General features: G+C 34.7%; 8 protein-coding genes across 11 annotated transcripts in view; 5 read left to right on the forward strand and 3 right to left on the reverse strand.

Moving 5' to 3' along the window:
• Positions 1–257: 257 nt before the first annotated feature.
• On the forward strand, positions 258–7826 carry LOC133851610 (protein AUXIN RESPONSE 4). Its single transcript, XM_062288102.1, has 2 exons — positions 258–1635; positions 7315–7826. The coding sequence occupies exons 1-2, from the start codon at positions 439–441 to the stop codon at positions 7555–7557; spliced, it is 1440 nt and encodes a 479-aa protein (XP_062144086.1). The 5' UTR covers positions 258–438; the 3' UTR covers positions 7558–7826.
• A 567-nt stretch (positions 7827–8393) lies between these two features.
• Positions 8394–11483, forward strand: LOC133850980 (F-box protein At1g55000). Of its 2 annotated transcripts, none has more exons than XM_062287262.1 (2): positions 8394–8844; positions 10721–11483. In XM_062287262.1, the coding sequence occupies exons 1-2, from the start codon at positions 8548–8550 to the stop codon at positions 11096–11098; spliced, it is 675 nt and encodes a 224-aa protein (XP_062143246.1). In that variant the 5' UTR covers positions 8394–8547; the 3' UTR covers positions 11099–11483. The 2 variants fall into 2 exon arrangements, with proteins under 2 accessions (XP_062143246.1, XP_062143245.1); XM_062287261.1 differs by having other exon boundaries at positions 10724–11483.
• Positions 11484–13783: 2300 nt separating this feature from the next.
• LOC133852646 (uncharacterized) lies at positions 13784–15487 on the reverse strand. The gene has a single exon (XM_062289412.1). It carries the CDS (start codon positions 15485–15487, stop codon positions 13784–13786), a length of 1704 nt encoding a protein of 567 aa, XP_062145396.1.
• Positions 15488–17939: 2452 nt separating this feature from the next.
• On the reverse strand, positions 17940–39910 carry LOC133852420 (uncharacterized). 2 transcript variants are annotated; one of them, XM_062289178.1, is made up of 2 exons: positions 39726–39910; positions 17940–19986 (listed from the first exon to the last, which is right to left on the reverse strand). In XM_062289178.1, the coding sequence occupies exon 2, from the start codon at positions 19976–19978 to the stop codon at positions 18284–18286; it is 1695 nt and encodes a 564-aa protein (XP_062145162.1). In that variant the 5' UTR covers positions 19979–19986; positions 39726–39910; the 3' UTR covers positions 17940–18283. The 2 variants fall into 2 exon arrangements, with proteins under 2 accessions (XP_062145162.1, XP_062145161.1); XM_062289177.1 differs by lacking the exon at positions 39726–39910 and adding an exon at positions 20107–20397 and having other exon boundaries at positions 17941–19986.
• On the forward strand, positions 26934–30553 carry LOC133852484 (F-box protein At1g55000-like). Of its 2 annotated transcripts, none has more exons than XM_062289248.1 (2): positions 26934–27330; positions 29771–30553. In XM_062289248.1, exons 1-2 carry the CDS (start codon positions 27034–27036, stop codon positions 30146–30148), a joined length of 675 nt encoding a protein of 224 aa, XP_062145232.1. In that variant the 5' UTR covers positions 26934–27033; the 3' UTR covers positions 30149–30553. The 2 variants fall into 2 exon arrangements, with proteins under 2 accessions (XP_062145232.1, XP_062145233.1); XM_062289249.1 differs by having other exon boundaries at positions 26936–27330; positions 29774–30553.
• On the reverse strand, positions 30574–39278 carry LOC133852647 (uncharacterized). Its single transcript, XM_062289414.1, has 4 exons — positions 37894–39278; positions 33731–35356; positions 31706–31782; positions 30574–30846 (listed from the first exon to the last, which is right to left on the reverse strand). Exons 1-4 carry the CDS (start codon positions 39146–39148, stop codon positions 30574–30576), a joined length of 3231 nt encoding a protein of 1076 aa, XP_062145398.1. The 5' UTR covers positions 39149–39278.
• A 9491-nt stretch (positions 39911–49401) lies between the features above and the next one.
• Positions 49402–57293, forward strand: LOC133851205 (probable linoleate 9S-lipoxygenase 5). The gene is made up of 9 exons (XM_062287535.1): positions 49402–49734; positions 53668–53957; positions 54036–54276; positions 54366–54704; positions 55013–55098; positions 55203–55310; positions 55378–55682; positions 55769–56032; positions 56314–57293. Exons 1-9 carry the CDS (start codon positions 49503–49505, stop codon positions 57065–57067), a joined length of 2619 nt encoding a protein of 872 aa, XP_062143519.1. The 5' UTR covers positions 49402–49502; the 3' UTR covers positions 57068–57293.
• Positions 57294–69680: 12387 nt separating this feature from the next.
• Positions 69681–71548, forward strand: part of LOC133852288 (probable linoleate 9S-lipoxygenase 5) — a 6465-nt gene continuing 4597 nt past the window's right edge. Inside the window, exon 1 of the mRNA XM_062289020.1 lies at positions 69681–69967. Coding sequence (XP_062145004.1) covers positions 69733–69967 — 235 coding nt within the window. The 5' untranslated portion in view covers positions 69681–69732. The remainder of the gene's footprint in view (positions 69968–71548) is intronic.

Here is a 71548-nt window from a genome sequence, read left to right on the forward strand (position 1 = left end):
AGTAGGTATTTATAATTTTTAAATAGCTATTTTAACTTTCCTGGCCGGAGACATTTGAGAGCTGCTGTAGCATTTTTATTTCTTTAATTTGTTACAAAAAGAATATTATAAAGCTGAAGCCACGTTTGCTTTTACATGCGACCCTTGCGCCATGACAACTTGACAAGTGTCAACGCTGTTTTCAGAGGGACGCTTTTTCTTCTTCTTCTTCTTTTTTTTTTTTTTTTTTTTCGGTCGTTTTAATGGGCTTAGGCGCGTAGCCCGAACGCTGCGCACGAGTTAGGCTTCATTTGGGTAATTTGTGGCATCGAACTAAGTCTCGGCAACTGCCAGTGCCAGCAGCTCAAGACCACTGTATCACCGGCCTCCTCCAATCGCCGTCTGCCGCGACTGCCATCTAATCGTGGTAATTGCTATCAAAGCTCCGAAACCCCATCAATGGCGATCATAACCGAAGAAGAAGACCAGCCTCAATCTCCCAAGCAATCACACTCCCAAACCCAATCACCCAAAGCCCACGAACCGATCTCACAACCCACCTCCAAATCCCCATCTCCAAACCCCTTCACTTTCTGGTTCTACTTCACCCTCTTAGTCTCCTTCACCACATTCCTCTTCATTTCCCTCTCTTATCTAGCCCCTCATCAAGACCCCAAGTCTTGGTTTTTGAGCCTACCCAATAATCTTCGCCAGCACTACTCAAAGGGCCGCATTGTCAAGGTCCAAACGAGCCCAAACCAAGCACCCATTGAGGTTTTCACTATAGAACACGGTCCAGTGGTGTCTGAAAATGTTGTATTAGTTCATGGTCTGGGTCTTAGTTCTTACTCTTTTCGTGAAGTTATTAGAGTTTTAGGTTCAAAAGGGGTTCATGTGGCTGCTATCGATTTACCCGGAAATGGGTTTTCTGATAAGTCTGTGGAAGAGGTCGTTGAGGGAGGGAATGGGGTATTAGGGAGGCTTTTGGATGTGTATGATGAAATTCAAGAAAAGGGTTTGTTTTGGGCGTTTGATAAGGTGATTGAGACTGGGCAGATTCCTTATGAGGAAATTGGGAACCGAGTTTCGAAGAGGAAGGTGGTTAGGCCAATTGAATTGGGTCCTGAGGAGATTGGGAGGGTGTTGGGGCAAGTGGTTGAGACAATGGGATTGGCTCCTGTGCATTTGGTTTTGCACGATTCGGGTTTGGGGTTCAGCGCGAATTGGATTTTGAAGAATCCGGGTTTAGTGAGGAGTGTGACGCTTATTGATACTGATTCTAGAGGGTTAGGGGCATTGCCTTTGTGTGTTTTGGAAATCCCGGTGCTTAGAGAGGTAGTGTTGGGGGTTTCGTTTTTGTATACAAGGTTGATTAACTTGTGTTGTTCGAAGGGGATTAGTGTTTTGGATGCCGAGACACATAGAGTTCTTTTGAGGGGGAGGGATGGCAGGAGAGCGGTTGTGGGTATGGGAAGGAAGATGAATAACAGCTTTGATATAGCTGAGTGGGGTGGTTCGGATGGGTTAAAAGATAAGCCAATGCAAGTGCTCTGGTCTGGTGGTTGGTCCAAAGAATGGAGTGAAGAGGGACGCCGTGTTGCGGATGCACTTCCTCAGGCAGCTCTTGTCATGCATTCTGGCGGGCGGTGGCCTCAGGTAACGATTCTGTATCTCTAGGAACTCTGTTGTGCCTTTTTTTTCTTTAAATTGAAGTATGCCATGAGACCATTAGTTTCGAATGTAGCTTGCACTTGGTTGGGTTTCAGAAGACTTTTTTCAAATAATAATTGGTGGAATGCTTTTGACACTAGTTAAGCAATTTAAAATTGTTCTCCCAAGAACACCAAAAAAAGCCTCGTCTGGCACATCAAATGGAGCTTTGAGCTCTATATGATTGCAAGCTAGTATTATCCAACTTTTTGTGGTTACCACGTAAACTTTTCTACGAGGTAGGGTTTGTTCGACTAATGGGAGAGGCAGTCTCTAAATTTGGCCCTGACTGACAATCAGAATAACCAGACTATTACTGCTAAATGTATTGTAGACTATACGAAGTAGGTTGCAAAAATCTTAGACATGCCTAACTAATTGTGCAGTCCTTTGTCAGTGAATGGAGCTGTTGACTATTATTTAGTTTGTGACTGGAATTACCAAGTTTTAGATCTGCCTTGCCACTAAGGAAAATGTTAGCTGGTGGCATATTTTAGGTGTTGTGCCTAACTGATTACATTTTATCTTAAAAAATATTTAGAGTAGACAGTGTAAAGTTAAGGTATTTAAGAAGAAACTACCAAATCATGGGACAAGTTGCATAGAAGATGGAGTCCATCTTAATTTTTTAATGACATGGCCTACAAAAACTCAAATTCCGTTCCGAGAAATAATTTCCCATTGGACTAAGGTATAGAGTTGTTTCACTGCGACAAAACAAGTACTCCATCTGCTTCATGTAATTTTTTTTTTTTTTTTTTTTCCTGATCTTCAACCCCACAACCCCGTGTAACACACCATTCCCATAGGAAGACGATATTATGCATCGCTCGAATAAAAACATAAGGATATAAGAATTCCATAAACTGAAAAATCAAAGCAAACCAAATGTCTCGTAAAAATTAAAACTTAAATCATCGTATTATTGTTATTACAACTCACTCCATTAAAACTTAGCCTCTAAACCCTTAGTCTTAACATAGAAAACATGTTGTAACAAAACCAACTAATGTGCTTCATGCACTTATTTAATCCTCTTCTAGGTGAAGGTTCTTGTCTCTAGTTTTCCTAGCTTGTAAAACCATTCACGACATCATCTAGGTTGTTTTAAAACATAAAAACAAAGGGTAAGTCGAATCCTTGGTAAGTAGATACAACATACAGTAAATGCAATTGGAAACAACTTTCATTTCATAAACATGAAAAAGTACAAGTCAACATTCACGCATATCATAAACCTTTTTCGTTTAATCTTTGGAGCAGCCAATACAAATGACGTCCTATGTGTAAGGGTTGGCGATCACAAGGATCTCGACTCCACTCCCATGGCCACAAGTGAAGCTGCATTTAGGATTGGTCATCACTCGATAAGCTATGGTGCACTCGAGTGAGCCATTCCCAGCAGACCATACAAGATGGCGAGGGCCCATTAGCTCAAGTACCATTTCACATCATTTCATATGACCAAGAAAAACAATTAGAAGCCTTTTCATGCATTCATACAATTACTTCATTTTTCTTTCTTTTCATTCACTTCTCATCAAGTAGCATAACGTATTTATGACATATTCATTACATACTAGAAGCATGCGCTTAATCATAGATTTAACATGTTTTCAAACATATAGTTTTGGATGCATAACAAGGCTATCAAATAAAGGTTAACATTGTATCATATACCTTGAAAACAATTTTAAGAAAAAATTGCATTGACATTTAAAAAAAAAAAAAAAATTAAAATAAGCAAAGGTATGATCATATCTACTTACCTCGTTCCTTAGCTTCAAGAATTCAATACACTTCCCTTAGCAACCTAAGTAAACATTTACGAACAATTATTTATTGTTAGTGCTTTCGTCTATCATTTATTCTTTTCCATTGTTTGATTTTCCTGAACATTGCTTTTCTTGAATGTTGACACTATGCATGTATGTTCAATTTACTACACATGGATCATGCAATTTTGAGCTTTTTCCCTTGCTCTTTAGAGTGTAGGTCCCAACACCACTTGCATCTAGTCTTTATAAGGTTTTTTTTTTTTTTTTTTTGATAAGTAAGAGAATTTTATTAGAAAAACGCAAAGTGCAATCAAGTATACAGGGGGTATACAAGAGAGACAATTAAGAAGAAGAAGGAAGCAATACAAGGAAATCGTTAAAACTAATCCCTAGAGGTGCTAGATACGCAGCCGTCCAGGAGTACAAAGAATGAAGAAAAAAGGAAATGAGTTCCTCTATGGTTCTTTCTTTGTCCTCAAACTGTCTATCGTTGCGTTCCGTCCACAAGCACCACATAAGACAACAAGGAGCCATTTTCCACACGACTGCGCTTCGGGACCGTCCCCCCGACCACCAACAGGCGAATAAGTCTATTACCCGAGAAGGCATCACCCAAGACAGACCGAAACGACTGAGGATGACATACCAAAGAGCGCGTGCAACCTCGCAATGAAGAAGAAGATGATCCACAGTCTCCCCGGTCATTTTACACATGCAGCATCTATCAATCATAATGACACGCTTCTTTCTGAGATTGTCCAAGGTGAGGATTTTCCCTAACGCTGCCGTCCAAGCGAAGAAGGCCACTTTCAATGGGGCCTTGGTTCGCCAAATACTTTTCCAGGGGAATAAAGAAGCTTCTTTGCAAGCAAGAGCCTTATAGAATGATCTAACATCAAAAGACCCTTTGCGAGAGAGGGACCATCAAAGCCGGTCCCCCCCATCTTGAGCCACCTTGGATGAATACAGTAAGGAGAAAAAGGAAGCCATGACGTCCACCTCCCAATCGTGTACATCACAGAAAAATCTGACATCCCACTGATAGGAACCACTTACCACTACCAAATCTTTATAAGGTTTTTAAGTCACCTTAAGGGCTCATTTGGTACGTGGAATGACTTTTCCATTAGGAGAATGAATAGTCATAACTGAAAATGAAAGAAGGTGTAATGAAATGGCTATTTTTATTTCTTAGTTTGGTGACAACATATATGCTTTTATTGGAATTGTACCAAAATCCAAAAAAAAAAAATAATAATAATAATAAAATACATTAAAAAAATAAAATAATAATAACAATGATTGGAAAAAAAACTGGAAAATTTGTTTGTTGGCCAACCACCATGGCTGAACCACTGACGGCCCCCCAATTGTTCAATGAAATGCATGAACCCAATGTTGCGTCGTGGACTTTGCTTATGGCGGGGTACGTCGATGCAGGTGAACCCAAAATGGCTCTTTGGCTCTTTGTGATTAATGCTTGTTCGGTCCTTGCTAATCATGAAGTAGGTTGAAGAATTCACACGCATGTCGAAACATTGGGTTTTCAATCTAATCTTGTTGTTTGTTCTACCCTTGTTGATATGTATGGGAGATGCCGGTGTTACCAATGACACCGGGAGTTATGCCAGGGTGGCCGGCCACCCACCCCTTGTGGTGGTTGGTCACCCATAAATGTTTTGTAATTTTATTTTATATCTATAGGTTTGCAGCAAAAAAAAAAAAAAAACAAAAATTAATGGATTTTTTGGAAAATCTATTCCATTCCTCAAAGAATAACAATTCCTTTCCTTTTTTTGGTAAAGGAATAGTTATTCGCATGAGAATAGCTATTCCTAGGAATGGTGTATAACCAAATAAAAGAATGGCTATTCCATAGGAATAGCCATTCCATTCCAGGGGTTTATTCCGCGAATCAAACGAGCCTTAAGTTCTCCTAAATATGTCTGGTCTTGGGCAAAAAAGATAGGCTGGTCTCAATGTTCAACTAATGTGTTTGTGTGTGTGTGTGCTATAATTCCAGCTACGTGTCAGTGGAGATTAATCCTCTGTAAGCCCTACATGTGTCCAATGATCGCATGGTTTGGATCATTGGAAAGACAACTCAAAGAGGGTTTATTTTATGGGCACTTTGTTGCAAAACAACTTTTTCGAAAAGGACCTACAGCCCACCTTTCTTGGTCATTGCAGTGCTGTAGAATTTTCTGCAAAAACCTAATTTTGTTATTTGACCTCTACGGTGCAACACAACACAATCAATTAGTCATAAAACATGTTATGGTAATGTCAAACACTCAGGAAATCATGTAATCATGCTGTCTAAACCATATCCATGTCGTCTAAGAGAAGAAATCAGATCCAACTGGTTTTCCTTAGTGCTGGCAGCATGCATAGAAAACTCAAATCTTATTGAAAAGGAATTCTCAAAAACTTGAAAGGATTGTTGAGAACACTTACCAAAATCTTGATTAGAAGCTAGACAGCAAGTGACAGCTTCTAGGAATCGGTTTTTGGGGCTCAAATTGCAACTGATTTTGCATAAAAACAATACGAAAATTTTAGGTAGGCTATATGAAATCTGAATTTCAGTTTTCAATAGAAAAGTTTGAGAAAAAACCTGGAAAATCCTACCTGTTCTGGTTGCAGCTGTGAATTTTTTTTTTTTTTGCAAATTGATCTAGGTTTTAGGTTTTAGCTTGGAGAGAGAGAGCTAGGTTTTTTTATTATTATTATTATTAAAAACAAAAATAATAAATAAATAACTAACGTCAGGTGTTTTGGGGCTGTAAACTGACAGCTAAGGGGTGAAAATAGGGAGGAGTTGGCATAAAATTAGAGCTTGTTTTAACAAAGAAAATTTTCATTTTTGGAGAAAATTAAATCTGGCCAGATTCTATTAGGTTTTGGACTTAACAATTATTGAACCTTTTTTTTCTCCTTTATAAGTCTTTTTCAGTCTAACATTCTACAACAATTTTTTTAACTTATCAAAAAAAAAGGAGGGGTCTCAAAAAAATTATTTTACCATTCTTTGACAACTTGGACAGATGCATGAGCTTGAAAAGAAGCCATGCATTACCTTGGACATAGCTAGCTGCGAGGTTGTGACAATTTGTATTTTTTCAGGAAGTGATTCATATTAGAGGCTGCTTGGCTGTTTAGGTGGTGGAGGGTGTTCAATTTGTCTTTTCACCTTTTGAAGGAGTTCTTGATAGAGTTGGAGATAGCTAAACCTTTTATTGGTACTCTTACATGTGTACTTTTGTTGCCATGACGAGGACTCATGTTTTCTTCAATCAGAAATAATGTGATTACTTTTTTAAGTAAATTGTTAATTTCCCGTACAAGTTTTAACTGTTTAGCATTATTTTCATGAACCCAGGGCAGAACCAAGCATATATATATATATATATATATATATATATATATTATAGTACAGTACATGAAAATGCCAATCATAGTTAATGATTTGGAGTACTGCAGGATGATTTAGGCTCATCACCGGAAAGATTAAGGATGATTTGAAATCTGCTGAAATAAAGCTTATTCTATGATGATCTGTTAATCATAAATTGAAACTCAAGTAATGCTGTTGCTTACCGTACGTGGTAAATTAAGAAACATGTTGATCGCGTTCCTGCTGTACGTCTTTATCTTGTTCTATTATCTGATTTATCAGCATATTTTCTACTCTTGGGATTCTATAATCTCTTGGAGTATTTTCATTGAGAGTTTGTGTAGCCTGTAGGGTGAAGATTACGGCATATGGTTTCGATGTCTTGCTATTATAATGTTCTGTTGCCATTTGAAATCCCAGTAAGCTCTTTGTTTTGATGATGATCTTTAGGAGGATGCAGCTGATGAGGTAGCTGAAAGTATTGTTCAATTTGTGTCCTCATTACCTAAATCTGTCAGAAAAGTTGAGGAAGAGGTTATACCGGAGCATATTCAGAAGATGTTTGATGAAGCAAAAAGCAGTGATCATCACCATCACCATCATCATGGTCATGATGACGGCCATGACCACCATGATAGTCATGCTCATGGTGCCGGTTACATGGATGCTTACGGGCTTGGTCATGGATGGTGAAGTTGATGTCTGTCCATCTTTACCACTTCGGGCAGTGACTGTGCCACAGTGCCAGGGCTAGATGTTAGATCTGGGGGCCATAGGATTTTCTTTACAATTCCATTGATACTTTGGTATTGCTTATGTGTTGTTGTGCAAGAAACCTCCACTGAAGGAGCTTGAAATCGTGTAGATTATTTTAAACTTTTGAAGTTCTAAAGTTTGTAATCTATTTGTCAGGGCGAGCTGAATCTAACTAAACCACTCATTTTCTTTATGTCCTTATTTTATCTCGTTTTCTCTTTTTTACAAAGGACAATACAATTTTATTGAAGCAAAACAATGATTGTACACATGTAGGGCTGCACACACGGATGCAGTTATCACTTTTAGGTATTTGTATCTGTATTATGCTTATTAACTATATTAGTGCGGTTATTGAATGCGGTTATTATCTGTTATTCTTCGCATATCAAGTAATTGATATTTTGGGTTTATTTTAGTTTTTTGGGTATTCTTTAAGTCTCTATTATGGTCTTTTTTAAATAATTTTGAAAATAGTTTGGGTCTATTTTTAGTGTTTTGAGTTTAGACATAACCCTATATCAAATTCAAAACGATATCATTTTGATAAATTTATTAATTATATATAAAGAGAATGTAGATATAGTTATTTAGCATATCTTAAAATTGCTTTATATTTAAATAGTAATTTTTGCTAACTGTATTCACATATATGAATAATGGATAATTGTGGTTAATTTGGTAACTCTTCTAAAACTTGCTGTCTAAGTCAAGCAATGACTTTTAAATTTTTAATCTACTCCCACCTATCCAATCTTGTCCAACAACCGGTCCAACCTGAGAAAAACCAAAAACCAAAAATAAAAAAGGAAAAAAACTTACTCGCAAGGCCGTCCTCCAAAAATTCCATATCTCTCACCAAATCCTCCAACACCAGACCCACCCACCACCACCTCCAAATCTGCAGCGACGGTGGTGATCTCCCCGATGGACTCCCAGTTCTGGGCTCTCACGTGCCGCGACACCCTCCGCCTCATCCTCCAAAAGCTTCCTGTCCCCGACATCGCTCGGGCGAGCTGCGTGTGCCGGCTCTGGAACTCCGTCGCCTCCGACCACGAGCTCGTCGCCATTTCCTTCAAGGCGCCTTGGAAGCTGAAGCACGTCGTTGGAAAGCCTGTCTCCGGGAGCTTCTGGAGGGACAGTGGGATCAGCAAGTTCGCCATTTCGCATTGCCTTGTGAGGGGGGACAGCCTTGCCAGTCTCGCTGTGAAGTACTCTGTTCAGGTATGGATTTGAGAGCTGTTTGGTTGCCGAGATAGAGTGGGAAACGACAACAAAATTAATCTTTCTTTTTTCTTTTCTGTTTTGTTGTCTCTCTAGTGTCCTAGTTATGGTGGTTAACTATGATTATTCTTCAAAATTGTAAGCAAGTAGATAAGAAGAAAGAAAAATAATTGTTCACACGCTTTGATTGGTTTCTGCGAAAACTGAGGAAATACAAAGAAATTATAGAATTGCATTGATGTCTCCTTTTCATGGTTCTCTAGGGAGACATGTTTCAAGGAAGCGAAATTATCTGGTTGAGTGTGATTTTTTTTTTTTTTTAAAAAAAAAAAAATTGTAAATCCCCAAAATGAAGAGATATTCAAGTTCCAAAGTCGAATATTTGGTATGAGAATTCTGGAATTTCATGTGATAGATTATTATGAGTGCAAGTTTTATCAGGATTGTGATTGTTTGGTTGTCATTATTGGCACTAGGTTCTGTAAAGCCATGTGATCAATACATGTTTCCCAATTTCTTTTCCTGTTGTTTAATTGCTGGAAGGGCTTGTTGTTTCTGTTTGGGTGTTGGAAAAGCAAAGTAGGAGCTCCAAAACGTGGGCGAAAGACAGGAAAAAGAGGTGGAGAGAGGAGAGAAAGAAGCTTGTATCAGTTTAGCATTGAATGATCTGTTGTGATGTCAGTATTTTCCTTGATAAAATGCAAAAGGTTATTCGATATGTTTCAATATGCTGCCAGGCTTGCAAGTATTTGTACTATGGAAGCCTCGCTTGGAAATTTTAGCTTTTAGTTGGTGATTGCTAGTCTCTTGCGACTTGCGAGACATCATGCCCTTTGCATAGGACTCTAATGGAGCTGAGCCGAGTGTTGAATGTTCGAGCTCGGTTTTTTTAATTTTTTTTTGAAAACGAGCTGAGTTCAAACTTATCATCGAGTTAGATAATCTGTCCAAACTCTGTTCAATTTTTTTTTTTGAATGAACTTGAACTTGTTTACGAGCTACTCAACTAACTTATTCATTCCATATTTAAAGTAAATATCGTGATTTTTTTTAAAAAAAATGTATACTAATTATTAGTTATTTAATATGGTTAAGATTTATTATTTTAGTAATTAGAGAAATTAAACCAAATCTTAAACAATCTAATCTCAAGTTTATATGTTTATCTTATAGTATGTAATTTATTCATTACACATACACACTCACATATACATACACATAAACCCACTTATATACACATACATACACATCTATATGTATCATTTGATATCAGAGTCAGGCACCACGTCACGAGTTCGAGTCACGGAGGGGTGTGACCTATGGGATAGAAATATAGAATGGGATGTTGTGGACGTCGACCACAAAACGTGGTAATACTTACGATCCTAAGTGTCCCATATAACTTAAATACAATCTTAATTATGTGTATAGCTTTTGGACACCCTCCCTTTGCAAACCAGCTTTCAATGGTAAGTTCTACCTAAGGTTTTGTATCATGGAACATTTGCCAATTGTTTGATGATGATACTTGATGGAGAAATGGTTGAAAACATGATAGAGTCGAATTATGGATATATGTAGTCATTTTTATTGAAATATTGGTGTCAAAGCTTCACATTAGACTAGCTGTTGCCTCATGAGCATTCTCCATATGAGACATTTCTTGGACAAATATCAATTGTCGAACTTGTTGATGACTTGGCCAGACACATATTCATCTATTCCTATGTTTTGATCCTTTCCCTTTGTGGAAACATGTTCTTTTGGTTACTCACTTCCGATTGTTAAAATTTTTTTGTAACCCTTTTGTCTGCTAACCATATCAAAGTTTGTTTTCTCTTCAAAGTCATTGATCTTTCTTTTTTATTTTTGTTAGCAGGTTAGGGAGATAAAACGTTTGAACAACATGATGAGTGACCATGGCATATACTCAAGGGAGAGGTTGTTAATCCCTATAAGCAATCCTGACATTCTTGTAAATGGGACATGCTACATGGAGCTAGATAGCTATGCGAAAAGGGAAGTGGCAGTGTTGTATCTTGAAGGTGGTCCTGATAGAAAGTCTAGCCATTTGCTGAAGAAGATGACTTCTGAACAAGGGAAGAGGAAGGTTCTTGATTCTTTGAAGAGAAGCATGCAAGTTGACGATGGGACTGCCCAATATTACTTGTCTATTTCTAATGGCGATCCTCGGGCTGCACTCTCTGAATTTTCCGAGGACCTTAGGTGGGAGAGGCAAGAGGGCTTGGCCTAGTTTCTCAAATACTGTCCAGCTCAACTTGGCACTTGGAAGCACATTATAAACGGTGAAGATTGGCCAAGACATGATGGATATTGCTCTCCGTGTTTATGTTCTTTAGCTTCTTTAGAAAGTTTAAGAGAAGCACATTATAAATGTTCTCCTCTCTAAAACACAGGGAATCGAGTCTTCTTCATTTCGTCCTGGGTACCCTTTCAATGATGTAATTAGTTAGTGACGGTTAACAAAATATGAGATTTTGTCTTGTAATGATACGTGTTTTCTGTATGATTCTGCCTACTGAATGTGTAGAGCAGTGTTTGTATTTATAATTGTATAACGTGATCTCCTTTACAAGTGGATGTACATGATTCAATTTACAGATGACTTTATGTTTGAATTACAAGTGACTTAAGATAAGATATCCTATCTGCTATACATTATCCTTGTCTGAGTTGTTGAGCTTCTTGTTATCCTTGAGCTTGCTGTTATCCTCTTCAGGCTCTTCTAATCCAATACGCCCCCTCAAACTTGATAGTGAGGAACAGACGTTGAGGTTGGATTTTAAGAATGAAAGTTGTTGAGACACGAGAGGCTTTGTAAGAACATAAGCAAGTTGATCCTTACTAGACAGGGAAGGTACATCAAATGCCTCGTAGGGTCCCGATGAGCTGTTGATCCCCGAGCAGACGGTTGATCGCTAGGGGGACATACACCCTCGAATACTGTTGATCGTTGCTAACCGAAGGGACCCAATCCAAGGTCACTTCAATTGATGGTACTTAACCGAGGAGTTACATAACCGACAGAGTACATATATACGAAGTCGGTTATACAAGGAAAGTGTCTTACCCCAAATTTTTTTTTTTGCCTATTCTAGATCCGGCGTCCTAAAAGAAAAGATCAATTCTATAAAGAATGGAATAGGCGAGGGGAACTTAGGAAAGATCTCCACGAAGATCTACTATCTTCTATGTCAAACCCTTGACTTCTGATACCTTTAAGATTTGGCCTACTTGCCTTATTTAGGACCCCCCTTATAAAGAAGATCAAAAGCCTAAGTCTAAGGTATGCATACAATTCACCGTAATTTCTCTTAACTTCCTACCTTTCACAAAATTATTCCATTGACTTAGGCATCGGAGTGTTTTGTGCCGATATTCCTCGGTGTTACTTGTTAGACGTTTTTATTTGGACTCAAGTGGTGCGATCAACTATATCAACAATTAGTATAGATTTACAATATATATATATATAAACAACTACAATATTTACATTATATAAAATTAAATAAATTAGTTAATCGAACAGCTCATGAACAAACTCGAACTCGTTTAAAAAATAATTAAACTAGCTTGAATTAATTATTTAGTTCAATAATAAGCTCGAGCGGAGCTCGTGTTGAAATAAAATTAAGGAAACCAATTGTTTTTTTTTTTAATAATAATAATAATAATAATATTACTTAGCTTGACATATAGCTCCATTACGCTCCCAATTGTAGGGGGTACGTTGTTGAGTAGGTCTAGGAATCCATGGCGAATGAAAACGAATATGCCTGAAAATACTGTCAATGAAATGGAATTGTCGTTATATTATATGTGAGAGGGAATTAATTTTTTTTTTCCTAGTTGAAAAATAAATTAGTTAATCGAGCAGCTCATGAATAAACTCGAACTTGTTTAAAAAATAAATAACCTAGTTTGAATTAATTAGTTAGATCAGTAATAAACTCAAGCTTAACTAGTGTTGAAATAAAATTAAACAAACTAAATTAAAAATAAAAAAACTTAGTTTGACATAGTTCGATTACACTCCCAATTGTGGGGGTTGCTGAATGCTGAGTAGGTCTAGGAATCCCATGAAAAAAGAAAATGAAAGTATAGAGTTTAGTTTTTTTTTTTTAAAAAAAAAAAAAGAAAAGAAATTCTGATTTCATTCATGAACATAAACCACAAGAGCAAAAAAGCTCTTAAAGAACCAGAGTAGACAACTTTGATACCACAATATCTCTATTGTGACAATATCTCAAAATATATATATTTGGCGGCTGAGTTTAGTTGATATATATATATATATATATATATATATATATATATATATATATATATATCCAGGCATGGTGAATAAAAACGACTATGCCTCAAAATACTCCAAGGAGATGAAATTGTCGTAATTATATTATATGTGAAAGAAAATTATTTGTATTTCACTTAATTTCTTGGCTTCGTTAGTCTTTGGGTTTTCTGTTATGTCAATATATATTCTGGTAATCAATTTTTCAAGTGCTTAATTAATTAGTTTCTTCTTCTCTTACGGTAGCAATTATTTTCCCTGCAAGATAATAAAATAAGTATACGATCGAACAGATAAAAATAAGTTGCAATTGTGAAAGCTGGGTAGCTTTCACAATAAAAATCAAATATATTAACGCAAATATATTCAAGCAAATATATATATCTGCTTGAATATATTAACGCAAAGCTTCCATGCATGTTCCCTCGTCAAATTTAACAATAAAAATCAAACCCAAATAATAATAAATATATAAATAAATAATGGTAAGAAAAAAGAGTTAATTATTAAATGATAACACTGAAAAGATATTTCTGATTATTACTCGAACAATTTTCCATGTAGTTTTTTTGGACATCAACCAGAAATTACAATTCACACCGGCTGCGTAGACTGAAACACCAATCATCTTCTTAAGCACCAAGAGTCAGCGTGAAGACTAAAATTACATTTGACACATTCAAAACTCAAACCATCGCAAAAATCACCACATTTATTACATCGAGGATGGGCGCCCTTGCTCTTGTCAACAAAAGCGAGGGGATGTTCGTGCGTGTCAAACTTATAAGTCTTCCCAAACTTGATATTTGGATATTCTCCAAGAATGCATTTGGGGTGCGCAGGAAAATCGAGATCTGCACAATAGTAGAACCAATACTTTGGATTTCGTGGTTGTTCACAAATATCACAATAATACTCGTCATCAGAATCATCTTCACTTTTATAACAAAGTGTGAACAATTGTTCATATGATCTGTATCTTATGATAGCCAGTAGTGTAGCGCATCTGAAATCCAGAGTAAATTTACAATCATCACTGGAAGCACAACAAAAAATTATTCCGTCATTATCACAAGAACTGCACTTCTCATCATTTGATGTGCTGGAGAGAATAAGTTGGTGTGGCTCATGACCTTTATGGTTCATGATGTCAGATCTCAAACTGCATTGGACATCAAGGTCGAAGTTGCATTTGTCACAATGGTAGACGAAGCCATTAGAACGGCGTCTACAAGCATTGCAAATAAAATACTTATTAACATAAAGTGACTCGGTGAGGAGAATGAGGGGGTGTTGATGAAGTGGGTGTGAATTTTTGCTGGGTAATTCAACACAAGATTTGTGAAGAAAGAATCTGCATTGAGTACATGTGTAAAATGGAGGTGAGATAGGCCACATACACCCGTCACATTTTTCATCGTTCTCGAGCTGCTCATCAATAAGCTTCAAGTCATGCTCGTGACTAATGTGTTTGATTTCCACGGCTATTTCAATATTGTCCTCTCCCAGTTTGGATTTCTCGACAACATATGGTAATGGATCAATAGATCCGCCATCAAGCCCCGGATCTTCGTATTTAGCCATACTTGTTGATTCAATACGCTCCCACTGTTCCCCTTCCATATTTATATTTGCAGCACAATGAAGATGGGTAACGAAATCACAACTAGAGCAATAATAAACCATGTAGTTTGTGTTCACATTTTTAACACAGAGTAGGCAAAGTCGATGGTCAGATTGATTGAGCTGAGGCTTGAGGGATTTGGTGAGGTGAAGAGGGTGTCTGTGACGGATATGTTTGACAAGCAATGGACCAAAAATACATTCTTCTGTATGGACCAAAAATGGGCAGAGAGCACATAAGTAAAACATGCCTTTGCCTTCTTTCCCACAGGCGTCGCAAGTGAAAGAAACAGATCTCCGCATGAGGGTCAATGGGTGTTCATGATGAATTTCAGCTTGGACGGTGAGCGGTAGAGAAGCACATGTACTTTCAAGGCTAAAATTACAGTCAGAACAATGGTAACTCAAGCCCCATATATGCTCTCTATTGCAACCATCGCATTTGCGTTTCTTCCCGTACAAATAATAATGGGTGAGAAGGAGGGGATGTTTGGGGTGCAACGGGTGCTCCAACTCGCGGGGTAGTTCTGCACATGATTTATGAATGATGAAGTCACCGCACTCTTTGCAACTGTAATTAGGACCCGATATTTTTTTTCTGCACCCATCGCAATATGGTATTCTATAATCCTTGTCTAGCTCTTCATTAAAGATCAACAGATGACGCTCATGGAGGAAATGTCGAAGCTCCCCCTCTCTCTCCATCTCACTCTCTATTACACAGAACTATATCTGTACAAGGGATTTCTTTAATTAGTAACAAGGATAGTTTTTTTTTTTTTTTTGATAAATGACTTAATTTGTTTATCCTAAATTCATAAATTTGTATACCCTAATTTAAAATTGACCCCTCTAACTCCGTCCCTATCTAGTTGAATAGTGGGAAATATCCACCTCTTTAATTTTCTTTTTTCTTTTTTCTTTTTATTTTGTTGTTCACTTATATATATATACTAAAACTATTTTATTTTTCCGTTCACTTATTCTTGTTCAATTTATTATTAAAAACAAAAAACAAAAGAAAGAACGATAGACAGATAGAACATAATAATAACACATATTATAACATCATGCTAGCAAAGAAATAATGTTGTCAGAACAAAATAATACAACTGAAAATAAGAGATAACAGGAAAAAAGAAGAAGAAGAGAGAGTAGTACTTACTATACTATGGAGCTTCGAGCTTGTTGTGCTTCTTGTGATCACAAAGACCTTTTACACCTTTGCAACAAGAAAATACAAATTTGTTGTGCCTCCGAAACTATGACAGAGGTGGGTTTATAAAGAATTTAATTTCTTCTTTTCTTTGTTTTTACGTCTTCTTTTTCTTTTTTATATCCTCATTTATTCTCTTCCTTTATCCTTATCTTTGTTTTCACCCTATTCTTTTTTTTATTCTCCTCTTTTATATATATATATATATATTTTATGCTCCTTTATTTTATTCTCTACTTTATCATTTTCTTCATTGTTGGACATTCTTTTCTTAAAAGCTAATATCGATTGTCGGCCTGATCACCATAATTAAGAGCCAATAATATTGAAGGTTAGCGGGTTATATATATATTTCTTCAATGACAATGAGGTTATTTATATTTCGGCCTAAAAAATTAATTTAGAAAAAAAAAAAAAAAAAGGAATAAAAGAAATGACATTAAAATCATATAAGCATGCATCAATTAATACATCATACATGTGCTTTTCATATGTAAGACGAACAAATAGCATTTTTATAGATTAAGTTAAAGGAAGCTTATCTAATCTAATTTAGATGAAAATTCTGCCCTTTTATGGACATGGGGATATTAAAGGACAAAAATAGCTATTTCATTCCACCATATTTCATTCTTAGTAATAGTTATTCATTTTCTTAATGGAATAGTCATCTCGTGTATTAAACATAACTTTAGACTAACATGGATTTAAAGGAAAAAGGATAACCGCATAAAGCAATGTTATTAACAAAAGAGTTCACTTAAAGTGAAAGCATCGACTAAATTGAAAAAATGAACATATGGGCTCGCATTCAAAGAAGTATAGACGCTCACGGAAATATATATATATATATATAATAAAATAAAAGACACGTATAGTGGTATTTAAAATTTGATAGAGTTTGTGACATCATTTTTGGTTTTGTTGAAAACACAGTGGACTAATGCAAATATCTCAACATTAGTGGACTAAAATTCATTTTTCTTAGTGTTGTATATTGATGAAACGGTTGAAATGAAAGATGTTGGAGAAACATCTTTTCTACTTGGTATTGAGATGCATCATGATAGGGCACGTGACATTAGACATTTCTTGGACAATTACCAATTGTAGAACTTGTTCATGACTTCGGCAGACACGTGTTCAACTATTTCTTTTCTTTGATCCTTTTACTTAGCGGATGTTTGTTCTTCTGATTTCTGATTATTCACTTTTTGATTGTTTAAAAAAAAAAAATGTAACCATTTTGTCTTCTAATTATAAAAAAGGGAAACCATTTTACGTTTACAAAATTTAAAAACAAAAACCCTTTTATGAAACTAAATAAGCTTTTTTAATCAAACTGAAAATATTTCAATTCAACTATTATTCTTGGTTGCACCAAACACCAAAAAAATATAGAAAACTGTTTTTAAAAAATATTTTTGATTGAAAGAAATGGTACGTTAGTATAGTTGTTGTCACTTTACACAACTAGAGCAAAAGGACCAACAGGCAGAAACTGTGTTTGATTACAACCTCTAATCTACTCTTGATTATACGTGTATATATTTCAGTTATCTTGTAAATCTTATTCTACGCATAAATACAAACATCTTCCCTGCATATTCTGGGATTATAGAATAAAATTACCAAACAAAACCCTCTGGTCACTCCTAATCTCATTTAAGGAGAAAATCTTTTAGCATCAACATGGCAAAATACTTTCATGTTAAGGTTGCACAAGCAAACAATCTCAATTATTAGTTGCCCAAAAAAGTTCAGCAGTTTTTTTTTTTTTTTCTTAAGCTAAGATTTGAGCAGTTAAAATGTAATGAGTATAATGAAAAATTCCATTTATTTTGTTTGCCAGATTCTGTACATTGTGTTGGTTGATTTGATATGTAAATTACTTATTTATGTCATTATTTGTTGTGTTTGTTTCATGTGTACATTTTTTAATGAAAGTTTAAACCTTCCTACAAAAAATAATGTCAGTTGTCAACTTTTGTTCCAACTTCCCTTCTAAGAACAGACAAATGAAGACATCTGTGAAGTGATAGGCTTAGCAAATAGCAAGGGCCATTTTTGAGTAAGATGACGATCACCATTTTTCCATGTAGCTTCAACCACTAAACAGAAATGCAAAATCAAAGTACAGTTTCATGTGATGATGATATCATCGACATGCACAAGCACAAACACTTGTAGACTGCCAAAAATAAAGAGGAAAATTGAATAACAACACCGAAAAGATAATTCTGATTAATAATAAAGCAGAAAATGGATAATAGAAGTTCCAAGTCCTAATTGTTCAAGCACAGGTGGTGAAGACTGAAATTACATTTGAAACATTCAAAAATCATACCATGGCAAGAATCACCACATTTATCACATGGAGGATGGAGCTTCTCGCTCTTGTCAACAAAAGTGAGGGGATGTTCGTGCATGTCAAACGTGTAAGTCCTCCCAAACTTGATATTTGGATATTTCCCAAGAATGCAAGCAGGATGAGCAGCTAAATCACCGCCATATGGAGAATAGTAGAACCAATGATTTCGAAGTCGTTCTTTTCCACAAATATCACAATTATATTCATCATGATAATCATCTTCAAATTCAAAACAAAGAACGAACGTTTCTTCATTTGAATTTGAGTATGGTTTGTATCTTACGGTAGGCGGTAGTGTAGCGCATTTGAAATCTAGATTGAATTCACAACCACAACGAAGCATTTGTCCTTTAGAATCACAAGAATTGCACTTACCAGAATATGATGCGCAGGAGAGAAAAAGTTGGTGAAAATGACATTCATGCCTAAAGGTGTCAGATATCAAACTACATTGGACATCAAGGTCGAAGTTGCATTTGTCACAACGGTAGACGAAGCCATTACAATCATGCCCACAAGCATAGCAAGAAAAAGAAGGAAAGTACGGTGGCTCTGGAAGGAGAGTGAGGGGATGCCCATGAAGCGGGTGTGACTTTTTTCTGGGCAATTCAACACAAGATTTGTGAAGAAAGAATCTGCATTGAGTACAAGTATAAAACGGGGTCTCGATAGGCCACAAACACCCGTCACATTTTTCCTGTTTCTCAAGCTCCTCATCAATAAGGTTCATGTCATGCTCATGACTAAAATGTTTGATTTCCATGGCTATTTCAATGTTGTCATCACCCACCTTGGATTTCTTGATAACATATGTTAAGGAATCAATGGATTCATCAAGCCCCGGATCTTCGCAGCTTAGCATACTTGTTGATTCGATAGGGAACGTATCTTGAAGGGAATTGGGGAGGTTCAGAGGGTGGCCGTGACGAATCTGTTTGGGAAGCAATGGGTAGGAAGAACATTGTAGGTGAACTAAGAAAGGGCAGATAGCACATAAGTAAACCATGCCTTTGCCTTGTTTACCGCAGGCGTCGCAAGTGAAAGAGAGAGATCTCCGCACGAGGGTCAATGGGTGTGCATGAATTTCAGATTGGATGGTGAGCGGTAGAGAAGCACATTTACTTTCAAGGCTAAAATTACAGTCAGAACAATGGTAAATGAAGCCCCACAGAACCTCTGTATTGCAACCGTCGCATTTGATTTCCCTCAACTGGGAATTTATGAGACGAGGGGGATATTTGGGGTACAAAGGGTTCTCCAAGTCCCATTCGATTTCCCTCTTCCAGGAATATGCATGGATGAGACGAGGGGGATATTTGGGGTGCAAAGGGTGCTCCAAGTCCCATTTGATTTCCCTCTTCCAGGAATACGTATGGATGAGACGAAGGGGATATTTTGGGTGCGATGGGTGTTCCAACTCATGGGGCAGTTGTGCACATGATTCATGAAGGACGAACCAGGAGCACTGTTTGCAACTGTAATTAGGACCCAATACTTGATTTCCGCACCCATCGCAGAGTAATCCTCCACAATCCTTGCTCACCACCTCTTCATTGAAGATCAACGGATGCTTGTGGATGAAATGCCGAAGCTCCATCTCTCTCTCCATCTCCCTCTCTGTTACACGGGATTAGCTCACGAAATGCATCACAATTCAAATAAACAATAACAGTTAAACCAGAAAAAGAAAACATAATGACACTCAAATCACATAACCAAACATCAATTAATACTCACAGCAAGAATAAATCTGATTTTGGCTTCAAAGGTCAATCAAGCTCCCAAGTTCAAACCCCAGTTTCCCTTCCGATGAATGTTAGATTGTATAAAGAGATGGAGAATATTACAAAATATTTTCGAAGGAGAAGAAAATAGGATCCTTAGAAGCTGCGAGAAGGAATTCATGGGAGTAATGGGCAGTGAAATTTCAGATGAATTTAAAGCGGCGTCAGAATGTAGAAGGAATGGCCAATGTGTCGAGTTCTAATTGGTGGAGCTGGAATGACGTGGTAGGTTTGCTTTTTGATATCTGAAAAGACTGAAATTTGTGGCATAATATTTCAATTTCAATTTCAATTTGTGCCCGGGAAGATTAAATATTTTCGTGGAAGCCCAAAAGGGTTATTCTTCCTTGTTTGTGAACGTTTTTTCACAGTAATTTTTATGTTTTTCAAATTGAATTCTTTTGTTTTCTTGTTTTCTGACTTTCAACACATAAAAACTTGGTCAGCAACTGCCCTATGAAAAATACTGCACCTCAATTTTTTTTTTTTTTTTTTTTTTTTTTTTTTTTTTTTAGGTTTCAATGTAAACTACGATTAAACTTGAAGACGGCTCACTAATTTGTCGGGTAATCCGGCAAATACGACTTACTTGTTATCGTTTAATTTACGTGTTGTATTGGATTGACACAACTTTACACAATCCGTTTGACCCGATTACATGGCATATGCTTAAATTTCTAGATTAAAATGAATATAATATACTTATATTATGCATTCTTACAAAATTTTACATTGCACGTAAAGATTTGCTTCTTTGAATAGTAAATTATGTAACCCTTAATAGTGAAATAAAATATAATCATATAGGAAAATAAAGACAATAGCGAAAATAATAAAATGGAGACAAAAAATTTTATGTGGTTCAGTTTATGACTTACGTCCACAGAGTAAAGCTCAAATGACTACATTATACTCTTATTTCTTTTGATATTTTCACAATACATTAAACTCGTATGTTTTTTTGAGAATTTGGGTAAATAAATATGGTAATCAAGTCAATGTGATTTGAACAAATCTGATTACAATAAAATCAATCAGATTTAATTACCATCAAATATGTTTATAAGAGATAACAATAATTATAATAAATTTTTGAATTCAATTCCCCTAATATACTCTAACATCCCCCTCAAATTCTAGGTTGAACAATATAGAAGCTTAGTTTGCAATAAGTTATTCTTCTTCTTCTCTATTTCTTTTTTGTTGTATATGACAATAATCGATAACGATCAATGACGATGACTGGAGGAAGTTGATGATAGTGGTTGGAGATGTGCCTTAAATTTCAATAGGCCAAATATGGGCTAAAATCAAAGTCAACTATGTGTTAAAATGAGCATGAGTTATAAACAATACCACAAATGCCAAAAAATAATAGACTAAGTATGGGCCAAATAAGATCGTCAACTATGGGCTGAAAAGCCCATAGATTTGAACAATATCATAAAGGTTAAAAGATAGGTTTCGGTCAACAAGTGGGCCAATAAAATTAAGCAACTGAGCCAACAAATGGCCTAAATGTAGGCAACTTAGCCTCTTTTGATTTATTTTTTTTTTCCTCATTTCTTTTGCTTTTTCCTTTCTTGTACATCAACAATAACAAGACTAACAAAATATATATATATATATATAAAATCAAACCTTTAAGAGAAAATAAAACGAAGGATCTACCATCAACCATTTGGCCTTACGACTCCACTACTTGTATAGTATTTTTTTGGCAAGTAAGATTTACTTTTGGCAAATAAAGCCAAAAGTACATATCCTTAAGCCTACGATTCTCTCGTCAACGATCATGGAGAAGGTTCGCCTTCCATCACTGCTCCCTCGATTAGAAAACAAAGGATGAGTGCAATTCACAATTTGTTCGATTAGAAGACAAAGGATGATTTCAACTAGCAGAAATGAAATAGAAAGGCAACTAAGAGCAATGACACTAACTATTTATTTATTTATTTTTCAAAAATAGAGAGCAACAAAGGGGCGAAAGCGCAGATTTAAGATAAAAAATGGCGTTATCCTATAACTCTAATACCATAAAAGAAAAAAATAATCATATAGGAAAATAAATATAATAGTAAAAATAATAAAATGAAAACAAAAAATTTTACGTGGTTCGATCTATGATATAAGAGAAAAAAAAAAAAAAGAAAAAAAAAAAGAAAAAGAAAAAAAAAGATGAATTGATTTGTTTTTTATTTTCTATGAAATTATAATTTTATCTACGAGGACCAAAATGAATATTTTCTATGATACTTTTCCTGTGTTGTTCAAGTAATGGAAGCAGCTATTTTTCAGTTATCCTGGACCTGGAGTGCTTTTTATGGACGCGCGTGGGGATATTTCCAAGCCATTCCAATTCAAATAGCCATTTCTAATTGCGTATATCATATATGGGCCCGCGTGCGACTGTTGGCATTATTTTCCATCCTTGGATAAAATAAGTGGTATAATGGGTACTGGGTAGGAGGCCCACTAGCACTCGGGTTAGCTCCAGTAGAATAACCAACTTATTCGGCCCAACAATTAATAGCCCGATTCTTCCTCCAATAAGCTTTTCTCTTCCATTTCCTTTCTTTCTCTCAATTTTCTCTATCTTCTTTTTCCACGGGTGTAGGGACTGGGAGAGGCATACGACAACATAGAGAAATGAATTTGATCACTTGCATGTTTCTTATTTTTTATTCATTAAATTCACGCCACTAAGGAAAAAAGTGTTCATATTTCTCTTGGAATTATTATAATCTCGCAATGAGATAAGAGGAAAGAGGGGGGAAAATACAAGAGACCACCAAAAAATTTATTAAACATAAATTATAATTCATATCAATACTAGGATGAATCCCCCGACTTGGTTCAACTTGCATTGAGTTGTCTACCACATCCACAAATAAGTGTTAGTCATGTAAAACGTAATGGTAATGGAGCAGTTCACCGGCTTGTGAAAGAAAAGCTCATTTTTAACGAGAAACGTGCATTTTGGAGGAAACCTTATGTATATCTTGGATATGTACTTAATTGTTTTATATATATGACAGGCTAGACTGTTTCAAAAAAAAAAAAAAAACATATATACCATATGGATTATTGAAGTGCCATTAGACAAATGGTGGCCAAAATTTCATTTATTAACCTTAATTAGGCATTTTTTTAAAAAAAAGAAAAAAGTTACAAATTGGTATCCTCTAAATTTTGTAGGGTAATTTTATTGTAGAGTTTTGTAAATTCAAATTCTTATTTTTTAGTTGGATGGTTAATTTAGATCTTGTACTAATAAATAAAAAGTGAAAATATTCTAAGTATAATATAAACGTTGAAATGACCTGATTTGAACAATTCGATTTTCAAATAACATATAGGATTTTAGGAATATAATTGTAAGGTTATCCTAAAGAGTTCTAATGCTTCTACATCAATCTAGCCAAAAAATTAATAATTTGTTTTCAACATTTTTTACAATCCTATTAGAATGTTTCGCCCAATTCCATTTCCTATTCGTTTTTCTATTTGGAGAACATGAAATTCTTCCTTTCGATCGGAAAGAGAGAGAGAGAGAGAGATCAGATGGCTTAATTAGAAGGGAAATTAACAATGACCTTTTAATCTATTCTTCAAATTATGAAATTTTAAATGTCTTATTAGAAAAATTATCAGTTCAAAAAGGTTGTGAGCCACCAGGCCCATGATCAGCCCATAGTTAAAGCCCTAAATAATATTAGATCAAGCCGCCAAGTTTGCTGCTACCTCTAAGCCTATAAATTCACATTTATAACAAGTATAACCGTAGACTTAAATACTCTGAGCACTCTCTGATATCAAACTGTCACTTTACTGAGATCATTCACTGCATGACTTAGGCATTGGAGGGGGATCGTCGACACCCCTGACGCAATGATTATTGTTTTGGAAGAAGGCAAATCATCCGGCAATACGTTACCATGCTGGAAACTATATCAAAAGAGTTGGAGATGGCTAAACCTGTTATTGATACTCTTACATGTGTACTTTTCTTGCCATGAGGAGGACTCATGTTTTCTTCGATCAGAAAATGTGATTACTTTTTTTAAGTAAATTGTTTATTTTCCGTACAAGTTTTAATTGTTTAGCATCATTTCATGAACCCAGGGCAGAACCAAGCATATATTTTGTAGTACGTACAGTACATGAGAATGCCAATCATAGTTATTGATTTGGAGTACTGCAGGATGATTTAGGCTCATCACCGGAAACATAAAGGATGATTTGAAATCTGCTGAAATAAAGCTTATTCTATGATGATCATTTAAAAAATGTTTATAAGCAGTGGATGTTGAAATTTTAATAAGTTCGTTTTTTGCCCATTGTTGCTTATAAGGTGGTTTGTTAATCATAAATTGAAACTCAAGTATGCTGTTACTTACCGTATGTAGTAACTTAAGAAACGAGTTGCTCGCGTTCCTGCTGTCTTTATCTTTTTCTATTATCTGATTTATCAGCATATTTTCTACTACTCTTGGGATTCTATAATCTCTTGGAGTATTTTCATTGAGAGTTTGTGTAGCCTGTAGGGTGAAGATTACGGCATATGGTTTCGATGTCTTGCTATTATAATGTTCTGTTGCCATTTGAAATCCCAGTAAGCTCTTTGTTTTGATGATCTTTAGGAGGATGCAGCTGATGAGGTAGCTGAAAGTATTGTTCAATTTGTGTCCTCATTACCTAAATCTGTCAGAAAAGTTGAGGAAGAGGTTATACCAGAGCATATTCAGAAGATGTTTGATGAAGCAAAAAGCAGTGATCACCATCACCATCATCATGATCATGATGATGGCCATGACCACCATGATAGTCATGTTCATGGTGCCGGTTACATGGATGCTTACGGGCTTGGTCATAGATGGTGAAGTTGATGCCTGTCCATCTTTACCACTTTAGGCAATGATTGTGCCAGAGGTAGATGTTAGATCGATCTGGGCCACAGGATTTTCCTTATAATTCCATTGATACTTTGGTATTGCTTATGTGTTGTTGTGCAAGAAACCTTCACTGAAGGAGCTTGAATTGTGTAGATTGTTTTAGACTTTTGAAGCTGTAAAGTTTGTAATCTACTTGTCAACTAAACCACTCATTTTCTTTATATCCTTATTTTATCTTGTTTCTCTTTTTTTTTTTTACAAAGGACAATACAATTTTATTGAAGCAAAACAATTACTCTACACAGGTAAAGCTATACGCGTTGATGCAGTTATTATTTTTAGGTATTTGTATTTGTATTATGCGATTATAACTACATTCATGTGATTATTAAATGCGGTTATTATCCGTTATTTGTATATCAGGTAATGAATATTTTAGACTTATTTTAATTTTTGGAGCATTCTTTAAGTCTATATTATTATCTATTTTAAACAATTTTGAAAATGTAACACTATCCTCTACTTGCAGTCAAGTCAAGCTATAACCTGCTTTAAATAACAAAAAAAAAAAAAAAAAAAAAAAAAAAGTCAAGCTATAACCTTTTAAATTTTTAATCTATTCCCGCTAAAGGGCAAAAAAAAAAAAAAACAAACGGATTTTAAAAACTGTTTGTTTTGTTTTATCGTAGGCTGCTTAAAAATAGATGAAAAACCTAAAAAATAAAGGGTTAAATACCTCTAAGGTCCCTGAGTTTTGACAACTTTATTTTTTAGTCCCTGAGTTTCAATTCGCATCACAGATGATACATCAATTTTGGGAAATGACCAAATTAGTACCTCGGTTAACTTCTCCGTCCAAAAATTAACGGTCCGCCACGTGTCAACTTTAGAAGCTGACACGTGGCACTATATAAAAAAAATTAAAAATTAAAAATAAAAAATCTTTAAAAATTAATTAAAAAATTAAAAAAAAATTTGAAAAAACTAAAAAAAAAAAGGGGTGGCCGGCCGGTCTGGGGTGGCCGAACCACCTCCATGTGGTGGTTCGGCCACCCCCTGGACAAAAATAAAAAAAAAATAAAAAAAAAATCGTGTTGGGCACGGGGGTGGTTTGGCCACCCCCAAATCGGCCGGTCTGGAGGTGGCCGAACCACCCCCGTGCCCCTTGGGGGTGGTTCGGCCACCCCAAGGGCAAAATGGAAAAAAAAAAAATTTAGGGTTTATTTTTCCCGTTTTGCCCTTGGGGTGGCCGAACCACCCCCAAGGGCCACGGGGGTGGTTTGGCCACCCCCAGACCGGCCGAACCACCACATGGGGGTGGTTCGGCCACCCTAGACCGACCGGCCACCTCCCTGGCCAAAATGGGGGTGGCCGGCCACCCCCATGGTCAGCCACCCCCTTTTTTTTTTTAGTTTTTTCAATTTTTTTTTAATTTTTAAAGATTTTTAATTTTTTATTTTTTTATATAGCGCCACGTCAACTTCTGAGGTTGACACGTGGCGGACCGTTAATTTTTGGACGGAGAAGTTAACTGAGGTACTAATTTGGTCATTTTCCAAAATTGATGTATCATCTGTGATGCGAATTGAAACTCAGGGACTAAAAAATAAAGTTGTCAAAACTCAGGGACTAAAAAGGTATTTAACCCAAAAATAAAAGCATATATCCATTTAATTTTATGTTATTCTCAAATTTAAATTTATTATTAAAAAAACATTATTATCGAAACATATATTATTTATAAACTTTCAATATATTAGGGATACATATGTAAACAAACAAGGGCTCTATCCTACCTACGCCAGCTGCCCAGCTCTATATCTAATCGTGTCCAACAACCAGTCCAACCTGAAAAAAAAAAAAAAAAAAAAAAAAAATGAAAATGAAAATCCCGAAAAACCTTACTCGCAAGGCCGTCCTCCAGTCCAAATTCCATATCTCTCACCAAATCCTCCAAATCCGCAGCGACGGTGGTGATCTTCCCGATGGACTCCCAGTTCTGGGCGTTCACGTGCCGCGACACCCTCCGCCTCATCCTCCAGAAGCTTCCCGTCCCAGACATCGCTCGGGCGAGCTGCGTGTGCCGGCTCTGGAACTCCGTCGCCTCCGACCACGAGCTCGTCGCCATTTCCTTCAAGGAGCCTTGGAAGCTGAAGCACGTCGTCGGAAAGCCTGTCTCCGGGGGCTTCTGGAGGGACAGTGGGATCAGCAAGTTTGCCATTTCGCATCGCCTTGTGAGGGGGGACAGCCTTGCCAGTCTCGCTGTCAAGTACTCTGTTCAGGTATGGATTTGAGAACTGTTTGGTTGCCGAGAAAGAGTACGAAATTACAACTAAATTAATATTTCTTTTTTCTTTTTTCTTTTCTGTTTTGTTGTCTCTCTAGTGTCCTAGTTATGGTAGTTAACTATGATTATTCTTCAAAATTGTAAGCAAGTAGATAAGAAGAAAGAGAAAAAAAAAAAATTGTTTACACACTTTGCTTGGTTTCTGCGAAAACTGAGGAAATACAAAGAAATTATCTGGTTGACTGTGATTTTAATTTATTTATTTATTTTTTTTAAAAAAAAAAATTGTAAATCCCCAAAATGAAGAGATATTCAAGTTCCAAAGTCGAATATTTGGTGATTGCTAGTCTCTTGCGACTTGCAAGACATCATGCCCTCTGCATAGGACTCTAATGGAGCAGAGGCGAGGCGAGTTTTAAATGTTCGAGCTCAGTTCTTTTAATTTTTTTCGAACACGAGTTGAGTTCAAACTTATCACTGAGCTAGATAATCTCTCCAAGCTTTGTTCATTTATTTTTCGAACGAGCTCGAACTTGTTTACGAGCTACTCAATTAACTTATTCATTCAATATATAAAGTAAATGTCGCGAATTATTATTATTATTTGTAAATGTATACTAATTATTAGTTATTTACTATGGTTAAGATTTATTATTTTAGTAATTAGAGAAATTAAACCAAATCTTGAACAATCTAATCTCGAGTTTATATGTTCATCTTATAGTATGTATTATATTCATTATACATAGACATAAACCCACTTATATACACACAAATACACATCTATATTCAAACTCACAATTACAATAATTCAAGTTATATATTATATTATGAAGAAAATTTCTTTTTATCTTTTTAAATACTTGACATGTTCTCTTTATAAAGTTAAAAAATAATATTATAAAAAAAATAAAAAATAAAAAAAATAAATTATACAAGCTTATACTAGCCTTTACAAGTCGAGCCAAATTTATACAAGTTCGGCTCATTTAATAAACGAGCTTAAATTTTTGTTCAAAATATCAAGTTTCCCATGAACGGAACCATTATCACCGTAGTGGGTGAACTTGATGTTGAGGAAGAATGCATCATGCAAGATTGGTTCACTAGCGGCCGAGCATCTTAGGTCAAAAGGACCAACGATGATGAAGGAGGAGTAGGAGTAGGAGTAGGAGCTAATTTGGACAGAATCGAATGATTGATAGAAATACCGGGGACAGTGACGGAGGGAGGGGGGGCTGGCAGGGGCCATGCCCCCCCAACACCAATTTCTTTTTTTCTTTTTCTTTTTCTTTCTTTTTTTTTTTTTTTTTTTGTAAGTAAGAAAAACTTTATTAAAAAAAAACGTAAAACTCTCCTAAGTACACATGATGTATACACAGGAACAAACAAAATCTTCTACTGAAAATGAAGCTGTCTTCTGCGGGAATAACATCGTCAGATAGGCTGGAGTGAGGGAGCCCAGTAATGTCTATATATATATGCCGGATTGGTGCTAGGATTAGTGGCGAAATTCAATTAATAAATGAACCGAGCCCAAGCCAAGCCCAAGCCTGTTCGCAAGCGGCTCTATTCATTTTCAGCCTTACTGTGTGAGGTTTTAGCTTTCAAATCATAAATCTACCATGTAGAGGTTCTTGTTTATGTAATTTGCACGCCTGTGTTGTCAACATCATAAGAGGCTAGAGGAAGAAGGTGGGTGGGGGGATTTTACGATCTTAAGTATCCTATATGGCTTAAGTACAATCCTTAACCATGTGTTATAAGCTTTTGGGCATTCTCCCCATGTAAGGCGATTTTCAACGGTGAGTTTTACTCACAGTTTAATATCATTTGATATCAGAACCAGACAACTTGTCTCGAGTTCGAGTCACAGAAGGGGGTGACCTATGGGATAGAATGGGCTGCTGTGGACGTCGACTACAAAACGCGGTGATACTTACGATCCTAAGTATCCCACATGGCTTAAGTATAATCTTAATTATGTGTATAGCTTTTGGTCACATTCCCTTTGCAAACCGGTTTTCAAGAGTAAGTTCTACCTAAGGTTTTATATCATGGAACATTTGCCAATTGTTTGATGATGATACTTGATGGAGAATTGTTGAAAACATGATGAGTCGAATTATGGATATATGTAATCATTTTTATTGAAATATTGGTGTCAAAGCTTCGCACTAGACTAGCTGTTGCCACATGAGCATTCTCCATATGAGACATTTCTTGGACAAATATCAATTGTCGAACTTGTTGATGACTTGGCCAGACACATTCATCTATTCCTATGCTTTGATCCTTTTCCTTTGTGGAAACATATTCTTCTGGTTATTCACTTCCGATTGTAAAATTTTTTGTAACCCTTTTGTCTGCTAACCGTATAAAAGTTTGTTTCCTCTTCAAAGTCATTGACCTTCTTTCTTTTTTATTTTTGTTAGCAGGTTATGGAGATAAAACGTTTGAACAACATGATGAGTGACCATGGCATATACTCAAGGGAGAGGTTGTTAATCCCTATAAGCAATCCTGACATTCTTGTAAATGGGACATGCTACATGGAGCTAGATAGCTATGCGAAAAGGGAAGTGGCAGTGTTGTATCTTGAAGGTGGTCCTGATGGAAAGTCTAGCCATTTGCTGAAGAAGATGACTTCTGAACAAGGGAAGAGGAAGGTTCTTGATTCGTTGAAGAGAAGCATGCAAGTTGATGATGGGACTGCCCAATATTACTTGTCTATTTCTAATGGCGATCCTCGGGCTGCACTCTCTAAATTTTCCGAGGACCTTAAATGGGAGAGGCAAGAGGGCTTGGCCTAGTTTCTTGAATACTGTCCAGCTCTGCTACTTGGGGACTGGGAAGCACATTATAAATGATGAAGATTGGCCAAGACATGATGGATATTGCTCTCCGTGTTTATGTTCTTTAGCTTCTTTAGAAAGTTTACTACTGCTAATCCGTCCTCAGTTGATCGTTCTCCTCTCTAAAGCACAGGGGAATCGAGTCTTCTTCATTTCATCCTGGGTACCCTTTCGATGATGTAAGTTAGCGACGGTTAACAAAATATGAGATTTTGTCTTATAATGATACGTGTTTAATTTGTGTATGATTCTGCCTACTGAATGTGTATAGCAGTGATTGTATTTATAATTGTATAACGTGATCTCCTTTACAAGTGGATTTACATGATTCAATTTACAGATGACTTTATGTTTGAATTACAAGTGACTTAAGATAAGATATCCTATCTGCTATACATTATCTCGTCTGAGTTGTTGAGCTTCTTGTTATCCTTGAGCTTGCTGTTATCCTCTTCAGGCTCTTCTAATCCAATACGCCCCCTCAAACTTGATAGCGAGGAACAGACGTTGAGGTTGGATTTTAAGAATGAAAGTTGTTGAGACACGAGAGGCTTTGTAAGAACATAAGCAAGTTGATCCTTACTAGACAGGGAAGGTACATCAAATGCCTCGTAGGGTCCCGATGAGCTGTTGATCCCCGAGTAGACGGTTGATCGCTAGGGGGACATACACCCTCGAATACTGTTGATCGTTGCTAACCGAAGGGACCCAATCCATGGTCACTTCAATTGATGGTACTTAACCGAGGAGTTACATAACCGACAGAGTACATATATACGAAGTCGGTTATACAAGGAAAGTGTCTTACCCCAAATTTTTTTTTTTGCCTATTCTAGATCTGGCGTCCTAAAAGAAAAGATCAATTCTATAAAGAATGGAATAGGCGAGGGGAACTTAGGAAAAATCTCCACGAAGATCTACTATCTTCTATGTCAAACCCTTGACTTCTGATACCTTTAAGATTTGGCCTACTTGCCTTATTTAGGACCCCCCTTATAAAGAAGATCAAAAGCCTAAGTCTAAGGTATGCATACAATTCACCGTAATTTCTATTAACTTCTTACCTTTCACAAAATTATTCCATTGACTTAGGCATCGGAGTGTTTTGTGCCGATATTTCTCGGTGTTACTTGTTAGACGTTTTTATTTGGACTCAAGTGGTGCGATCAACTATATCAACAATTAGTATAGATTTACAATATATATATATATATATATATATATATATATATATATATATATATATATATATATATATATATATATATATATATATATATAAACAACTACAATATTTACATTATATAAAACTAAATAAATTAGTTAATCGAACAGCTCATGAACAAACTCGAACTCGTTTAAAAAATAATTAAACTAGCTTGAATTAATTATTTAGTTCAATAATAAGCTCGAGCGGAGCTCGTATTGAAATAAAATTAAGGAAACCAATTGTTTTTTTTTTTTAATAATAATAATAATAATAATATTACTTAGCTTGACATATAGCTCCATTACGCTCCCAATTGTGGGGGGTACGTTGTTGAGTAGGTCTAGGAATCCATGGTGAATGAAAACGAATATGCCTGAAAAAACTGTCAATGAAATGGAATTATCGTTATATTATATGTGAGAGGGAATTAATTTTTTTTTTTCCTAGTTGAAAAATAAATTAGTTAATCGAGCAGCTCATGAATAAACTCGAACTTGTTTAAAAAATAAATAACCTAGTTTGAATTAATTAGTTAGTTCAGTAATAAACTCAAGTTTAACTAGTGTTGAAATAAAATTAAACAAACTAAATTAAAAATAAAAAAACTTAGTTTGACATAGTTCGATTACACTCCCAATTGTGGGGGTTGCTGAATGCTGAGTAGGTCTAGGAATCCCATGAAAAAAGAAAATGAAAGTATAGAGTTTAGTTAGTTTTTTTTTAAAAAAAAAAAAAAGAAAAAAAAGAAATTCTGATTTCATTCATGAACATAAACCACAAGAGCAAAAAAGCTCTTAAAGAACCAGAGTAGACAACTTTGATACCACAATATCTCTAATATGACAATATCTCAAAATATATATATTTGGCGGCTGAGTTTAGTTGATATATATATATATATCCAGGCATGGTGAATAAAAACGACTATGCCTCAAAATACTCCAAGGAGATGAAATTATCGTAATTATATTATATGTGAAAGAAAATTATTTGTATTTCACTTAATTTCTTGGCTTCGTTAGTCTTTGGGTTTTCTGTTATGTCAATATATATTCTGGTAATCAATTTTTCAAGTGCTTAATTTGTTTCTTCTTCTCTTACGGTAGCAATTATTTTCCTTGCAAGATAATAAAATAAGTATACGATCGAACAGGTAAAAATAAGTTGCAATTGTGAAAGCTGGGTAGCTTTCACAATAAAAATCAAGTAATAATGAAGCTTAGTTCGTGTTGAAATAAAATTAAACAATCCAAATTAAAAAAAAATATATATAAAAAAAAAAAAAAAAAAACCAAATTAGTTCGTGTTGCTGTATGCTGAGTAGGTCTAGGAATCCTATGAAAAAAGAAAAATGAAATTATAGAGGCTTTTGGATAAGTATAAAGTTTTTTGTTAAAAAAAAAAAAAAAAAAAAAAAAAAAGAATTTCTGATTTCATTCATGAACGTACATATATAAACCAGAAGAACATAAAAGCTGTTAATTAAGAACCAGATCGAGTAGACAACTTTGATACGACAATATCTCTAATTAATACGACAATAATCGAGTAACAATAATAATCCAGCCAAATTCCATCAGAACCAAGTTAATTAATTGCCCCTCCTCTTTGGCTAGCGATCGAGTTTAATTAGTTGATATTATATATGTGCATATATATATGGTATTAATTGGTGAATAAAAACGACTATGCCCCAAAATACTCTCAATTAATTAAGGAGATGAAATTGTCGTAATTATATTATATATATTATATGTGAAAGAAAATTATTTGTATTTCACTTAATTTCTTGGCTTCTTTAATTAGTCTTTGGGTTTTCTGTTCTGGTAATCAATTTTTCAAGTGCTTAATTAATTAGTTTCTTCTTCTCTCTTACGGTAGCAATTATTAATTTATTTTCCCTGCAAGATAATAAAATAAGTATACGATCCAACACGTAAAAATAAGTTGCAATTCTGAAAGCTGCAGGGTACCAACCAACCAAATATATATATATATCTGCTTCAATATATATATATTAACGCAAAGCTTCCATGCATGCATGTTCTCCCTCGTCAAATTTAACAATAAAAATCAAACCCAAATAATAATAAATAAATAAATAAATAATGGTAGGAAAAAAGAGTTAATTATTAAATGACAACACTGAAAAGATATTTCTGATTAATAATCCAACAATTTTCCTTCTCGTTTTTTTGGACATCAACCAGAAATTACAAATCACACAGGCTGTGAAGTCTAAAACACCAATCATCTTCTTTATAAGCACCCAAGGCAAAGATTGAAATTACATTTGACACATTCAAAAGTCCAAAAATCGCAAGAAATACCGCATTCATTACATGGAGGATGGGCGCCCTTGCTCTTGTCAACAAAAGCGAGGGGATGTTCGTGCGTGTCAAACTTATAAGTCTTCCCAAACTTGATATTTGGATATTCTCCAAGAATGCATTTGGGGTGCGCAGGAAAATCGAGATCTGCACAATAGTAGAACCAATGCTTTGGATTTCGTGGTTGTTCACAAATATCACAATAATACTCGTCATCAGAATCATCTTCACTTTTATAACAAAGTGTGAACAATTGTTCATATGATCTGTATCTTATGATAGCCAGTAGTGTAGCGCATCTGAAATCCAGAGTAAATTTACAATCATCACTGGAAGCGCAACAAAAGATTATTCCGTCATTATCACAAGAACTGCACTTCTCATCATTTGATGTGCTGGAGAGAATAAGTTGGTGTGGCTCATGACCTTTATGGTTCATGATGTCAGATCTCAAACTGCATTGGACATCAAGGTCGAAGTTGCATTTGTCACAATGGTAGACGAAGCCATTAGAACGGCATCTACAAGCATTGCAAATAAAATACTTATTAACATAAAGTGACTCTGTGAGGAGAATGAGGGGGTGTTGATGAAGTGGGTGTGAATTTTTGCTGGGTAATTCAACACAAGATTTGTGAAGAAAGAATCTGCATTGAGTACATGTGTAAAATGGAGGTGAGATAGGCCACATACACCCGTCACATTTTTCATCGTTCTCGAGCTGCTCATCAATAAGCTTCAAGTCATGCTCATGACTAATGTGTTTGATTTCCACGGCTATTTCAATATTGTCCTCTCCCAGTTTGGATTTCTCGACAACATATGGTAATGGATCAATAGATCCGCCATCAAGCCCCGGATCTTCGTATTTAGCCATACTTGTTGATTCAATACGCTCCCACTGTTCCCCTTCCATATTTATATTTGCAGCACAATGAAGATGGGTAACGAAATCACAAGTAGAGCAATAATAAACCATGTAGTTTGTGTTCACATTTTTAACACAGAGTAGGCAAAGTCGATGGTCAGATTGATTGAGCTGAGGCTTGAGGGATTTGGTGAGGTGAAGAGGGTGTCTGTGACGGATGTGTTTGACAAGCAATGGGTAGGAAATACATTCTATGTGGACCAAAAATGGGCAGATAGCACATAAGAAAAACATGCATTTGTCTTCTTTCCCACTGGCGTCGCAAGAGAAAGAAACAGATCTCCGCATGAGGGTCAATGGGTGTTCATGATGAATTTCAGCTTGGACGGTGAGCGGTAGAGAAGCACATGTACTTTCAAGGCTAAAATTACAGTCAGAACAATGGTAACTCAAGCCCCATATATGCTCTCTATTGCAACCATCGCATTTGCGTTTCTTCCCGTACAAATAATAATGGGTGAGAAGGAGGGGATGTTTGGGGTGCAACGGGTGCTCCAACTCGCGGGGTAGTTCTGCACATGATTTATGAATGATGAACTCGCCGCACTCTTTGCAACTGTAATTAGGACCTGATATTTTTTTTCTGCACCCATCGCAATATGGTATTCTATAATCCTTGTCTAGCTCTTCATTAAAGATCAACAGATGACGCTCATGGAGGAAATGTCGAAGCTCCCCCTCTCTCTCCATCTCACTCTCTATTACACAGAACTATATCTGTACAAGGGATTTCTTTAATTAGTAACAAGGATAGTTTTTTTTTTTTTTTTTTTTTTGTGATAAATGACTTAATTTGTTTATCCTAAATTCATAAATTTGTATACCCTAATTTAAAATTGACCCCTCTAACTCCGTCCCTATCTAGTTGAATAGTGGGAAATATCCACCTCTTTAATTTTTTTTTCTTTTTTATTTTCATTTTGTTGTTCACTTATATATATATACTAAAACTATTTTATTTTTCTGTTCACTTATTCTCGTTCAATTTATTATTAAAAACAAAAAACAAAAGAAAGAACGATAGACAGATAGAACATAATAATAACACATATTATAACATCATGCTAGCAAAGAAATAATGTTGTCAGAACAAAATAATACAACTGAAAATAAGAGATAACAGTAAAAAAGAAGAAGAGAGAGTAGTACTTACTATACTATGGAGCTTCGAGCTTGTTGTGCTTCTTGTGATCACAAAAACCTTTTACACCTTTGCAACAAGAAAATACAAATTTGTTGTGCCTCCGAAACTATGACAGAGGTGGGTTTATAAAGAATTTAATTTCTTCTTTTCTTTGTTTTTACGTCTTCTTTTTCTTTTTTATATCCTCATTTATTCTCTTCCTTTATCCTTATCTTTGTTTTCACCCTATTCTTTTTTTTTATTCTCCCTCTTTTATATATATATATATATATATATATATATTATGCTCCTTTATTTTATTCTCTACTTTATCATTTTCTTCATTGTTGGACATTCTTTTCTTAAGAGCTGATATCGATTGTCGGCTTGATCACCATAATTAAGAGCCAATATTATTGAAGGTTAGCGGGTTATACATATTTCTTCAATGACAATGAGGTTATTTATATTTCGGCCTAAAAAATTAATTTAGAAAAAAAAAAAAGGAATAAAAGAAATGACATTAAAATCATATAAGCATGCATCAATTAATACATCATACATGTGCTTTTCATATGTAAGTAGAACAAATAGCATTTTTTATAGATTAAGTTAAAGGAAGCTTATCTAATCTAATTTAGATGAAAATTCTGCCCTTTTATGGACATGGGGATATTAAACGACAAAAATAGCTATTTCATTCCACCATATTTCATTCTTAGTAATAGTTATTCATTTTCTTAATGGAATAGTCATCTCGTGTATTAAACATAACTTTAGACTAACATGAATTTAAAGGAAAAAGGATAACCGCATAAAGCTATGTTATTAACAAAAGAGTTCACTTAAAGTGAAAGCATTGACTAAATTGAAAAAATGAACATATGGGCTCGCATTCAAAGAAGCATAGACGCTCACGAATATATATATATAATAAAATAAAAGACAGGTATAGTGGTATTTAAAATTTGATAGAGTTTGTGACATCATTTTTGGTTTTGTTGAAAACACAGTGGACTAATGCAAATATCTCAACATTAGTGGACTAAAATTCATTTTTCTTAGTGTTGGATATTGATGAAACGGTTGAAATGAAAGATGTTGGAGAAACATCTTTTCTACTTGGTATTGAGATGCATCATGATAGGGCACGTGACATTAGACATTTCTTGGACAATTACCAATTGTAGAACTTGTTCATGACTTCGGCAGACACGTGTTCAACTATTTCGTTTCTTTGATCCTTTTACTTAGCAGATGTTTGTTCTTCTGATTTCTGATTATTCACTTTTGATTGTTTAAAAATATAAAAATAAAAATGTACCCATTTTGTCTTCTAATCATAAAAAGGGAAACCATTTTACGTTTACAAAATTTAAAAACAAAAACCCTTTTATGAAACTAAATAAACTTTTTTAAATAAACTGAAAATATTTCAATTCAACTATTATTTTTAGTCGTAGCAAACACCAAAAAATATAGAAAACAGTTTTTAAAAAATATTTTTGATTGAAAGAAATGGTACCTTAGTATAGTTGTTGTCACTTTACACAACTAGAGCAAAAGGACCAACAGGCAGAAACTGTGTTTGATTACAACCTCTAATCTACTCTTGAATATACGTGTATATATATCAGTTATCTTGTAAATCTTATTCTACGCATAAATACAAACATCTTCCCTGCATATTCTGGGATTATAGAAAAAAAATTACCAAACAAAACCCTCTGGTCACTCCTAATCTCATTTAAGGAGAAAATCTTTTAGCATCAACATGGCAAAATACTTTCATGTTAAGGTTGCACAAGCAAACAATCTCAATTATTAGTTGCCCAAAAAAGTTCAGCAGTTTTTTTTTTTTTTTCTTAAGCTAAGATTTGAGCAGTTAAAATGTAATGAGTTTAATGAAAAATTCCATTTATTTTGTTTGCTAGATTCTGTACATTGTGTTGGTTGATTTGATATGTAAATTACTTATTTATGTCATTATGTGTTTGTTTCACATGCACTCGCAGACTGCCAAAAATAAAGAGGAATATTAAATAACACTGAAAAGATAATTCTGATTAATAATAAAGCAGAAAATAGATAATAGAAGTTCCAAGTCCTATTTGATCAAGCACAGGTGGTGAAGACTGAAATTACATTTGAGACATTCAAAAGTCATACCATGGCAAGAATCACCACATTTATCACATGGAGGATGGGGCTCCTCGCTCTTGTCAACAAAAGTGAGGGGATGTTCGTGCATGTCAAACGTGTAAGTCCTCCCAAACTTGATATTTGGATATTTCCCAAGAATGCAAGCAGGATGAGCAGCTAAATTGCCGCCATATGGAGAATAGTAGAACCAATGATTTCGAACTCGTTCTTTTCCACAAATATCACAATTATATTCATAATGATAATCATCTTCAAATTCAAAACAAAGAACGAACGTTTCTTCATTTGAATTTGAGTATGGTTCGTATCTTACGATAGGCGGTAGAGTAGCGCATTTGAAATCCAGATTGAATTCACAACCACAACGAAACATTTGTCCTTGAGAATCACAAGAATTGCACTTACCAGAATATGATGCGCAGGAGAGAAAAAGTTGGTGAACATGACATTCATGCCTAAAGGTGTCAGATATCAAACTACATTGGACATCAAGGTCGAAGTTGCATTTGTCACAACGGTAGACGAAGCCATTACAATCACGCCCACAAGCATAGCAAGAAAAAGAAGGAAAGTACGGTGGCTCTGGAAGGAGAGTGAGGGGATGCCCATGAAGCGGGTGTGACTTTTTTCTGGGCAATTCAACACAAGATTTGTGAAGAAAGAATTTGCATTCAACACAAGTATAAAACGGGGGCTCGATAGGCCACAAACACCCGTCACATTTTTCCTGTTTCTCAAGCTGCTCATCAATAAGGTTCAAGTCATGCTCATGACTAAAATGTTTGATTTCCACGGCTATTTCAACATTGTCATCTCCCAGCTTGGATTTCTTGACAACATATGTTAAGGAATCAATGGATTCATCAAGCCCCGGATCTTCGCAGCTTAACATACTTGTTGATTCGATAGGGAACGTATCTTGAAGGGAATTGGTGAGGTTCAGAGGGTGGGCGTGACGAATCTGTTTGGGAAGCAATGGGCAGGAAGAACATTGTAGGTGAACTAAGAAAGGGCAGATAGCACATAAGTAAAACATGCCTTTCCCTTGTTTCCCGCAGGCGTCGCAAGTGAAAGAGAGAGATCTCCGCACGAGGGTCAATGGGTGTGCATGAATTTCAGATTGGATGGTGAGCGGTAGAGAAGCACATTTACTTTCAAGGCTAAAATTACAGTCAGAACAGGTAAATGAAGCCCCATAGAACATCTGTATTGCAACCGTCGCATTTGATTTCCCTCAACTGGGAATTTATGAGACGAGGGTGGTATTTGGGGTACAAAGGGTTCTCCAAGTCCCATTCGATTTGCCTCTTCCAGGAATACGCATGGATGAGACGAGGGGGATATTTGGGGTGTAAAGGGTGCTCCAAGTCCCATTTGATTTCCCTCTTCCAGGAATACGTATGGATGAGACGAAGGGGATATTTTGGGTGCGATGGGTGCTCCAACTCATGGGGCAGTTGTGCACATGATTCATGAAGGACGAACCAGGAGCACTGTTTGCAACTGTAATTAGGACCCAATACTTGATTTCCGCACCCATCGCAGAGTAATCCTCCACAATCCTTGCTCAACACCTCTTCATTGAAGATCAACGGATGCTTGTGGATGAAATGTCGAAGCTCCATCTCCCTCTCTGTTACACGGGATTAGCTCACGAAATGCTCACAATTCAAATAAACAATAACAGTTAAACCAGCCGACTACTTCACGTAAGGAAAAAACAAGAAAAAGAAAACATAATGACATTCAAACTACATATTCAAACATCAATTAATACTCACAGCAAGAAGAAATCTGATTTTGGCTTCAGAGGTCAATGAAGCTCCCAAGTTCAAACCCCAGTTCCTCTTCGGATGAATGTTAGCTTGTATAAAGAGATGGAGAATATTACAAAATTTTCCTTTTCGGATTTGGCATTACAGTATTTTCGAAGGAGAAGAAAATAGAAACCGTAGAAGCTGCGAGAAGGAATTCGTGGGAGTAATGGGCAGTGAAATTTCAGATGAATTTAAGGAGGCGTCAGAAGGTAGGTGGAATGGCCAGTGTGTCGATTTCTAATTGGTGGAGTTGGAATGACGTGGGAGGTTTACTCTTTGATAATAATAATAAATAAAAAATACCAGTTTGATATCTAAAATTGGCGGCAAAATATTTCAATTTCAATATTTGAGGTTGTCCACAATTTGTGCCCGAGAAGATGAATACTTTCGTGGAAGCCCAAAAGGGTTATTCTTCGTTTCCGTTTGTTTAATGGTTTTTTTTTTTTATTTTTTATTTTTTTGAAAAGTTGTTTAATGGTTTTAAATCATGCGGTTTGAAGTTTTGTTTAACCGTTTCAAGTCATGCAATTTGAATAAATAAAGATTTCAAAATGGAGTTTAAGTATTTACTAAAATCTGTATAATAGTGAAGCCTTGGTTTGTTAACGTTTTTTCACAGCTTTTTTTTTTTTTCTTCTCAAATTGAATTCCCCCTTTTTTTTTTCTTTTTTTTTTTTTTACTTTCAACACATAAAAATATTAAAAACTAGATCTGCGCACACCTATCCTATAAAAAATATTGCTCCTCAATTGTATTTTATTTTTCCGAAGTTTTAATGTATTGGGTTGATACAATCCGACATAATACGTCTAACCCGATTACATGGCACATGCTTAAACTACTAGATTAAAATGAAGATAATATTGAAAAAGATTTGCATTCTTACAAATTTTACATTGCATGTAAAGATTTGCTTCTTTGAATGGTAAATTATATAACCCGTAATAGTATTGTCATTCCATTAAGAGCACACATTGACTTATGAGTTCCTGTTCGCATGAAGAAAATGAAAGAAGAAAGCCAACGTGAAAGGCCATCCAACTATGACCCGTTTGACTAATTAATAAATGGGTTGATTCGTTGATAAATCGAACTCGTTAAACTTAAATTCAAATTTTACAACTTCGTGTCGTGTTCGTGTCGAACTAACGGGATGTGTAAAAAATTACCAATTTTTTTTTTTAAAAAAAAAAAAAAAAAAAAACTATTGTGCATGTAATATAGTTTGCTTGGAGTTCAAATGGTTTTGAAATCTCCGAATCTAAAAAATTAAAAATAATGATGCACAACAATAACCTAAGAGAAACAAAAAAGAAGATGAATTGATTTGTTTTTTCATTTCTATGAAATTATAATTTAATCAACGAGGACCAAAATGAATCTTATATACTTGAAGAAGTTCAAAATGAATATTTTCTATGATATTTTTCCTGAGTTGTTCAGGTAATGGAAGCAGCTATTTTTCTGTTTTTCTGGAGTTATTTTTATGGACATGGGGATATTTCCAAGCCATTCCAATTCCATCCAAATAGCCATGTCTTCTTGCGGATATAATAAGTGGTTTAATGGGTACTGGGTAGGAGGCCCACTAGCACTCGGGTTAGCTCCAGTAGAATAACCAACTTATTCGGCCCACAAATTAGCCCGATTCTTCCTCCAATAAAAGCAGCTATTTTTCTCAATTTTCTGTCTTCTTTTTCCACGGGTGTAGGGACTGGGGGAGGCATAGGACAACATAGAGGAATGAATTTGATCACTTGCATATTTCTCATCTTTTATTCATTAAATTCACGCCACTAAAGAGAAAAGTGTTTATATTTCTCTTGAAATTATTATAATCTCGTAAAAAATTATAATTTATATCAATATTAGGATGAATCCCCCGATTTCGTTCAACTTGTATTGAGTTGTCTACAACAATCAAGTAAAACGTAATGGTAATTAAACGGCTGACTTGGGAAAGAAACCTTCATTTTGAAGGATTAATATGTCTTTTTCAAGAAAATCCTAATTTGTATCTTGAATATTGTCTCTATTGAGCATTGTACTTTAAAAAAAAAAAAAAAAAAAAAAAAAAAAAAAAAAAAAAAAAAAAAAAAAAACTTACTTACCATATGGATTATAGATTGAAGTGCCAATAGACAATCGTGGCCAAAATTTCAATTACTAACCTTAATCATTTACTACCCCTGGAGCTGCCTAAAAATATACTACCCCATGCATGTATAATATTTAAAAATAAATGCCCATCCTGAAGAAAGAAAGCCCCTCCCTCTAACACCGGAACCGTGGAGAATGAGAAAATGAAGGAAAACAGAGTTTTGAGTTATGGTTTTTTTGTTGTTTTGAGTTTTGGAAAAGGAAGAGCATGGCTAAGCCGATTGGGTTCATCTTGGTGGCGTATTCTTCTTTTTATTGGGTCTCAAATGCCCAATTTTTTTGATTGAAAATTTTAATATGATATATTTTTATCAAATTTCTTAGAAAAAAAAATACCTTGATTATTTACTGGGGTGTTTTTATAGGATAGAGAAGTGGGTTTTAATGCTATAAATAATTAATTAACTTGGTATTAATATTTCTAGATCTATTTATATATATAATTTGATTTTTGTTACATTTATTCCACCCTGACGTGAATAGAGATGGGACAGATTCTGATACATTTTAATGATTCAGAATTAAGGCATATATGAGGTACTACTATTTACAAAAGGCTATATTCCTATTATGTTTTTTTTCTTCAAATATTTGCATGTGCAGGAAAAAAAGGAAAAAAGAAAAGGCAAATATGGTTTGATGTGAAACGTTGAATCGTGATAGCTAGTGTAAGGAATATACATTCTTTCATTCAATGCATAGAAGAATTAGTTAGTTGATTGCATGTGTCACTCATCTCAAGTTTCATTATCATAAAGTTTTGAATTTTATGTCTTTTTGTGGTTTGTCTTGGCTAATTTTCTAACCTATATATCCAGTATTATTGTTTAAAATTTGTCATTTTTCTCCAGTAAAACATGATATTTCATAGATTAGCTAACGATAGTACTTAGAGGAAAGACAAATACAGGATTTCGAGGCCTCTGGCCGATGTTATGCATTTAGATTTATGCTCCGTTTGTTTCGACGTAAAATGGTTTTCGTCGTAAAATGGTTTCAGGGAAGTCATTTTTCAGGAAATCATTTTCCGTCGAAAGCATTTTCTGGTGTTTGGCGCGTACGGAAAATCGCAAATATTTTTTTTATATTTTTATTCAATCATATTAACTTATAAAAATCAATTTTTATTCACAACATAAAAATATTAATGTAAAATAATATAAAAATCATCGATGACGAGATTCGGTCACTGACCGACAAGATTCTGACAATTTTTACCTGATTCCGGCTAATATAACCAGAATTCGAGATAAAGGCCGGAATCCGGGATAGCCGGATTCCGGCAAATGTGGCTGCTGCCGGAATCCGGCACAAAAGGCCGGATTCCAGCCATCTGGCCGGATCTGGCCAGAGAGGCCGGATTCCAGCCATCTGGCCGGATCTGGCTAGATCCGTTCGGCCAGCCGGCCGTTCTGGCCAGAGCCGGCCGGGAACCGGACTCTCTGGCCAGGGCCGGCCGGGATCCGGCCTCTCTGGCCAGGGCCTGCCGGGAACCGGCCTCTCTGGCCAGGGCCGGCCGGGATCCGGCTCTCTGGCCAAATCCGGCCAGATGGCCAGAATCCGGCCTTTTTGGCCAGATCCGGTCATATGGCCGGAATCCGGCCGGTCTGGCCAAATCCAACCAGTCAGATTGGTCGCCGGAATCTGGCTAACCGGATTCCGGCGAAGGTGGCCGGATTCCGTCGCCAGATTCCGGAGACATTAACCGGATGTTGTCGGATTCCGATACCGGCAATATTTCGATGGTGGTCGTCTGCTTGAACTTGAAGGTCGACTGCGCCGTTTAAAATAGATCGACTGCGTCTGGTGTCTTTGGAAAACGATTTACGCTTTTAAAAAGCGTAAATCATTTTCTGAAATTTACTAAGCATTTTTGGTCAAACAGAAATCATTTTCCAGTTGACTATTATTTTCGCCCCTACCAACCAATGCCGAAATCATTTTCCAGAAATCATTTTACGCCGAAACAAACGGAGCATTAAAGTTAAAATGTTTATATAAATGTATTGGTTTGTATATTTGACTAATTTGAGTTAATTATTAAGGTAAAGTTGTAATGGAAAATGTTCTTAGGGCCTCTGGCAATGTATTAATTAATGACAATTGTTAAAAGAAAAAATTAGAAAAATAATGAAAAATAAAAAATAAATAGAGAGAAAATAATAAAATGTTCTTTTATAACATGCCTTGTCTTTAATTAGCAAGTTGTAGCCTATTTTAATATTATAATTATTATTTTTCCTTTAGAGTTGAGGTGTTCTAAATGCAATTCAGATGCTACTATTGGCCACATGACTCTGTCCACCATTCTGCTTGACTTTCAGATCACCTTCAACTTCAAGAACTAGTTGTTACGTGAAGATATCATTACTTCTTAAATAAAGTAAACAACGACCCAAGAAAAACTTTACAATATGATATAACAATAACACAGTTTTTTTTTTTTTTTTTATTATTATAAATTTTTTCAAGCAATGACCCGAATGAAGTAAAATAATTAGGTTTCGATCATCTTCTGATGGGACATGCAGCACTATAATAAACAAGAGGTAGGGTTAATTTGATTATAACCAATCTAATACAAAGCTATTAAGTCTTATTTACTAGATTAATATACGATTATTATACAATTTGATGATGTGAATCGTAGTCATGAAAATCAATTTTTTCATCTTTGCTTGTAAAAAAAGAAATGACTTATATTTATTTTTACCTCGTTTAAATTATATGATAGTCGTATACTAGTCGGTTAAATAAAGAGGGAGCCATATTTGGAGTGGAAATGATCCTTCAATTAAACTGCATGGTGTTTAGACCGACTATTCCCAGTTATCTGATTTCGTGTTTTAGATAACCATTGTACACTTACTAATTATTAATTGGAAAAGCTAATGAAATTAAGCAACGTGGGTAAAAACTATTAGGACCGTTGAGAAGTCTGGATGGCCTGAATTTGGTCATAAGTTGGAATATCAAGCCAATTAATCATTGATTAATTAGTTAATTGGAAAGATGAATAATTGTAAGAGATAAAGGGAGGTGATCATGAGCATGCCAAAATATATCAACATGTTTCTTGTTTATTTAAACAACGCAACCTTTCCGTGTGATTGCAAGGGAAATAATGAGTAATGCTACACATCATCTCCTTGTCCGCCTTTTGTCCTCACAAATTTGATGTGGCTCTTAAAATCACCATTGAATTTATGATAAATCATTATTGAATTTTGATCCAATGGTGATTTTAAGAGCCACGTCAATTTTGGGAGGATAAAAGGTGGATAAGGAGATGATGTATAGCATTACTCGAAAATAATTACTACTCACACATTCTTTTATTTTTGTTCAACGTCCAATCAAACTAGCTAGTACATACAGTGTCAAGAAAATTATCAAAACCTCTTCGATCTTCATTTATTTTTAGGAAAATTTTACTTAACCCTCCATTAATTTTCATTGCATTTATAATTACTCTAAGTTTATAAGTATATTCAAGTTTAAAAAGCCTACAATACCACATTTCTGTTAGGATTATTTAACAATAAATTCTAACGGAAGCAGTGAAAATTTTCAAAATATCCTTATATTTGATTAAGGTAATTATTTTGTAATTTATAAATTTCGTAAGAGTATAAGGGTCATTGCACTCATTTACGGACTGATTTAATTAACCCGAAACCCCAAATGTAAGAATGACATTGTAAACTTTTAAACTTAGAGAAACTAAATTTGAAATTTTTTAAATTTATGAATGTAATTATAAATACAATAAAAGTTCAGAAATATTAAGTAACAAAAAGCTTGACGCAATCCATCTATGATCTATCCTAATGGAAAGGATAACTGGAACTGGATCTTCATTCATTGACTAGATCGAGGTACCCATGCACGACTCTTCTCATTTTTCTTCTAATATCTAGAAGTAGCCCTAAATTGAGAGAAGCATTCAATGTTTTGAAAACGCAAAGGAAAGATATCTACCTTCTTTTAATTTGGTGCCCTTTTCTCGTATCTCTTTCCTTGTCGTTCCAAACACGTCGTTTGTTTTAATTAATATATATATATATATATATGCAAGCCATACAAGAAGACAATAGGATCGAAAACGTGGCAATTTGTGTGTTAAGTTTTACGTTGTCTATTTCAGTGTCACAATTAAGTTTGGTGAAAGTCTAAGGTTGTTAGTTAGATTAATGGGACTTTAACTAGAATAAAAATATCTTGATCAAATTGATGGTGAGAATTGCTTGGTTGGTATCTCGGTTGGAAAATATCCTGACGAGACAATTTACATGAAATCAAGGTTATGTTCGAGAACCATCCGATTAGTATGGTGGTCACACCATGTTCAAACGAAATATTTCAAAGAACAACAAGAAAGTTTCCAGAACAATTCAGTCAGATAGACAGTTGAACTCATCACGTCCGAATGAGTGTAATTCAAGGACATTATTTGGTAGTCCTAGTATTATTCGGTTGGTTTCAATTAAGTTCGGTTCAAGTTTGAACGTCAAGGATTGCAATTGACCAACAATATTGTTACTTAATTGAACTCACGGTTGGACACCGTTCGAACGGAAGGAATGTCTTAGCTAGGCAGAATTGCCTGGCCAGATCCACAATCGAACCACATCCGAACGCCACCTTCAAAAATTTCTTTCATTTTAGTAACCAACTTGTACCAAAAGACTAGATTTTCATATGGTCAATATAAACTTCAGAGTGCACGATTTTTCACATACCCTAAGGCCATTATTCAGTGTGCTAAAAGAGACCTTCTAAGTGTGTTTGGGGTCATTGAGCAATGAGCATAATTTCATAATGACCACTGAGTTTTGTGTCAAGTAGCTGCCAACTACTTGGCATGTGATTTCTTCTGACAATAATTGGAAAGATCTGTGAATCTGCCATGTCCAATGCACACCATGTAAGACTATTTCTCAACTCCATCATGGTACGTACATATGGGTCCTGTGATCGTGAAACATCTTTTGAATCAACCATGGAAAGAAATTCAGAAAAGGACGTGTTTGGCACAATACCAAGGAAAAGTAGGGACTTTTTCGTACCAAAGTGGATGATTTTATACTCGATAAATATGTCACTTGAAGATTGTGAATACTGTGGTTTTTTTTTTAAGATGTGAATGCTATGGTTTTAATAATTATATAAGAAGATAACGATATCATGTGGAAAATGCGCTCATTAGTATAATATAAGATACGGATAATGGTATATGTAAGACTTATCTGGTAATTTTAAAAATTATTTCACCTTTGAAATATAAAAGAGATCAGATCGATAGAAGTCTTGATGATGACGCACCTCGATCTCCCGACATCAATTATATGAACAAAACACACAACATGCACGGTAGGAGTCTACATACAAATATTATCCGTTATTCGCATATTAGGTAATGAGTCTATTTTAGTCGGACATAAAGTTTTTACAAACCAGTTTGTAGGGAATTCATACAAACTAACTTTTAAAAGTGACCTGTGTCCTTTAAGCTATTAAAAATCATGTAAAAAGCATGCAATTAAAAAAAAACATGTAATTCTCACAAGCAAATAACAAATGTCACTATTAGAAGTTGGTTTGCATAAAATTTTCTACAAACCAGTTTGTAGAAAATTTCTGTTCATTTTAGTTATTTGTGCCTTATCTGGGTCTCTATTAGGACTTATTTTAAATTATTTTGAAAATAATTTATGCTGATTTTTAGTGTTTTGGGCTTTTTTTTTTTTTTTTTTAAAAAAAAAAACACTGATATTTTGAAAATATATTAATTTCACATTACTTTTATTTTTTTGTTTTTTTTTTTTGCCTAAATATTATACGAGAAAACAACACAACCAACTAAATCAATGAAAAAATAACCTATACCTAATTCAAAACGAAGTCGTTTTAGTAAATTCATTAAATAATATATTATATATAAGGATATGCAGATGCGATTAATAACCGCTATCTATGTATGCAAATAATACTTTTTTTTAACTGCATTTATATACGCATGTGCGAATAACAAATAGTTACAAATAACAAATATGAACTATTAATATCAGCCGGCAAGAAAACTCATATCACGCGGTGCACATTTTGGAAAGAAAGGAAGTGTGAGAGATTTTAAGTGATAAAACTAAATGTTAAAAGATGGTAGACAAGAATAAAGACTACTTCCCACTTAAAAAAAGAAGGTAGCAGAGAAATCAGAAAGAAAAAAAGTAATATATAAGTAAACTTAAAGTTATTGAATAAGAATATTATTAGCATACAAAACAAAAAAGCACCGATCAATTGAGAGACCTTATCCCCTGCATTTTCTTCAACAGATAAAGAAAAAGAGAGGTCCGGTGGCCAATAAAGGCATATATAGTACACTTTCTTATAAAGTTATGGACTAGTTTGACAAATTATTTTCATTCTTCCTTTATATTTTTTCACTTCTTTCAAAAATATCAAATAAAAAATATTCTAACTTTTTTACACTTTTTATATTATATCAATATTATTATTCAAATAAAAAATAACTACAAAACAAATTTTTTTTACTCTTTTATAAAATATTCTCAAATTTTATAACACATCAATCACTTTTTACTATACAATACACAAATATTCTCCAACCCAATTACTTACCAAACAAGCTAAGATTTTCCAGCTAGCAGCTAAAGTTAGAATTTAATTAGCTTTACCATCTTAAGCTCTATTTATTTCGACGTAAAAATATTTATTTTAAAAAAAATAAAAATAAAATTTCTCTATTTTTGGGTATTTAGTACGACAAAAAATATTGATCAAACCGAAAACATTTTTTATTGGCAAAAAAAATCTCCTTTAAAATGCGTAAAATATGTTATCTTTTGTATTTCCATTAACTACTTTACAAATTTGAGATTCTGCTTCTTGCATTTGTTTTTTCTCGCAATTCATTCCATGCCGACTCATGAGGTTGCTAGATGTCGTCGGAATCTACCACCAAAGTTTATCGGAATCTGTCATTGTTCGCCAATTGCCTCCATTGGAATTTACCGACTACCATATGTTGTCTTCCACTCTCTTCGTCGCTGACTTTCTGTACGAGCCAAATGTTGTAAAACATTTTTGGCCTAAATCGTTTTCCTAATAATTAAATGGTTTCACCGAAAATGTTTTTAACTAGAAAACATTTTACGTCGTAATAAATTTTTTAAATAATTTCAAATACCATGCGCCATCGAGAGGAGTAGGTTTATGAGTCATCCCCATAATAGAAAAAGAAATTTAAGATAAGTCAATAAAGACGTACGTACGTTCAAAATTGTTAACCCGGCCGGCCGGTGGCACCAAATTAACTCTTATCTTTCCATGTGGAAAAAAAAAGGAACGTGTCCACGGGAACAAGTGAATTAAGCTTCATTGGAAATGCTATGTATATATATATATATATATAATATATACATATTGCTCGTTCTTTTCCCTATAAATACCACAAACCCATCCTTTCTTTTTCCAAACCCAACAAAACTTTTCCCTCAAAAACTTCTGTATTGTACGTGTTCGTTGCTTAGTGGTTGAACTAGTTAAGAGAGATGCTTCACAACATCATCAACGCCATCACCGGAGACGATGATGGGAACAGAAAGATGAAACGTGAGACGGCGGCCGGAGAGCACAGGAAGATTGAAGGCACGGTGGTGTTGATGAAGAAGAATGTTTTGGACTTCAACGACTTTAATGCATCGATTCTTGATCGTGTCCATGAGTTGTTAGGCAAGAGGGTTTCTTTGCAGCTCATTAGTGCTGTTAATGCTGACCCAGCTGGTTAGTTCCATCTTCTTCTTCTATCTTCTTTCCTGATCCCTTGTTAATTTGTTTACAAGGTTTCTTTGTTTTTTCGAAGATTATTTTCATTTTAACCTACTAATATATCTCTGATCATGCTGCATCCCTTGCTAATTATTATTAAGGAAAAGGATCTAAACAAACCAAAAACCATTCTTGGGCATGAAAATCATAAGCCGAGACATGCATGTGATCGGTTCAGTCCAACATTTGTTGAGGCCCTATATATTTCCTACTTTAATGAAAAGTTGAAGGAGGGATTTTCTAGGTAGTCTTTTTGTTTTTTCTTTATACACTATATATATATATATATATAGGTTCTCTGGTTAACACTTTTTCGTTTCCCACGAAAAAACACCAAGAACATAATCAAAGACCCCACCCCCAAAAAAACAAAAAATTGTGTCCCTTTGTTTCCCACTATTTCAAATGAAATAAATGGTTTAAAGTTGTGAATTTAAAGGTGTACATTAATAAATTATTTTAAAAAAACTTATGGACATTCACTTCATAAAAATCTATAAGTAATAAATTCTGGCGTGAAATTAAGAGGATTTTATTCTTTTTTTTTTTTTTTTTTTTTTTCCGAAAGCCAAACAAGGATCTTCTCCACTTCAAATCGAATAAATAGTATAAATTTTATGGTTAAGATTTAAAGTTTGTTCATCTAATGGCTACATGATTTCACATTATTTAAATCTTTTAAAAGACGTTTAATATTAATTTCATATACACCGTTAGATGCACTAATTTTAAATCCTGACAATGAAATTGAGAAAATCCTATTCCTTCGAAGCCATGCCCTTTCCTCATCATTAATGATACTGTAAATTGACACTATCCTTGGCAGATTGACTGGTAAAGATTGAACGGACAATGATTCATTTTAAGATTTAAAATTGATAAATTTAATGGTCTACATGATTTTATAATTTTTTTAAAAATATGTCAATATTAATTTTATATACACTATTAAATACATTAACTTTAAATCATAATCATCAATTAAAAAGCATCTTATTCCAGGATTCTCAGTATTTATCTTTTTTAAAATATTACTAACAATTTGAACAAATAATATAAAAGAGCTCATATAAAATTCATGTGTCTATCCGTAGCCAATAGAGCCCACAATAATGGAATAGGAATACAGGGGATCCTCTCTCACAATAATTAATGGCCGTCGTTTTACTTGATCCAAATTCCAAGGGTACGGAGGGAAGCAATTCTTGTCTCCCAGTCCCAGGCGGCTTGGTCCTAATTAGTCACTTATTTGTTTATTTATTTGATTTAATATTTTTACATTATTTAAACATTTTTTTAAATGGGGAATGAAAAATGTGCTGTAGACTTTTTCGTACGCCAATTGGCTGGTCGTTTCAGTCAGGCTCAGGGTACTGTTTGTTTGTCACTATGAATTTTTTTTACACAATTATCTACTTAATAATAAATTCTTAAATCTGGACCTTTGATTTGGTCACGTCATAGAACATTAGGATTTTAACCTAACGGTGTCATGGCCAAATTCATCTGTATCTTGCCGTTAGCTCGTTGGAGCCATTTTATGATTAATTATTTCAGAAAAATTGTAGAAATAATCTCATTGCCCATCTTCTGTGCATCTGTATACACTTTTTTGATATGGATGGACAAATTCATCAATGAATTTGTAAAATTTACGTATAGGTACTATAAATTTAATAATAAATTTACGAAATGAATGGACATGAGATAAATATGGAAATGCTGTGTAACAACTTTCATTATTCAATTGATTTGATTATAGGGAATAGGCTCGAAAATGCTAGGAAAGTTGTCATAAAGATGACAAGGTTTTAACGTCAAACTCAAACATTTCAGCACCAGCTATGATGGCACCATTTGTTAACCATTTTCACTTTTTCATAAAATAATTTCAAATATTTTTTTGGATAACTTCAGAAAAAGGTACTGGACTATCACGCATTTTGATTGAAAGATACCAAACTATCATTTCTCTCGAATCGGGGTATTAAACTATCAAAAATCTTCAAATAAAAGTATTCCGTCAGTTTTTGGCATTAAATCATGCAAAAAATTTCAAAATATCCCAATATTTATTTATTTTTTTAAAAATTAATTAATTTTTTTTTAAAGATTTAAGCATATGTATTTTTGCAAATTCTGTTAAATTCTGAACAATACCTAAATCTTAACATTTTTTATTCTCTTTTTTTTTTTCTAGAAAAACAAGAGTATATTAAGTATTCCATCAAGATTTAACGTCCAAAGCTGATGAAATATCTTTATTTGAAGGTTTTTGATAGTTTAATACTCCGGTTCAAGAGAAATGATAATTTGATATCATTGCATTAAAATACGTGATAGTTCAATACATTTTATGAAATTATTATTATTATTATTTTACTTTTTATATTTCATTAATCATTTCTTATTACTATTTAAATAAAAATTTCACCAAAAACTATTTACCATACGATGCGGATGCCACCCCATATTGCCTTTTTTGTGATTTTAAGGTCCGTATCATATATATATATATATATATATATATATTTCACTCCTCACCACCAATATTTCCATGGACAATGCATTTCAGGGTATGATGGAGATGTCCATTAATGAGTGGGGCTGCGAGAGATATCAAATATTATTGATTTATTGTTAATGCTGATGACAGCTATAACCCGAACAAAACTGATATCTGGTCCAAAAAGGAGATCTAGCTTCTAAAATATATAAAATAGGTTTTTTTTTTCATAGATGACCGTCGGTATCAGCTAACCGGATGGGGTTTGGCTGTTTAGTTATGTGATTAGGAAAAAGACTCCTGCACCAATCAGGTCTCACGTGATTAAGCGATGGTGACAGGCAAAAGCTGACCCTATCTTCTTTGAACCCTTTTTAAGGGAGACTCATTCTTTTTAAGCGCGTGTAACTATTGTGTAAAGTTTTAAAAATATTAGGTGAGTTTCGTATGTAGTACGTTCTACTACATGGGATTTACATGAGATGAATCTTATGTCTTTAAAATGGTACATAATTGTTGTATATCAATTACTCATTTATTATGTTTGGGCAACACTTTTTTTTTTCATTTAAAAAAAAAAAAATCTTATTATTAATTTTAATTTATTTTACTTTTCTCTTCCAAAAATTAAAATCTTTATTCACCTTTATATCAAATCATTCATCTTTTTATTGCTATTAAAAAAAAAAAAAAAAACATAGAGGAAAATTCTTTATCAAGCGGACACCAAGCAAATGGGTTTATGTAGCTCTCACATCTCACGCTTATACTTTTTAAAACAGCTAATATTCAGGATTTCTTCTTTTTTTTCTTTTTTTTTTTTCCCTTACAAAAACAGAACTACTTTTTGTTAATTGAATCCATTATCAGTATTTAAATCTAATCCAAATCTAAATCATTACTAATTTTCCAATTTTACCCCAATGATCGACTTGGTCCATATTCTAGCACAGTCCAAGTTCAGTCACCAAATACCATTTTTTGACCATTTAGAAAAGCTTCAACGCATCAAACTTGACCTCAGCTAAATGGTTTGGCAAATCTTAAAGCTAATTCATGTTTCACTTTCTAATTAAACATAATCAGGCACTGCCCAGTTTATATGAAATTGGGAGCACTCTAAAAATATAAAAAAGAGAACATTAACAATATGTTAGAATATTAATTCAATGATTAAATTTATTATTTTTTTTATAAGTTTAAGCTTTTGAAATAATTAATTATTTAACATAATATCGGAGTAAAGATCATGACTTCGAACATTACCTTTGTCATTATCTTCTATTTCAATTAAATATTTTAAGTGTTACGTTTTTTTATGGATGGACCAATGATGTGCAAATGACAGAATGAATGATATCGAAGTTGTTGTGTTGTTGCAGCAAATGGGTTGCAAGGGAAACTTGGAAATCCAGCATACTTGGAAGACTGGATAAGCACAATCGCCCCATTGATAGCGGGGGAGACAGCATTCAAGGTTAACTTTGACTGGGACGAGGATATAGCAATTCCAGGAGCATTCTTAGTAAGAAACAATCATCACAGTGAATTCTACCTCAAAAGTCTCACCCTCGAAGATGTTCCAGGAGAAGGACGGATCCATTTTGTCTGCAACTCATGGGTTTACCCTGCAGACCAATACAAAAACGACCGTGTTTTCTTCTCCAACAAGGTAAAGTAACAGGTTTGACATGCATTCATATTTTTGCATCTAAACTAACAAGTTGACATGCATTCATATTTTTTGCAGACATTTCTTCCAAGTGAAACACCGGCGCCACTGCTAAAGTACAGAGAAGAAGAGCTTGTGAACTTGAGAGGAGATGGAACAGGGGAGCTTCAGGAATGGGATAGGGTCTACGACTATGCTTACTACAACGATCTGGGAAATCCCGATAAGAACGCTAAATATGCCCGTCCGGTTCTTGGAGGGTCTAGCGAGTACCCTTACCCCCGTCGGGGAAGAACTGGACGACCACCGATGGAGAAAGGTTAGACATTTTATGAGCTTAAACATTTACGTATATGACTATCATCATTGTTGTCATTCAGATTTTTATGTAATAACCTTTACATGCAGATCCTAACAGTGAGAGCAGAGTGAAGCTTCTTATGAGCTTAAACATTTATGTTCCAAGAGATGAGCGTTTTGGTCACTTGAAGATGTCAGACTTCCTTGCTTATGCACTGAAAGCCGTAGCTCAGTTCCTTAAACCTGAGCTGGAATCTCTATTTGACAGCACTCCTAGTGAGTTTGACAGCTTTCAAGATGTACTTAATCTCTATGAAGGAGGAATTAAGCTACCTGATGGCTTACTTGAGAATATCAGGGAAGACATTCCAGCCGAGATGCTCAGGGAAATTTTCCCAACCGATGGTGAAGGACTCCTCAAATATCCAATGCCCCAAGTGATTAAAGGTATCATATCTTTTTAGGCACAACCATATTTATTTACCAGTACAGTTTTAATTAGGGGCGGTAATTTGTGTTCCTCGAGTTTGAATCACGTCTAAACATGAGTATAAGATTATATAAATCAATTATAATCTAGAATAAATAATGTCTTGACGTAATGATTGGTCGGGTCAAAAATTATCGACCCTACTCATAATGCCAAATTTGTGAACTTTGTGCATGTCATTTCATATTCAAGAGCTTTAGGATTTATGTGCCTTCGAATACTACTTTCTTTGAAATAATAGTGGCGTTTCAATGATCTGGAGCAGAGGATAGGTCTGCATGGAGGACTGATGAAGAGTTTGCAAGAGAGATGCTGGCTGGAGTAAACCCTGTCGACATTCGTCGTCTTGAAGTAATCTTAAACTTCTATTTTTTCTATTCCTTTATTTTCTCAACAACCAAATACAGGATCAGGGCTTTTCATCTTTACTCATAATTAACTCTAAAATAATACAGGAATTTCCACCAGCAAGCAAGCTAGATCCTAAAGTATATGGTGATCAGGCCAGTACAATAACCAAACAACACATTGAAAATAACATAGATGGGCTCAGCATAGATGAGGTAATTTTCTGCAGTGCTTTATTCTTATAACCGTGAACCATTGTTATTGAAACGTCTTTGGTTGTAGGCAATCAACAAGAAGAAGCTATTCATACTAGATCACCATGATGCGATCATGCCGTATCTGAGGCGAATAAACTCAACTTCTACAAAGACGTATGCCAGCAGGACAATCCTTTTCTTGAAGAGTGATGGGACTTTGAAGCCATTGGTGATTGAATTAAGCTTGCCCCATCCGGAAGGAGATCAATTTGGTGCCATTAGCAAAGTGTTCACACCAGCTGAAGAAGGTGTTGAAAGTTCCATTTGGCAATTGGCAAAAGCTTATGTGGCTGTAAACGACTCTGGCTATCATCAGCTCATTAGCCACTGGTACACCTCTCTCAAAGAAAGATTAGAAAATAAATTCAGTCCATATTTTATGATGGGTTTTCGAATAACTTTTGTGCTGGTCACAGGTTAAATACCCATGCAGCGATTGAGCCATTTGTGATAGCAACAAATAGACAACTGAGCGTGCTTCACCCAATTCACAAGCTTCTGCATCCTCACTTCCGTGATACCATGAATATAAATGCATTTGCTCGGCAGATCCTCATCAATGCCGGTGGGGTTCTGGAGGCGACAGTTTTTCCAGCAAAGTATTCCATGGAGATGTCATCAGTAGTTTATAAGAACTGGGTTTTTCCTGAGCAAGCACTTCCTGCAGATCTCATCAAGAGGTAAATGTTACACTCCAAAACATAATGACAGTCATTTGTATGAGATATTTCGCATTATAACCTTAAATCTAAAATGCAATGTGGGAAATTAAAATCTAATTAGACTCCATAAATGCATAATGTTTAAAGGGGGATTGAGGCCAGTTTTAGGGCTTCAAATTTTGGTTGCAACCAATAACACAATTGTGTTATTGGCCCAAAGTTCTACACTAAAACAAATAGTAAATATGGTTGTGATCAATGTATCTCAAATGACATGCTGCTTGTTTTGCTGCATTTAGGGGAATGGCAGTCGAGGATTCAAACTCCCCACATGGTCTTCGCCTACTGATCGAGGACTATCCATATGCTGTTGATGGGTTGGAAATCTGGTCAGCAATCAAAACATGGGTCGAAGACTACTGCTCCTACTATTACAAGAGTGATGACATTGTACAAAATGACTCTGAACTGCAGTCTTGGTGGAAGGAACTTAGAGAGGAGGGTCATGGTGACAAGAAAGATGAGCCCTGGTGGCCTAAAATGCAAACGCGTGAAGAGCTTGTAGAAACATGCACTATCATCATATGGATTGCTTCTGCGCTCCACGCTGCTGTCAATTTTGGACAGTACCCTTATGCAGGCTACCTCCCAAACCGACCAACAATCAGCCGTCGGTTCATGCCTGAAAAAGGCACTCCTGAATATGATGAACTCAAGTCAAACCCTGATAAGGTTTACTTGAAAACAATTACTGCCCAACTTCAGACACTTCTTGGGGTTTCCCTCATTGAGATTTTGTCAAGGCATTCTTCCGATGAGGTGTATCTCGGGCAAAGAGATACTCCTGAATGGACGGTGGATCCAAATCCATTGGAAGCCTTTGAGAGATTCGGACAGACACTGGCTGGAATTGAGGATAAAATTATAAAAAAGAACAATGACAAGAAATGGAAAAACCGAGTTGGACCAGTCAAGGTGCCATATACTTTGCTCTATCCCACTAGTGAAGGTGGAATTACTGGCAAGGGCATTCCCAATAGTGTCTCAATCTAAAACTTTGCTTCTCTATTGGATTGTTATTAGTTTTCCACCAAAGCTTTTCTATCTTTCTCCTTTCTTTTTTTTTTTTTTCTTTCGTCTACTTTTGCTATAATAAGTTTCTACTAAATAAAGACATGCATGTATTGTTGGGAAATCTCTCGAGTGACTGAGTAGTTTCAATTTGAGTAATTGCTTGTTGTAATTTCTTTGAAGTATGAAGGGATTTTATGTCCTTGCACTCTTGAGGTGTCTTCAATCTTATCATGCTCCTCTGCTGTAATCATTATTATTATTATGTCATTTTAATTCATTCTTAGCTTATCCAAAAAAAAAAGAATCAAGTTAGAAACTTCGAAGATCCTCAGGCACCTCCTATATCTATAACTTGTATATTAATGCTAAGTGGGGGGGGGGGGGGGGGGGGGGGAGAGGAGGACAAGGAAGGAGGTTTTCAAACCAAAAGCTCTCAAGGCTATGACAGAACAGCAGCCTCTCAAGGCTAAATGCTGCTGCATCTTTTTACCATACAGTGGTGAACTTTAGTCACAACTTAGATCATTCAATAAGTTGAATTCCCCAACAGTCTGCAAAAGAATAATTGACCAGAAAATCCCTCTAATAATCTGTAGGATAACTTCTCTCAGAATCCTTGATCTGTCTAATAATGGGTTAAGTGGGCAGATTCCACAATGTCAAGGTAAGTTTAGCCGTTCTCTCTTAGTGTTGAATCTAAGAGGGAAGGCTCTCTCATGGAAAACCTGCCTCAAACACACGCTAAAGGAAGCAGTTTGAGGACACATTAAGTGGAAAACCTGCCTCTTCCATTACCCATATCCTACCAATTAATCACTCTTCAATTAATCGAGCAATAAACGGTCAAACACATTAAGAGGAACATGAAAGTTTGAATCTTTCTAGCACTGGGCACGTATTCATGGGATTTGAGTATTCTGTGTAACATAAAGAATGTTGAACTAATAACCCATAATAGAAAATATATGACAGAAAGAATCTTGAAAATATAAACCATTAGAAAAGAAAAGAAAAGAATGATGCTCAAATTAAGGAACAGAGAAATCAGGGATACCAGCAGGAACAAGTGTGATGGATATGATTTTCCAGGAGGACCCTTCCCAAAGGTTGTTGGTAATGCTATTATGAATGATTAGAAAATAGTATTTATTTAAATTAGAGAAACATTTAGAAAATTCGTTGTTTGATGATTTAAATAAGTGACTAGCCAAAACCTTTAAAGTAAATTTTAAGAATTAAATTTAAAGAAATTATGAAGAGACCATTATGAATGCTTTTATATCCCTCACAAATTTTTGTTTTGGGCTTCAAAAGAATGGGGACCTGTGACCAAACTCGTACCCATTTACATGGAGCGTTCATTTGCTAAAGATCCAAATCTAGTTGGAGATTTTTTTTTGTTTTTTTAAAATAAATTTGGTTCAAGATTTATCACTTTTTTGAATGTCATTTAAACCCATTGAATGTTCAAAAACCAAAATTAAATCAGAGTTTAACTGACTCACTTAAAGGGGAACATCTTTTAAACTTGGGCTTGCCGCACTTTGGATTTGCTTTGGCACACCCGCTCATAGACGGTAGGGTTTATAATTTTTTATGCGACTCATAAACTTGATATGGATTCAACGCGAACTTAATATATTAGAGTTGATAAGTTTGACTTGTTTAACTAAATGAGACAGGTTAGAGTTGAAATATATAATCATACACACATGCATCAAACAACCCAAACCCGACAGGCAACATAAAGGCTAACAGCTTTTGACAGAAGCCGTGAATTCAACACGAAATTAACAAATTATGGTAGAAAGGTCTAACCCATTTAATTAAATGTGTGAAATTAATGTTGACGAAAGACTCATGGCGAAACGAGTTATTCAAGGGGATGCCAATGCCTTAAGCCTCTAATAATTTTATTATATAATTTTATATACATGACTTGGTAAGATCGAATCTAACATGAGAGCACGAATTGGCACTCTAATTGAAATTGAGAAAGGGAATTTAGTTTTCAAGCCCAAATATCCACAACAAACATTAAAGCCCAAGCAGCTCGCAACAGGCCAAGACAACCAACCAATTGGAAGCAGCACTTGTATTAGATCACTTATTTTGCAGTCAGAAGCAGGCACGACTTAATAACTGCATGCAATCCTGGCTCAGTGGCTCTTGTCAATGACAGATGTCCTCCATTGGCCGACACAACCATATATTTCGAAGCAATCGTTCATTTTCATCTTAATCCTCTCTACGTCTCTACCTATCTTTTAAAGTACTAAAGACCCTATGATTCTTTCATGGCGGTTTCTATCAGTTATTGCTGAGCAAAAGTTGTTTAGATTAAGTCTTTCAATTCTTTCTCGACAAGTGAGGTTTAATGTGAATCCCACTTATGAATATACAAGCGGGTGATTATTAATCGCTAATAACCGACAATCGGATAACTGCGTTGTTCGGTTACGGTTAACAATTTTAAGAATTGAGGAAAGCAGTTTATATAATAATAATTAGGACCTAAATCTGTATAGCAGTATGGGGTTTGTTTCTTCTTTTTATTTCTCTTCAGTATTTACGCCGCATCTGCCTCTGTATCTTTTCTTCTATTTTCTCTTCACGTACACCACACTGCTCCCAGCGAACCCAATGGTTTGTTGACTATTGAATTAGTTTGATTTGAGTGAGAAGTTATTACACCAGTGAAGTGACAAGTTAAAATGTTAAATGAGCTTACAATGTGACACTTAATTAAACTTGATAGTGGATGGTATAAGAAATTGATAAAAGAGGTTCAAAATGGCCAATTACTTGAAATACGATTACCCATTAATAATTGGCTTTCAATAACTGCGTAATCACAGATGGCGATTTATTAGCTAACCAGCTTATTTAAAAATGAATAGCCACCCAAATTGACAGCAATTGCGGTTAGATAGAAATAACCGTAATCGCAACCGCTTAGACAACTCTACGCACAACCACACATTATCTTACTGAGATACTTTTATTAATTTCATTATAGTCTTCATGTATTGCAAAAATATCAAGAGAAATAAGAGTATAATGTAGTCCTTTGAGCTTTATCCTGTGGACGTAAGTCCTAAACTAAACCACGTAAAAACTCTTATCTCTATTTTACTTTTTGTACTTTATTTTTAATTTTTTTTTTATTTATGTTTTCTTTCATACATGAAGGTTAACTCAAGTGCTCAACTACATCATTTTGAGAAATGCTTGACATCCCAACATTTTTTTTTCAGAATTTTATTCTAACCTGATGTATCACAATCCTATGAGATTTTGGCACATTTTTCAAAAATGATAGCTATATCTCATTGGATTGTGACACATCAGATTATAACTTAATCCTAAAAAAAAATATTTGAATGTCTAGCATTAATCCTCCGTCATTTTACTATCACAGTTGTGCAATTCTAGAGGTTTAAAACCAAAAAAAAAAAAAAAAAAAAAAAAAACTTGTTTTAAGAAAAGCACAGTTAATTGTGCGGTCCCTACAGGTTAATTTCCACTTTAAAGATTGCAATCTAAGAATATCACAGCTGAGATCTGTATCCGAACTTTATTGGGGTCAAAGTTAGTACGTGATGAATTTAATACACTAACTCCACTAAACATCATATTAAATTCCAACATAGAAAGAGCAATGAGCTGTGGCTCTCGTATCAAAAATGGATCGTATTATACGCCAAGAACATTCAAGAAGCGTCCTGTACGTAGTTACTACTTAAGGAAATCATTTGAATATTGGCAAATACCTTTAAAAATGAGTAATTAAGCAGGAGAAGACTTAGCTGCTACGATATAATTCATTAGTTTCAACAACATAAAAAAAGATGATGAGTTTTTATATAATACATGTATATATGTTGTTTGTTTTTATTTCCTTTTATTGTTATGTTACGTGAGTACGTTGTGATCTACGGTCTCCCTATTCCTTTGTTGTTTTTGTTCCTTATGGAGATTTTTGTAGTGGAAGGCTGAAGGCTCATTCCTCCTCTTCCTAGGATCCAGTTTGGTTATGATAGCACTGTCTCTTCCTTAACAACCTATAGCTCCTTCTAGTGGCTAGTGCAGCTTAATTCCTAGCGGGGGTTCAGGAATGATTAAGGAATATTTTGAGATTCATGCCCTTTTTCGTGCTTGTGGGGTTCGAGAAAGATCGAGAGATCTTTTGAGGCTTGTGTCTCTCTTGCTTTAGTTACAACATTATGCACCCTTTTCTTAGCTTTTGCCCAAGATACAGAGGACCATGTGATTTTCTAGCCAATTTCTTATTATTTGTGTGTATTTTTTATACTGTATTTAATTATATTTTGAATCTTTTATTGGAGAGAGAGCCCATACTTTCAATTTTTTTTTTTTATTTTTTATTTTTCCATATAACCCTTTTCCTATTTCCTTTGCTTCTTCTGCTTGGATAGATCTAGTGCTCATCTGTCTTAATAGTGACTAGTAATTACGTTTGCAAATGTATGGTTTTTATTTCTTTATCCAAGTTTTTGTCCTTAGCATTTTGTAGCCAAGCTTTTCATTATTATTATTTTCGGGTGGAGCTGTTAAAAAGGCAATTCAGTTGCTTTTTTTTCTTTTTTTTCTTTTTTTGACATGTCCACACAAGAGGGGAGATGCCATTTGAACTAGTTAGTGACCTCCGTTTCATGAGGCGTGGTCCCCAATCAATTGAACTACTCCTTAGAATAAGGTGATTCAGCTGCTACATTGCTACAATTGGTCACATGAATGTCCAATACCATTCTCCTTGACTTTCAGGCCATCTTCAATTCATGCATGTAGTTTTTACATGGATATATCTTAGTCTCTGAAATAAATAAATTAAGTTGAATATAATTCAAAAAAGTATAATTAAAACTGGAAAAAAAAAAAAAAAAAAAAACCCATGCTCGAGAGAGCTGGAGAGAGAGAGAAAGTGTGAAAATAGAAAGCATTTGAAAGTGTAATTAGATGGCGATTATCTGTCTATATTGCTTGCAATTTCGGCAAGCAGTAGTGAGAGGGCCTTTGCGGGACGCACCTGACCAAACAAGTGTTTTGGCAAACCAATATCTATTAGAGCAAGCAGGCCCTTTAAGAAGCCCTCTCACAATTACATGTCTGGAGGTGTGGAAAATAGACAGAAATTAGTTTATGCAGATGAAAAGTGTAAATTATTTTACGTATCGTGAATGTTATTTTCCTTAGTCAACTGAAAATATTTTCATGTTAACCAATTTTTACGTCAAAATAAACATAACGTTAGTAATTAATCACAAAAACTAATGAAATTAGGCAACTTTGGATAAAACTACTAGAAACTTTGAGAAGTCCGGATGGCCTGAATTTGGTCATAAGTTGGCAAATGAATCCAATTAATCATTGATTAATTTGGTAGATTAGTTTGGAAAGATGAATTGTAAGAGATAAAGGGAGCTTAGCAACGCAACCTTTCCGTGTGATTGGAAGGGAAATACAAAGTAAGGAAAGGCGTAGATGGAGAAGCTTTTTCCCTATTAATTTGGTTAGAGGGGGAGATGAAATTACATTACTACTCACAGATTCTTTTATTTTTGTTCTAATTAAGTATGAGAAACTTCATTAGTAAATAAACGATGACGCTGGTACGGTCAACGTAGTGTGCCAAGAGATATGATACATTGTTATCACAAGATACAACTCTTAATTATCTTTGTCCACGTGATAACTTTTACTTTTACTTTTTTATTTTATTTTTTTATTTAGAAAAAAAAAATGCCCCTAAAGCTAGCTAGGGACAACCTTGCCACATAGACAATGTGATTAAAAGTTGTGTCTTGGGATGACAAAAGATCATATCTCGCCAAAAAAAGCAAATTTTTAGAAGTTTGTTGGGAAAAGTTGATCTACTCCAAGTCTAATAGGGGGAAGTAGTCCCGGCCAATTTGGTTTCAATAAAGTTTCATTGAAGAGTTTTGTCAACAGTCTAACTCCCAGTCGAATATGAATAGAATCCCCATATCAAATCAAACTCTAAACACTCCTAAGTTAAGTGGGAGTAGAAAACCTAATTCATATCTGACTCTACCTCTTAATTTGCCACATACTCAGATATAAGAATAATGATTCAATGCCACCTAAATATACAACTTTTTTACCACCTTGCCTATGTGGCACGGTGGTCCCCTACTATTTTTTGAGTTTTTTTATTTTTTAAAAATAAATTAAAGTGGGGGACCACCTTGCCACATAGACAAGGTGGTAGAAAGTTGTATATTTAGGTGGTAGTGAATCATTACTCCAGATATAAACTACAAGAGAAATGATTCTTTACTACCTAAATATACAACTTGTCACCACCTTGTCTATGTGGCAAGGTGGTCCCCCACTTTATTTTATTTTTTAAAAATAAAAAAACTCTAAAGTTTGTAGGGGACCACCTTGCCACATAGACAAGGTGGTGAAAAGTTGTATATTTAGGTGGTAGTGAATCATTATTCAAACTACAAACTGAATATTTTATACATAAATAATGATTCATTACCACCTAAATATACAACTTTTCACCACCTTGCCCAGGGGCGGAACCAGGATTTTTGGTGAGGGGGGACGGAATTTTTTTTTTATTGGGGAGACGGACTTGCATAAATACAAAAGCATATAGATATTTAAAATTTTTATATATTTGTGTTTGTGCATATTGATATTAAATAAAAGGATTGAAGTCTTACATTTAATCTCATGGCATCACAAACACACAGTGGTATAAACAACTAGCAAAATAGCTTATCTAAAAATAAAAATAAAAACTAGCAAAAAAAACTAAACTTAATCTATAGGGTCCAATAAAAACGATACGTATGATCGTGGACTCTTTCTACTAACAATCCCTAAAGCCTCAAATAACAATGCTATGAGTCGAGCCAAACAATGGTAAAATCATAAATGATTAAACCATTTAACTTGTGATGCCAAAACAAATATTGTGAACCCAAATATGACTGTACAATAACCACTGAGAAAATTGATTTTGTTGGTTAGAAGTCACTTATAATAACCACTCAAAGAACCAAAACCATTTAACTTTTTATTTCGCATCTTCAGAGTCCTAAATCAAATTGAGTTTCTAGTTACAAGCCAACTACAATATGGAAGGAAATTAAATGAATGGGGTATTGTAGATTTTTTGTGTTAAAAGATGGGGCAAAACTAAAAAAAAAAATAAGTTGAAGGGGACACAAATATTATTTTGGGGGGACAAAAATGTCATTTTGGGAGGACAAAAATATATTTTTTGGTATATTAATTAAGGATATTTCACCACCCAAGACGTTAGTCCGCCCCTGCCCGCCAAGACAATTGCCAGTGCTCCAATTGCCATGGAAATGGAAAACGACAGAAGTGCTGCAATTGCCAGTGCTCCAAGCCCGCCAAGAAAATTGCCAAGGAAATGGAAAACGACAGAAGTGCTACAATTAGTTGATTGCAATATTTGCAGACGTGCTGGTGCAGGCTTCACAGGCTGATTTGTGACTTGTGAGCTCAGTCACAGTAAAAAAAAGGAAACTAAGTTTGAATTTTGGTTAGAAGCTAACGGTACAAATCAAGGAAATTTTTGACTTTTCAAAATAAAAGAGGGGTTAAAACATATAAAAAAAATCTAGGGGGGACAAATTTAGATATTTTAGGGGACAAATTTATAAATTTAAAATTTTTTAAGGGAATTTTAAAACTTTTGGGGGGACATTCGTCCCCCCCAGCATATATGTGGGTCCGCCCCTGACCTTGCCTATGTGGCAAGGTGGTCCCTCACCTTAATTTATTTTTGGGAAAAGTACACATAACCCCCTCAAACTACCACATCATTGTCAATGTACCCCCCAAACTACCAATTGTGTCAATCTCCCCCCTTAAACTACCAGAAAATATCAATGTCCCCCTAATGACAAAAATGCCCTTCATAAAATTATTAAAATAAAATAAAAACTAAAAAAAATTATTAAAAAAATATAAAATAACAAAAAATTATTCCAACAAAAAAATTAAAAATTAAAACTGTTTTTTATTATTTTTTTTAAATAATAATTTTCAGTTTTTAAAATTGTTCTTTTTCATTTTTTTAATTAAATAAAAAGTGGTTTTTTTTTTCATTTGTTTTATTTTTTTTTAAATAAATAAATAAATTTCAGTTATTTTTTGTTTTTTCGTTTTTTTTTTCTTTAAAAAAAAAATTGTTCTTTTTCGTTTTTTAATTTAATAAAAACTGGTTTTTTTTTTCATTTGTTTTTTTTTTTTTTAAATAAATAAATTTCAGTTATTTTTTGTTTTTTTGTTTAAAAAAATTAGTTATTTTTCGTTTTTTAATTTAATAAAAACTGGTTTTTCTTTTTTCTTTTTTTCATTTGTTTTTTTTTAAAAAAAAATCAGTTATTTTTTGTTTACTTTTTTAAAAAAAAAAATAAAAAAATTTGTTCTTTTTTTAAAAATATTTTTTTTTTCGTTTTTTATTTAATTTAATTTTTAATTTTTTAAGTTTTTTAGTTTTAGTTTTAATTTTTTTGAATTTACGAGGACATTTTTGTCTTATTCAAAAAAAATTAGGGTCATTTTTGTCTTTTTGTTGGTCTTAGGAGGGACATTGACATTTTCTGGTAGTTTAAGAGGGGAAATTGACACAATTGGTAGTTTATGGGGTACATTGACAATTGAGTGGTAGTTTGAGGGAGTTATGTGTATTTTTTCCTTTATTTTTAAAAAATAAAAAAACTCAAGAGGTAGTGGGGGACCACCTTGCCACATATGCAAGGTGGTGAAAAGTTGTATATTTTTGTGGCATTGAATCATTACTTTTTATACATAAAACACACTTTTCTTTTAAAAACGGGCTTAAACTGAATATTTAATGCATAGAGCATACTTTTCTCTTCAAAACTAACTTAAACATTTGTGTGAGATCCAAAAAAGTTCGCCATTTATACCATACCCAAAACTGTTCCAAAAACTGTTCCACTGTCGTAAACAGAAATTTTTGAAGCGGTCTAAACACTGGATATATTACTTACACTGGATATACTACTTGAAAGGTACACATACATATATGCAGTGGGAACAAAGGAACTTGAAAACCGCGACAGAAAAAGATCGATTACATTGAAATCGACAGACACGATTACCTTAAAACCACCACGGAAATCAAACAAAAATTTGAGGATTTTGTTTTACGTAATCCGGTGGTCGCGTTTCTTAGACTTTTGTTCCTTAATTTGCTCATATCATATATGTGACGCTTCTTACATGTGCTTATTATTTCCAACCATTTCTGCAACTTCTTTTTTTTTTTTTTTTTTTTTTTTTTGAAGAGATTTCTGCAACTTCTTAACTTCTGTCTATTCATTTCATTTTCCTACCAAAAATAAAAAAAGTTCAGTTAATTCTCCAAGAAGTATTAAAGATGCGTAATGAAATAGATTTGTTTTGGTTTACAGTTTTAAAACGTACAATTTAAAAAATAATAATTTTAAGATATGTGATTTTAAAACATGATTTTTAAAAATGCAATCAAGTATTTGATAAAATCATAATATAGCCTTTTAAAATTGTGAATTTTCAAAAAAATACTAATTGCCTACAATTCAAAACAATTCATCCTTTTGTCTACGACATCACAATACCAAACGCACCTTTAAACAATATTAAACTAGAGGTACTTCACCTTTTTCTATCAAGTACCAATTTTATTAAATAAATAAATAATCAAAATAATGCTACATGGTAGGGAATTAATTAGTCAGGTAAAAACTAAAAGATCTTGCATAGCACGTGCCATAGTGTCATCTCTAGATCAATATGCGAATATGATCCTTTCTATTTCTAATGCAATTGAACGTATCAATTTCTTTTTTTTTTTTTTTTTTTTGTGAACATGTAGTATGTGCTACTATATATTGTTAAAAAGCCCGAAGGTAATTATATGACAAAGAGGTAAAAGACCCCCTACATCATAAGTCAGAAGGATCTGACTTAAAAACAACTGCCTAAAAATCACAGAAACAATACAAGGACATCGTTTAGACCTCTCTTTACAATAAGTAAAAAGAAAAGAGGGCCGATTTAGCAACATGCCAACAAATAGTCCAGTACAAATTTGAGCATTACAAAGGCAAACTATGATCGGAGAAACAAAGGAATAACACAATACATGAACCACACAAGCAACCAGCGTCAGGGAGCATTGTCACCGGAAACAGTGAGTGTAGGACACGTGCCGTCATCAGAAGCCCTTCAGAAGCGGATGATGTCTGAAACCACCGATCTCCATCAACCACCACCGGAACGACAAGCTATGGCCCTTACACGCTAGTCTGCAGGAGAAATCTCCCTAGCGCGTGCTGGCCATGCGCCAAGCAGGAGGGACCACCACGGCCGTGGCTTGACACAACCGGACTAGAGGAAGCCGTCGACCATCACGGAAGAGCGCGTGTCGATAAAAAACCCGCCGATGACCACAGATCTTGCTCCAAAGATATCCTCAAAATTTGCACGGCTAGACAATATCTTTGCCGGAGACACCACGAACAACCGCTCCCCTCAACCAACTGCTAGTGTAGCTTCTGCCAGAAAAGCAACAGAAAGGAAAAAACTCCATAGCTCAAAAGGTAGGAGGAAAACAATAGCCACCGCCAGAACAAGTCGGGGGAACAAAACTCCACAGCCCTAGAGGTTGGGAGACTCCTAGCTTCCACCGGTACACACCAGGAAAGGCCAAAAAAACCATCCTAGCCTTAAAAGGCTAGGGGAAACTAGCTTCGGGAGGAGGGTGGCGTGAAGCCTCCCTCCCTCAGCACGACAAAGTTAGTGTATTTAATGGTGCATATGGAGTTAATGTTGACACATATTTTATAAAGTTTAAATAATGTAGAATTTTGTACAGTATTAAATGCCTAAACTTTAAATCCTTATCAAAAAAATTAATAATTTCAGTCTCATTTAAAATGGATAGAATCCTTGTCTGTCAAGATGCCTTAAGCATAAATCTTTTCAGTCTTTTCTCTTTTCTTTTTAGTATGTATGCAATTACCATTAATTTAGCTTAAAGTTCTCTAATTGTCACCTCTTCGATTTTCGTTTATTTTTTCTTGCACGAGTATAACTCGTAGGAACTGAAACTTTGACCCAATCTATCAGACACAAATTTTTATATAAACTGATTTATAAGATTTTTTTACAAATCAACCTCTAAAAGTGATGCATTTTAAATTACTAAAAGACATATGAGAAGCATGTGGTATTAAAAAAAAACATATAATTCACATATGCCAAAAAAACATATCACTTTTAGAAGTTGGTTAATAGAAAATTTACTTCCCTATCTATCTATCCTAATGCAAGGACCATTAGTCCACGGCTCATCTCTCTCTTTTCTTTCTTCTTCTTCTTCTTCTTTTTTTTTTTTTTTTTTTTTTTTTTTTTCTTAAATATCATTTTAAATTTGGAATAGAATTCTTTCATTCTAGATTTTGTTTTGTTCCATCTAACCATATATCTAATATCACATTATTTAAGATTTTTAAATAAATAATGATGCATGCTTAGCTTTTATCCCACTAAACTAATTATGTACGTGTCAGTATCCATTAGTCCTTACATCAGCTTTTATATTATTATTATTATTATTTAAAAAAAAACAAAAAACAAAAAAAGAAAGAAGAAACAAAAAGGTGATAGACACTTGCACTACCACCATAAACCCAGTAGAAATTGAGTTAAAGTACTTAGAGCATTTGTAGTGAAGTCGTCAAATAGACGAAATCACCAAAATTAGATGATTTTGCTCAAAATGTCATCCGTAACAAGCTCTCTACTGCTACAGTAGATTTGAGGATTGTTTAAAACCCTCGTCTGATGAGATGAGAGTAAAATCGATCGTCTCTTATTATTTTGCAAATTTTTATTCAATTTCCGCTGGCGAAGGTCGTTGATAGTCATCCTCCACCGGTCATTGATCTTTCATTTTTGCCCGTCATCGAGGAAAAGTCGGCCGTCGTGGAAAGTCAGTCCCGGTGGATCTAGAAGTAGAGAAGCTGGCCGTCGAGTGTCCATCGGTGGATCTAGAAGCTGGCCATCAAAGAAGCCAGCCGTCGAAAGTTGGGTTCGGTGGAAGTTTGAATTCTAGAAGGGTCTTTGGTTGGTTGATTGAAAGGTTAATAAAAAATAGTAATTATTTTAAAGGAAAGTATATTTAGAGAGTTTAATATTTAAAACTTTTAAAAATTAAATAGTTAAAATAATATTTTTCGTTATTTTCACGACTTGAATGCAAACGCTCTTAGAATTAGTCCTTTTAAGTACAACATGTGAAATCGAATTTCACAATTTCACTCTATCCTTAAAACCTACCCTAAATTGGGAGACGCATTTAATGTTTTGAAAACACAAAAGGAAAGATGATTTTTTGTACAGATCATCACGACAATCCCAAAGTCGTGAGCCCATAGGTCCACAAAGCGCCACGTCGCGCATGGCCATTAATCGTCATTGGAAATGCTCATTCATTTCCTTATAAATACCACAAACCCGTCCTTTCTTTTCACAAACCCAACAAAACTTTTACCCCTCAAAGAGATCGTGTTGTTTGCTTAGTGGTTGATCTAAGAGAGATGCTTCAGAACATCATCAACGCCATCACCAGAGATGGTGATGATGGGAACGAAAAGATGAAATGCGAGACGGAGGCCGGAAAGTGCAGGAAGATTGAAGGCACGGTGGTGTTGATGAAGAAGAATGTCTTGGACTTCAACGACTTTAATGCATCGGTTCTTGATCGCTTCCATGAGTTGTTAGGCAAGAGGGTTTCTTTGCAGCTCATTAGTGCTGTTAATGCTGACCCAGCTGGTTAGTTCCATCTTCTTCTTCTTCTTTCCTGATCCCTAGCTTGTTTGTTTACAAGGTTTCTTTCTTTTTCTAAGATTATTTTCATTTTAACCTACTAATATCTCTCATCATGCTTGCATCCCTTGCTAATTATTATTAAAGAAAAGGATCTCAATAAACCAAAAACCATTCTTTGGCATGAAAATCGTAAGCCGAGATATCAGATATGTGATCAGTTCAGTTCAACCTTAATATATATATATATATATATATATATATCGTTTTCTGGATAACATTTATTTGGTTGGGTTTGGTTTCCCACGGGAAAAAACAAGAAATTAATCAGACCCAACAACTCTCTTTCCCAGCCATGCCTTGATCATCTTTCCCGTCAGGCGTCAGGCCTCGGGGTACACTTTTTCTTTACTTTGTTGACTAAGACTTATCTACAGTCCGGTCATCGGAAGCCCACAAGTGAGATGGATTGCCACGTGGATCAAATTATAAAATCCGGACCTTCGATTTGGTCACCATTTACGTCATAAATGCCTACTATTATAATTATTATAATTACTATGCAAATTAAACAGTAGGATATTAACCTATTGGTGTCATGGGCCGAGTCATGGCCAAATAATAATAACAAAAAAAAAAAAAAAACACTCGATATCTATCTAGAATATATAATTACTCCTATATCTTAAACCTGTTAAAAAAATTACTCCAATATCTTACGGTTAGCTAAACTTACAATCTCCTCTACTAAGGAACAAATATAAAATTTATGACCCATGAACAATTCATCTTCCTAATTAGGACTAGCTTTTTATGATGTCACAAAATATAATCAGCCACTACCATGTTTATAACAAATTGGAGCATACTAAATACATATATCAGGGAGCATAAATAAGAGTTTGGATGGTCATGCATGATCAATTTGCACTTTGTGGAGGACATATTTTAGTAACGGACGGGCGGAATCTGCCCATAATTGTACACGGGTGGGCTATTTTGTTGTACTAACTGCCCGTGACATTCGCTTTTCATTTTGAGCCTTTTTTTTTTCTTTTTTAAACTATGGACTTAATTTTATATGGGCATGTTTTTTAAAAGTCTTTTATGATCTTTTTTTAGATGGGCTTAATCCAATTTTTGAACTAATTAAATACACTTGTAACTTGTAATATGAAAATACAAATTGAATTGTGAACAATGGGCATACAAGTATTTATAGACTGAATTCTGATATGAAAAAAATAGGCCTATTTATAAATTTTGGGCTATACAAGTAAATTGAAAAAAACCACAAAATACAATTGGATTAAATTATATTCTCAGGAAAGAAAATGAATTAACTTTAGTTGTCTTGAAATAATGTTCATAGCTGGATAGCAGACACACAATGTCAATTTAGTGACATTTCAAATCATCAAGTCAAATTAGCCAATATTAAATTGCATGAAGTACACATAAATAAAGTCTCAATACGACAATTATTTTTATCTGCCTCCGCCTACTCATATTTCGTTATTCACCCGCACATGAGCGGATAGCGGATATGGTATCCGCATGCCAGGCTTTAGGTTGGGGCTGAAAATT

This window comes from Alnus glutinosa, chromosome 12 (genome assembly GCF_958979055.1).
Source record: "Alnus glutinosa chromosome 12, dhAlnGlut1.1, whole genome shotgun sequence".
NCBI classification, from domain to species: Eukaryota; Viridiplantae; Streptophyta; class Magnoliopsida; order Fagales; family Betulaceae; genus Alnus; species Alnus glutinosa.

Coding starts and splice junctions, on each gene's coding strand:
- LOC133851610 (XM_062288102.1), top strand. CDS start 439: ATGGCGATCATAACCGAAGAAGAAGACCAGCCTCAATCTCCCAAGCAA. Junction 1,636..7,314: donor CTGGCGGGCGGTGGCCTCAG/GTAACGATTCTG, acceptor GATGATCTTTAG/GAGGATGCAGCTGATGAGGT.
- LOC133850980 (XM_062287262.1), top strand. CDS start 8,548: ATGGACTCCCAGTTCTGGGCTCTCACGTGCCGCGACACCCTCCGCCTC. Junction 8,845..10,720: donor CTGTGAAGTACTCTGTTCAG/GTATGGATTTGA, acceptor TATTTTTGTTAG/CAGGTTAGGGAGATAAAACG.
- LOC133852646 (XM_062289412.1), bottom strand. CDS start 15,487: ATGGAGAGAGAGGGGGAGCTTCGACATTTCCTCCATGAGCGTCATCTG.
- LOC133852420 (XM_062289178.1), bottom strand. CDS start 19,978: ATGGAGAGAGAGATGGAGCTTCGGCATTTCATCCACAAGCATCCGTTG.
- LOC133852484 (XM_062289248.1), top strand. CDS start 27,034: ATGGACTCCCAGTTCTGGGCGTTCACGTGCCGCGACACCCTCCGCCTC. Junction 27,331..29,770: donor CTGTCAAGTACTCTGTTCAG/GTATGGATTTGA, acceptor TATTTTTGTTAG/CAGGTTATGGAGATAAAACG.
- LOC133852647 (XM_062289414.1), bottom strand. CDS start 39,148: ATGTTCTATGGGGCTTCATTTACCTGTTCTGACTGTAATTTTAGCCTT. Junction 31,783..33,730: donor TCCTCCATGTAATGAATGCG/GTATTTCTTGCG, acceptor TTTCATTGACAG/TTTTTTCAGGCATATTCGTT. Junction 30,847..31,705: donor TACCCCCCACAATTGGGAGC/GTAATGGAGCTA, acceptor ATGTCCCCCTAG/CGATCAACCGTCTACTCGGG.
- LOC133851205 (XM_062287535.1), top strand. CDS start 49,503: ATGCTTCACAACATCATCAACGCCATCACCGGAGACGATGATGGGAAC. Junction 49,735..53,667: donor TGTTAATGCTGACCCAGCTG/GTTAGTTCCATC, acceptor GTGTTGTTGCAG/CAAATGGGTTGCAAGGGAAA. Junction 56,033..56,313: donor CCTGCAGATCTCATCAAGAG/GTAAATGTTACA, acceptor TGCTGCATTTAG/GGGAATGGCAGTCGAGGATT.